This window comes from Chaetodon trifascialis, chromosome 4 (assembly GCF_039877785.1).
Source record: "Chaetodon trifascialis isolate fChaTrf1 chromosome 4, fChaTrf1.hap1, whole genome shotgun sequence".
NCBI classification, from domain to species: domain Eukaryota; kingdom Metazoa; phylum Chordata; class Actinopteri; order Chaetodontiformes; family Chaetodontidae; genus Chaetodon; species Chaetodon trifascialis.
In genome coordinates this window covers 27,666,177-27,738,265 of record NC_092059.1, presented here as the reverse complement: position 1 = coordinate 27,738,265, position 72,089 = coordinate 27,666,177, and the positions used below count along the sequence as shown (strand labels likewise).

General features: G+C 40.6%; 2 protein-coding genes across 10 annotated transcripts in view; both read left to right on the top strand.

Annotated features, from left to right (window-relative positions):
- Positions 1-608, top strand: part of mcf2l2 (MCF.2 cell line derived transforming sequence-like 2) — a 130,805-nt gene extending 130,197 nt beyond the window's left edge. For all 6 annotated transcript variants that reach the window (XM_070960721.1, XM_070960716.1, XM_070960717.1 and 3 more), the window contains one exon: positions 1-608. This exon is cut by the window's left edge and continues 345 nt beyond it. The gene's annotated coding sequence lies outside the window, so the exon portion shown is untranslated.
- A 12,475-nt stretch (positions 609-13,083) lies between these two features.
- On the top strand, positions 13,084-67,025 carry ect2 (epithelial cell transforming 2). Of its 4 annotated transcripts, none has more exons than XM_070960728.1 (25): positions 13,084-13,211; positions 14,152-14,169; positions 15,176-15,255; positions 22,645-22,827; positions 23,718-23,807; positions 24,522-24,629; positions 26,986-27,059; positions 28,403-28,533; positions 29,065-29,180; positions 29,700-29,770; positions 31,815-31,940; positions 32,467-32,484; positions 33,638-33,758; positions 35,666-35,785; positions 35,889-35,957; positions 37,373-37,483; positions 38,195-38,291; positions 38,545-38,626; positions 40,693-40,771; positions 41,455-41,574; positions 48,541-48,679; positions 50,235-50,389; positions 52,119-52,226; positions 56,895-57,029; positions 65,404-67,025. In XM_070960728.1, exons 1-25 carry the CDS (start codon positions 13,094-13,096, stop codon positions 65,491-65,493), a joined length of 2,559 nt encoding a protein of 852 aa, XP_070816829.1. In that variant the 5' UTR covers positions 13,084-13,093; the 3' UTR covers positions 65,494-67,025. The 4 variants fall into 4 exon arrangements, with proteins under 4 accessions (XP_070816829.1, XP_070816826.1, XP_070816828.1 ...); XM_070960725.1 differs by lacking the exon at positions 32,467-32,484 and adding an exon at positions 19,928-20,020 and having other exon boundaries at positions 31,815-32,048; XM_070960727.1 differs by lacking the exons at positions 14,152-14,169; positions 32,467-32,484 and adding an exon at positions 14,919-14,927 and having other exon boundaries at positions 31,815-32,048.
- Positions 67,026-72,089: the final 5,064 nt, after the last annotated feature.

Genomic DNA, 72,089 nt, shown 5'->3' with positions numbered 1-72,089 from the left:
GCCATATAAGACTTTTAATTCAAGGCAGTGCCAGCTGTCGTCTGTGGAACACCGAAGACTGCATGGATGTGCAGACTGAACTTTATATCCAAAGTTGGATGAATTCAAATTACATACTGTATTAAATGCAGTTCCTGAGTGGCTGGGCTGGATACCTGAAAACTCAAATCCCATTTCTAACTTGGATTACCTTAGGGAAGTGATGAATTCCATGTGCTGGTTGTGAACAGGCCTTGGCAAGGTGCCCTGTTTTGCTGCTATGCTGCACTGAAGCAAAACTCTTTCAGACCAGGTTCCACCTCTGCTGACCTGCTTGCCAGGTTCAGAATACACACTTCACAGTAGCTGCAGTCTCCACAAGAACCTAGAAGTCTTCTTGCTTGCCTTTCGTCATCCTGGTGGAACACCCACATAATGTCGTTACATTGCATCAGATATGTTATCTCAACGTGCCCACTCTCACACCTTGTAGACTGGCAAATTAGCTGTATAAATTGCTCTGAGAGATTTCTTCTTTGCATATTTGAAGTAATAGCCAGTCATTCCACTCTTTACACTGAAGGAGAAAAACACTTATTTTACATAATGGCTCACTCCATCTGGCAAAACATTTTAAAACGTTTTGTTTTGGACAGAAACGTCTATATATGTCATTCACAAATGATCTCAATGACGTTTTTCTGGCATAGGTAACACCAGGACATCATGCTTGAGGTTGAACAGAACAGCTTTTTGTGGGGGGGTGTAAAATGTATTTATTGGTGCAGTCTTAAAAAGCTGAGTTTGCTATGTCAGGGGTGCAACAAATAAGAGAATCTAATTCTGAAAGAATTTCCTTTATCAGCCAGCTAAATTACTTCCCAGCAGAAAATGCATGTGAGAAATAAATCAATCATAATGTGTTTTCCAGTGTATTCGTTCTACATGCACAGTGAATAGCAGACAGAAGAAGCCAAATAGCTTTTGATGGAAATTAAGCATTACTGCAGCACATCTCTTCTTTAGATGAATGGGGTGATGGTGTAAAGGAAACAGATTTGTCTCTGTGGCATGTTATGCTACTTGGACTCATCTCTACATAATGGGATTTTCAGTAGCAAGCTTTTTCGGAACATTTCACACTTTTTGCTGAATGCCAGCTGCTATCTATAGAAAGAACGGATTCAAGCATTGTTTTAAAGAATGTGGAGACTTTATAGCATTGTATAAAGAGCACACTCATTTCCAATGGATGATATTCAGAATCTTGTATTAATTCATGCACGCAGATCTCTTCATGTCCTGCTGATTTATCGCCACATCCATATAGTGGCTCATGGCTAGCAGCGTTCAGACACATACTCGATCAGAGACCAGACTGATTGTATTCTAACCTTGAAATTCCTTTAAGGCTCTGAGCGCCAGGTCGTTTTGCAGAATCCAAGCAATAGTTCAGCTTTGCAACAGCGTTATCAGATTCATGAGACTCTTTTGAAGTTCATGTCAAAAGTGCTTACGCAGTGTTTTTCTTACTGAGATATTAACATTTGTTAGCAGTTTGTGAGGGTCACCACTATGAGCCAGGTAGGCTAAAAAAGCATTTCTTTGACAGATCGCACTCATGTCCTTTTTTTTTTTTCTAAAGTAAACTACAGTATGTTGTGGGGAAAGTCAGGGAACTGTTAGGCTATTTGCTGCAAGTTATTTTTCAGGGAAATGCTTCTTTAGCAAGCAGCACCTGGGCTGTTTCATAGCATCAGCTGTAAAAGTTTCACCTCTTCAGAGAGGAAAAGTGTGCACTCATCGTTCATTGATTCATTGAGATGATGGCTCGCTAACTGTAAATAACCATCAGTGTTAGTTTAAAACTGCATATTCTGGGGGGTAAATTTCCATTTTCTGTATGACTGCTGTATCGTTGTACACCATTCTCCCTCAGAGTCTTTGTCAGCATTGCGTTGCATTTCTACTGACAGATTGAATTCTATGAGCTATTCACTGAGAAGTCTGAAACAGGACCACTGTATTTACAAACAGACGATGGATGACAACTCCTTTGATTTACATTTACCTGTAACTTATTGGAAATGTAAAGAAAAAAACAGAAGAATATCAAAAGGCTAAATATTGGCCTGATGACTGAATACATATCAGAATGTAAGAATTAGCTCCTCTGTTAGAAAGCTACAGTAAGTAACTGGGGTCAGTCTTTGAAAACAAGTCAGAGTTTAAGCACCCTGATCTTGAATATCAGTTCAAACGTTGCTAATGGTTGGATGATGCATGTATGGATAGGTAGACGAGTGGATGGATGGATGGATGGATGGATGGATGGATGGATGGATGGATGGATGGATGGATGGATGGATGGATGGATGGATGGATGGATGGATGGACTGACAGATATTTTGACACTGTAAGTGGGTTAAGATCTGTAACAGAATGCCAGACTCTCTTAGAGGTCAGATTCATTCCTAATTAATCTGATTGTAAAGTATATACACTCCTCTTGAACATGCTGTATATTTTGTTTATCCTATGTTCAATGAAAAATATTGTATCTTTGTAAAGGAAATATTTATATTGTACTGCATCCTGCTGCAATTTAATTGCCATTTAACGATATTACAGAATGTATTAAGTCTGTATATTGTACAATCTGTCATTGTAATGTACATATCGGTTCATTGTGATAATATGCATTTACAATATGAATTTTGTCACCTTGTTTTTCTTTGTTTTTGTTTTTTTGTTTTTTTTTTAAATGTAGCTCGTTATCCCAAACATAAAAATGCATGCAAACAGATTTGATACATATAGGTGCTAGATTTCATATTGAGACCACATGTTACTTCCTGGAAATAGGAATGTTCCCACCAGAATAAGAAGACTCCAGCCTTGAATTATTGAGTTATGCACAAATGTATCGCTTATACTCACAAATTCATAAAACAACACAAGAACAAACAAAACATGAACAATCTGTCATCCTATTAAATGTATTTAAGTGACCTTAAACTTGACAAGTTGTGTGTCTCATTCCAAAATCAAAGCAAAACTGTATTATTCAAAAACTTTCACTCTTTATTTTGCACTGCATTAAAGTGGCAGGTGTCCACTGAACTGATAGACGAGTGCTGCAGTAAGGTAGCAACCATATAAAGAATGTAGAGAGGACATTGGCAAACGAAATGAAAGCAAGTGAATAATATCAAAGGAAAACTATCATTTCTGACACATTGGGTTTCATTTCCGTAAGTCTAATGATCATTTCCTTTGGTAATAATGGCACTGCACAGCGGGCACAGTAACATCGCTCCAGTGATGTCCGAGGGGACAAGAAACATACAGTCACATGTTTCCAGGGTAGCCAAACTTCCAGGAAGGAAAACAACATTCAGCAGTAAAATAATTACTCAAACTGTCAGTTGTAAACATGAGAGTACATAACTTCAGGTACTCGGGTGACTTGCAGGAGATGGTGTTTGGTACTCATTCCACACATAGCATGATCTTAATAAATGCCATCTTCCTCAGTGTCTCCCTCACTGTCTTCTGCTTCAGCGTCCTGCATGGTAGATGATGAAGATGCATCTCCCAGTCCCTGGTCGAGCTTCAGATCAGCTGTCTCCACCCACAGGTCAACAGCTGGCTTTGGGTCAAATGTCTCTGTGGTCATCTTTGACAGATGAATGTGCATCAGGGCTGAGAGACGAGTCTGACAAATGAGATCTGTGCTTGGTTTCACTATGTTGAGATGTGAGAATCTCCTCTCACAGACTGCATTGCTCAAAGGCAGCCTAAGAGACAACTGAACCACCTTGTTGATGTTGGAGTCAGGGCCTGGCTTGTTTGTAATAACTATTTGGATCAGTCATACAGTCATACACAGAGGATGCTGCCAAGTGTTTTCCTGCTCGCTTTAAGTGCATCCATTCTGTCACAGTGGATTCCCTGTCAAGTTGCAAAGTGGTTTTTGTGATGTCCTCAAATCCATCAAAGAGCAGCACCCAGAATTCAGCAGACCGCAGCTTTGCTCTCAACTCGCCACTAATGAGTGAATAACACATGTCCGACATTCACTCTGAGCACTTCAGTAAAGTGAAATCCTCAGCATAGGAAGGCATGGGACATGTTTAGCCTTCTGAAATGCTTGGAGAAAAACATTACACACAGCTTGCTGTTGGTCTTCATTCAACTTGTTTCACCATTTACCAAGTGGGAGACTTTTCAGCTTGACTTGTATGTTTGTGCCACATTTTGTGCTCCTTACTCTTTTCGGGTTTATCAAACAATGGATGATCTAACTTCTCTGAGCCTGTTTAAAACAAACCTGGACACATTGCACCACATTTCAGTGCGCTCATCGTTAGCTTCAATCCACAGCACATCCTGGGGCAACTTTTCACTCAAAGTCTTTTCTCCTGCTCGGGTTTTTTTTTGGTGCTTGTGTGTAAGTGGCAGAACAAAGACACTGTTGTTGTTTTCTCACTCGTATATTAATGATCATTGACAGGTGTTGTCTTCTTCTGTTGAGTTTCTGGGTGGTTAGCATCCTTACTGTTGCATTACCGCCATCTGCTGGAACGTAAGAGCTTCACAGTGCAAATTTTTTTCAGTGTCCACCCAAAGTGATCCCATTCATGAGATTTTTCGATTCAACTTTGTAGTCCAGACCCAATTCAGTTGCTCCATGGTGCGCAGAGGTGTGTTTTGAAACAACTGGACATTACACATTTATACGCATGCATCCCACTTATGAGCACCCTGGTTATAATCTTTTGCACTTACGGACTTCCTGCTTTGGCACTGGCACATTGCTGTCAAACTTGGTGTGCGGTTAAGGATTATCGGTAACAGTGGTGTGCTTATTTTTGGATTTAACTAATCTGATGGCTGGTTTTTAACCTGTCTGACTATCTGACTGGTTGTTTTTCTCGCCCTGTTGGACGGGTGCTATTGTCTTGATCCTTGATTTTCACATTTACTTTGATGTGTATAGTGTTATTATAACCGATAGATCCAATGAACTGCAAAATGAAATCCAAGGTGGAATAAAGCTTTGTTTTCCTCTAATACAAGGTCAAGAAGAGTTCAAGACAACAAATTACTGACAGGTTGTGTAAGGCAACACAATTCATTCACCAAGGAAAACTATGTACCATGGATTTTCAAGGTCAAACACACTGTTACCAGGTTTTGCAGTGTTGGTCAGTTCTGCCTGCCTCACATTGTTTGTGAGGAAAATATCATCTCTGCTCTGTCTCAAACACATCCGTTTGCTTGCACATCCATCCAAAACCAAAAAGTTTAGAAAATGCTGCTAAAATGATTGGAATGGCACTGCAAACTCACCCTTCATCTTTCTTTGTGTTTACTGGCATTCAAAGAGAAAGCTTTTCAAGTCATCAAGGATGCAATCATACAACAATTTCTTTACAACTTCCTTCCCTTTTTCTGTGCGACTGCTGTCATGTTGACTCATGAACAAGACGAAACTAGATGTTTCACTTGTGTAATAATAGTGAATTTGGAATACCTGCACGACAGTGAGAAAACATTGTCTCTTTGCTGTCTGCTCAACAGAAGATTGAACCGTACAGACTGCTATACTCAGCAAGCACAAGCCCCGAGACTGAGAGAGAGAAAAAAGCACAGTGAGAATGGAAGAGATGTGATCTTTTTCCAACACCTCACTGTGTTTTCTATCTCCCAAACCAGACTTGTGTCAAGAAAAGATGGGTGTTCAAACGAGATGTTATTAAAGTCTGTGCCAGCAGACGGTGACTTCACTCGCAGTCTGAGAAGAATTCTTTCTGCATGTTGTTGCAGCTTGGTTTATTCTGATTTCAGACTGTATTGATGAATGTTTAATGTATTTATAAAATGGAATTATAGGAAGTTGGTAAGTAAAAGGGAAAGAAGTAAGAGGAGAGGTAAAAAAAAAAAAAAAGCTGATGGTATCTTAATCTGTTTTTGTTGCGGACATGGTTATCAAGGCAATAAGTGCAAATGCCTTTTCTGTACGTTGAAATGTGTGATGAAATACAGGCATCATGAAAATCTCTGGTGTATTTCTGTTCTTTTCTCCGTGATCAATGGCTCCTCAGGTATGTTGGAGTGGTGTCTGCATCATTACCATTCCTGCCAGCCTCTGCTCCCCCATCAAGGGGAAGAGAACAAGCTATTAATGTTAGACTTAAAGCATAATGTATTCTCTCTGTCTGCGACTGGTGCTAACCCTTTTATCTGCTTTCCTCTGCCCCCAGATGAAACCATAATTTAAAGAGAGGAGACAACTTATAAGTCTTAAATGCTCCACATTGTCTGTCTGGCCTCAGACACTGACATGGAGATGAGTTAAGGCTGCCATTTATATCAGCATGTTTACACTTGCTTACTTTTCACACTGTCTCCTAAAAAAGATGTTAATACACAACTACTATACAGCTTACTATATACTTTAATACTTTAATAGTACATTCCATTTTCTAACATATTAAACATACAGAATCTGCAAAGTGCAGAAAGAGAAGAGAAAAGTACTGAACACATCTGCAAAGTACTTATTATCACCATATTTCATTCAGGTTCCCTGCAATAAGAGGTCAACAGTTAGAATCTCCCCAAGGTTATACAACAGTTTTGTTAATGAGATTAAGAGAATCTGTTGAGCAGCTGAAAGGAAATGGAGGAAAACTGGGCTCACAGTTCACTGTAATATATACAAAGCAATATGTCTGGCAAGAAAGGATTACTTTCCAAGATTATTACAGAGAATGCTGGGAACTGTACTCCGGCTTCCTCCCACAGACCAAAAACATGCTCATTAGGTTGATTGGTGACTATAAATTGTCCGTAGGTGTGAGTGTGAGTGTGAATGTTTGTTTGTCTTTGCATGTGGCCCTGCAATCGGCTGGCGACCGGTTCAGGGTGTACCTCGCCTCTCGCCCATTGTAGCTGGGATAGGCCCCAGCCCCCCGCAACCCCGAAAGGGATAGGCGGTATAGATAATGGATGGATGGATAGACACATAGCTAAAGTACGACTATTTTTCAATTAAAAAGTTGCTGAAAAACTGGTTCATGAATGCCTTACTGTAGTTTCCAGCTGACTGAACTACTGGAATGCACTATTCACTGCCCCCCCCCCCCCCCCCCCCCCCCACAAAAAAAAAAAAAACACTGAGAAACTTCAACTTCAGCTCATTGAAAACTCTTCAGGTCAGCTTTTAACCAGAACCAAGAGGACAGAGCACATTAGTTCTGTTTTAGCTGCTCTGCACTGGCTTCCTGTGACCTCATGTACAAAGCCTAGCTACATCGCTAACTCCAGTCAAAAGAAAATTGGGGATGCAGCCTTTGTCCATTACGACCCAAAGCTCTGGAACACTCTACCTACAGATATCAGGGAAGCAGCTCACTGAGTAATTTCAAAAGAAAGCTAAAAACCTATCTCTTCCCTTTAGCCTATAATCAGCTACGACATCTTGATACAGGTCTGAAACTTTCATGCTTTGCATCACACTTACAGGGAAGATTGTTGTTTTTCTATTGTTGAAGTCAATGCCATCACAAGGATGAACAGATGAGACGAGATGAGATGAGGTATGTTCTCCAAGCTCAGGTCATTCCAGCAAGTTGTTACATCATCAAGCAGCTACATTAGGATACACTATGGTTTGGCCTGAGTGTTGAGACTGAATTGGAGTCAAAGTCATGTGGGTCCAGCATTTTGGTGCTGTCTTACATCCTTAATTACACGTTTTTATTGGATCATCTTAAATCAGACTGGTACACAACTATGTTGACCCCCGAAAAGTTAGGTAGCATTGCAGCTGTAAATTGTTACTTTGAAAATAAGACCTCATCACACCAAGAATCAATAAGCATTCTTTTTATCACAGTTTTGCTCAGGTACATCCTGTTAATTAGTAAATTACTTGAGCTTATCTGTACTGTTGTTGTTGTTGTCATTGTTTCTCTGGATTGCCTTATCATGTTTCATTTATGTTTTGTCTCCTTCTTGTTAATCACTTATCTCACACAATTAATAAAGACACACACAAAAAGGACAGATTAACCAGCAATACAAAAAATGGAGCCCAGCTTGCATTAAACTATAGCCTCCTTTCAATGGGACACTGACTCAGGCTTGACCAGTCTTCAGTTTTTTGCCATGAAAGTGACAGCACTAATCTTTACTCTTTGACTGATTATAGATATAACTCTTCTTGCATGTTCTTCCTGTGCATGCATGGGTTCTCTCCGGGTACTCCGGCTTCCTCCCACAGACCAAAAACATGCTCATTAGGTTAATTGGTGACTCCAAAATTGCCCCTAGGTGTGAGTGTGAGTGTGAATGGTTGTCTGTCTTGTGTGTTGCCCTGCGATCGACTGGCGACCGGTCCAGGGTGTACCCCGCCTCTCGCCCGTTGACAGCTGGGATAGGCTTCAGCCCCCCCACAACCCCGAAAGGGATAAGTGGTACAGAAAATGGATGGATGGATAGTTTACACAATAAAGGCATCCTCACAAATTGTATGTAAGTGCTAGAAATGCAGCTGGTCAAAGGTTTTGGATGGTTTTTACCCATATTACTATTTTTATATCTGTATAGGTATTCTCCCTCTACCTTTGTGTGTATTTATATTTGTGTGTTTGGTGACTGAGCGTCAAAGAGCAGCGGACTGAGCTAGAAATATAAAGGTTTGAGGAAGTGCAGAGAGGACAAAGCTGGGTAGAAGGAAGATAAGGTCTTGACAAAGCTTTGTTCCGCACAGTGAACCTCCTGAGGGCTGAATACAGAAAGACAGACAGAGATTGTGTGTGCGTGTGTCAGTAAGATGACTGGAGGAGCGATCCGACAGCCCCAGGAATGCGACAAGCATACTAAGGACTTCACAAAAGTCAAAGTAGAAGAAGAAAAACAAAGGGACTGCTGGAAGTGAATGTCTTCACTGTCCTCCAGACCGCATGCTGCTACCCCAAAGGGCCACTGTGTGTGTGTGTGTGTGTGTGTGTGTGTGTGTGTGTGTGTTTGTCTTTTTAACTTTGTGTCAGTCTGATTGCATCATTGTGCATGTGTGTATGTGCTTTTGTGAGAGTTTGAGTACATAATGGGACAGACTGTTGTATTTCTATTGTTGAAGCCAATGCCATCACAAGGATAAAAAGATGAGGTATGTTCTCCAAGCTCAGGTCATTCCAGCAAGTTGTTGCATCATCAAGCAGATACATTAGGATGACTATGGTTTGGCCTGAGTGTTGAGACTGAATTGGAGTCAAAGTCATGTGGGTCCAGCATTTTGATGCTGTCTTACATCCTTAATTAGACACTTCTATGGTTGGATCATCATAACTCAGACTGGGATACAACCATGATGACCCCCCAAAAGTTGGGTTAGCATTGCACCTGCAAGTTACTGCTTTGAAAGTCAGACCTCATTATACCAGGTATCAATAAGCATTCTTGTTATTGCAATTTTGCCTGCAATGTGATTGGGTCTCAGTAAGCAAATTAGGTATGTGGGGCTGATGAAACTATCTGCAAATACAACACATCTCTGGTCAAAGGAAGACATACATGATGTTCTTGAGGGACTGCACACAAAGGCATCTGGAAGGTGTTTATTAGCAGGAGTGTTAGAGTTTCCTGAAGCAATGATGCCGTATGGGCTTTACTTATTTCCTCTTTGCTGAAGATAGTCTCATGTGTATCTTCTCGATAGCAGGAAGAGGTGAAGATAGATGACCTTTCAGTGTGATGGTTGGATTTTTTTTTTTTACAATATAGTCACACTGTGCAGATTGTATTCATACCTGGCTGAGATGCAGTCACAGCAAGAGCCCAACCATCTTCAGATGTGGTCTGACCGGTCCAGTTACATTCTGATTGCATTGCATCCTGCACTCAGGAATTCAAATCCAGACAGCATGTATAGCAGGCATACATGGGATGTTATGATGGTCAACAAAATGCAATTCAAATTAATTAATTTACATTCTTTTTTAAAATGACATTGTTTAAAAGGAAAGGATTTACCTCCATATGAGAGCAACTCAGTGTACAGCTGGTACAGGAGGGATTGAAAGTGAAAAGGGACCCTATTTTACATCCATAGTCATAAGTGTATGTTTTGTATATCTAGTTGTTGATTTTATCTTTAGCTCTAAAAGAAATGTTACTCTGAGGTTTAAATTTGGTTTGGAGGTTTTGGTGAGGAGAAAGTATATAAATTAAGATTCATCATTAAAGTGTGAGAATTAAGAAGTGAACATGGTAAATGTGCTGACCTTAATAAGCAGATGCATAATTGGCCATAGCATGACAGATCCACATTAATTTCTTTGTCAGTGTCATTATAGAAATTCATTGTTTCCTCTACTGCTTCCATTCATTCAGTGATGTTGGGCTGCTGATTAGCAGGGAAGGTCAGGGATTAGCTCCAGCAAATCATGTTACTCATAACTTCCACGCAGTGAGTATGCAGATTTTAAATTTGGTGAAAAGAGAGCACTCGGATCGGATTGAGAATCGCTATCAATGGATACCCTGACTTGAGGTACGGATGGGTTTCACTTGTGTGTATGTGTGCGTGCCTGACATAAAACTCAGGGGTTGCTGTCTACCTAAGAGGGAATTCATTCTGTGTGCTGTACACATTTTTGTTTCACTATACTGTGGAAGCAAAAGCCAGTTCACAGAACTCTGGGCCTTTTAGAAATCATCATCTTTTTCATGCAAAACCCCTGTGGAAATGCGCTCTTCGCCTCCTCTTTAGGCTGAGAGATGAAACTGAAGCATCTTATATGTGTTTTATTTTTGATAGGATTCGTGTACAGATATACCCGCTTCTGAGAAGTGTTACAGACACCTGCATAAATGTAACAGGACATGTTGTTTCAGGAAAAGTGATTTTTGTAGGTACGAAACAAAGAAGCTTCTGTTTCAATAATCACTGTTAAAATGAATACACATGCGTAGCATCCTGTTATTTTAGGAGTAATATGAGGGGCGAAACATACAGTATCACAAGGCATTATAATACAGTTGAATCACAAGTAGCCAGTTACACCACATGTAAGTATCAAATCAATTCAAAAGCAGCTATTCAGTACAATAGTCTTGGATTACATTATTATCGGAATACTTAACATTATATTATATTATAACATATTATATTGATCTTTCAGGGTCATCAGTATCACATGACTTGATGAATATGAACAAATTCAGAAGGAAATTGGTCTGCAGAGAAAATGTTACAGATTAACTTTTGAAATTTGCCCTTTGCGTAAAAAGAATTACAATAGGGTTTACTTTCTTTTTTGAAGATGTTGAATTTTCTAGGATGTAACACCCGGAATGTAAATCTCCAGCCTGATTTCAGGTTTCCTACATTTTTGTTGCATTAAAGTAACCTCGTAAACTATTATCTGACTTCAGTACGTCTAAACGACACTAAAACCTTTATCCTTTTGTGTATCAAAAAAATCAAATAGCGCAGATCGCAACTTTTTTTTGTTGACATCAACAGTTGAATAAAAAGCATCATCTTGTGAATTCGGTTTTTGTTTACCCTTAAAGTGGGTCTAAAGACCTACATATATACATTTTCAAATAGAATAATACAAACCGTTAAATTACGTTATGTAGGAAGTGATGAAGCTGAAAAAAATACTTATTTATGGATCGTTAGGTTGTGTATTTTCACTGACATGACCATACACTTACATTATACTGCCAGAATTAATTTATGCAAAATAAAGTTGCAACATTTCAATGAGTTGTCCATGTTGCTTTTACGTCCTGGAGAGGAATGACATATTTCCGACAGTATGAATGTTGCACGTCTGCGAAGCAATCGCAGTGCGCATCGTGATTTGAATGAATGGACCAATCAGCATTCTCGCCGGACGGAAGCCCAAGGCTTTCCGTCACTCTTGCCCAATCAGTGCGCGCCCCCGTTGTTTGCCGTGCTTTTTGAATTGAGCTCTAACAGTAGGCTGACAACTTCTCTGAATTACTATGAAGTAGCTAGTTAGCTGTCAACAAACTAAGACAGCCACATTTCGACATTTTGGACTATTTTCACGCTTAAAGGGCAACATGCGTTGATACTCGACTCAGACTTGAGCGATGTTCCATATTTTTTGAAGAGTGCCTTGGAGCGAAGAGGAATTTCCAGTATTGTGTTGTTGACTTACTAGCTCGGTAGCTAGCTAAGTTAGCTAGAAAGAATATAGAATAGAAGTGTTTCAGCAGTCACTTTAGCTCCGCTGGCTCCCCATTCTGTCTTTTTTTTCTATCTAAGGTAGCAGCAACCGAAACGGTCAGTACGTTTGGTTAACTTTGAGTTCATTTTTATTGTGGTTTTGAAAAAGCACGACACTAACGTTAAGCACTTGCTACCTAGCGTGTGACGTTAAGCAAAGGGAATTTGGTGCCGTGGTGAAAGCAGCTAACGTTAACTGTAAACGTTTGGTAGTTCATTCTCCTTTAAGTCTAATGGTTTTAGGCATTTTGCCCTTCATATTATACGATGGAAAAGTAAGGTAAACTATCAATTAGAGTGTTGTTATGTGCGAAACAAAAGTGTTCGTCTATTGCTTGTTTGACGTGTTTACCACAACACTTTTTGACTCTGCTATAGTCATAAACATAAATATTACTGTTTTCAGTGTTTGTTTTTCTGTTTGCAACCACAGAGGTTTACTGTACTTGCACAACTTATCTCCACTGACAAATGCTTTCATGAAGCCTTGTAGAGACTGTTGTATAGAAGCTGTTATGTAAACAACCAAACAAGTATAAGTTTCAGTATAAACTTTTTATCCACTGTGTCTCGTTTTAACAAAGTTATCACACTTCTCAAATATGTTGCCTTCTCTCTTGTTGAATTGTCAGACTTGGCCAGTGTTTGTGTTGGAAGCCATGCCAAGTTGTGTGTGTTGCCTGCAGTTTGACAGTTGTCACCCTGCTCCCTTTCTTCCTTGTTGCTTTGCTTTTCTCTCTCCTCCCTTTTGCTGTGTTCTCCCTCTGTGCCTCTTTCTGTTCATTCCCTGTAACTTTTGATAGTTTGGACAGTTTGGTGCATCCTGAAGTTCTCGCCATGGCTGACAGCAGCATACTGACTTTAGGAACAGCTCGGAGTCTGTTGGTGGATTCTTCGGTCTATGATTCGAGGATCGCCGAAACCACCAAGGACCATGTATTTCTGGGCATGGCATGTGAAGACGGGGAAGGTCAGTCTGCAGGGGTCAACCACCCCCTTTCTTCAAATACGTAAAAACAAACTGCCGCTGGTGTTTGAAAAAGAAAGAAAGAAAGAAAAGAAAAACTGCAGATACACCACATATGACCTTCAATTTCAGTTTTGATAATATCCAATAGTATGTAAGAAAACTGGATTTCCCTGTATGTGTGCACCCTAAAAAAGCCACTACTTTAGCAAAAAGATAAGCCTTTTTCGCACTGGACGAGTATTACCTGGGGACCTCTAGTGATTTGTAACAATAGTGGAGCTCGACTGTGATCTTAATTGTTTGGGAATCTAGAAATATAAAATTCCAACTGAAGTTACCTGCCATATTTCAACGAACACAGAGGCCACGTGATAATATTAGTCCTGTGTGAATAAGCATCTCTGTGATTTTTGTGTTGTATTTTTGTACACTCATTTTCAGACAACTGAGCAAGTATAGAATTTAATCCTGCCTTGTCATATGTTTGACAGCAGTCATCAGCTGTGCTGTGAGATTGGCTATAATGATGTTTAAAATGTGAATGCACCGCTCGAATCACAGACATCAGGGGGAAATTTCTAAATTACATGCGGTGCTCTGGTAAATGAGTCCCATGCCAATAGTGCTAAACATGGCAATGTTACCGATTCCAAAAGGCTGCTGGGACCTACACTCTGTTGCCAATTTAGTCTGACAAAATACTAAAAACACCTCAGTATAACACAGTACAATTAGACACAAAGCAAAGCCTCCAAAATGACCAAGAAATTGAATCATCACCTCTTTAAAACAGTTAAAGCAGAAACTGAACATTATAATCAACATGAAGGTAGATGGGCTCCAGCAGGCTCTGTGTGGATGTGCATGCACAGTTGATGTGTTGTAGTCAGTGCTGTGGAATAATCTACAGCAAGTCACAGGAAAGCCACTGTAGAAGAAGAAAGTGGGATGAGCTGAACAGGTACTTAATGCTTTTACTTTAGCTCTATAACACTCTTTTCAAATGGCAAAGACACTTTTACATCATACTTTTTCACTTTATTACTTTACTTTTTACTTGCTATTTTTATAAATATCAAAATAATGGTCATTTTGCCTGTTACAATCCCTCCATGTTTTGTCAAAGTTCAGCATTGTTATCACAGGTTTTTGTTGGAGAATGGCCCACATTTGCAGGTCATAGCTCATCAAATGGAACTCGATGCCCAAAATTGATGTAGATTACTCCACCCCTAGTGTGAATCAACTAATCGCTGTGCTTCCATCGCAGTGAAAAGATTTTGCTGTGAAATTCTGGAATTTTAAATGCTGTGGTGACCAGTCCAACATCATTTAAGTACACCTCTAAAGATGAAAGCCGGCAAACATAATTGATTCTCTACTTGAAGGGAGAGAAGTGTGCTGGGAGCTCTGGGGCTCTGGATCAAACCCTGCTAATAAATGGTCAACTGTTAATTTTAGGGCTGTTTTATTGCTCTGCTTTTTTCTCATAATGCTAATTATTTTGAGTTTAAAATGGTTTGCTGTCTCTGTTGTCAGTATGAAATAATGAGACTGCTTTTGTGAAGCTTAAAGGTGTTCTAATTGGCTGTTAGCAGTAGTCAACATGCTGTTTCCAAATACAGTGATGACCCACGTATCATCCTTTTTATGTTGTAATTAAAATGAGCTTATATGTTCCACTGAAGGGAGCATATGTTGGCTTCATACATACCTTGTTTATTGATCCTCCTCTACCTGTCGTGAATCTTGTCAGTGATGTAGATGTAGTCTGGCTGTAACCCTCAGCTGTCAGTCAAAATGAGGAAAAACTTACATCACCTCCTGGAGACGACCTACTCCTTGATCTCGTGCCTTCTGTGCACGCATGTGTGTGTGTGTGTGTGTGTGTGTGTCATTCTCCTTTTCCCCTTGTTCACTCTGTATCTCTGATGCTCTTCATCTCTCAGATATGCTGCCAAAAGTGGAGACACGAGTTGTTCTGGTGGGAGATGCGGGCAGAAATGGAGCGCTGGTGAAAGCACTGCAGGTACATCATTCCTCTATTAAATCCTGAAGGTCCACAGTTAGTTGACTGGCTTCTAAGTAGATTGCAGACCTCCTCGATCTGAGCTGGTCAACATCACTGCTGTTCTCAATTTGATAAGCGGGGCACAGAAACTGGGATGATACAGATGCATCTGGGTCAAATCTGTCAATAGATGAGAACTTTTTTGCCATTGTTCACTGTTTAATTTACCACCAGAATTTCCCCAGAATTTGTGCATTCAGTGTTTCCCCCAGATGTTGTCTCATGTAGGAAATGGATCTGAAACAGCACAAACTGAGCCGTAAAAATGCATCATGGATGTCGATGAGGAGTCAAGTAATTATGACAACAAGATGCATGATGTTGAATTACTGTAGATTTATTTCATGCAATCATGCAGACTTCACTGAACATGACAAATATGGCTGCCACAGACTGGTCGATTTTCACCTGTGTTGAATGGTGTCCCCATCCCATATAGACATTTAAGATATTTCTTTCATAGGTCATAGATTTGAAAAGAATCATTATTCCAACTTGCTGTTTCATCCACAGAAAACAATTTTCTCCTTCACACTGCACTCTTAACTGAGGGGGAACAGACTCTCAGGCAGCTTTAATGTTGAAATGAGGTGGATGATTCTATACATTTTTGAGCAGTTTCAGCAGGATTATTTTGGATCTGTCATTTCCAGAATATAATGTGATTGTAATGGTTAGATTACAGTTGTAATTACCCTTTAAAAAAATCCTTTTTCTCACATTTTTGGATTAACCCATTGATCAGGAAACTATTTTGCAGATGAATTGATAATGAAAATAATCTGCTGCAGCCGTACTTTAACTTACAGACCCATAAATCATTGGTGTTAAAGATGTACCTAGTGACTAGTTGGATAAGTACTTTATTAATCCCCCTTGAGAAAGTTTAGGGATTTCCATTTCCAATTTATTAGAATTCCACACGGACATCGTATCTGCTCTTTAAGTTGTTAAAAGTAATTCCTTGCTGCCATGAGTTCACTGACAAGAGACCCAAAGCAGTCTATATACATAGGAACACTTACTGATAGCATATAAATGTTTTTAGAAAGGCAGGATTTTTCCTCAAATAATGGATATGGGAACAACATCTTCAGCTGTTGTGATGCTCTGTTTTGTTTTGTTTGTCTGTAAAGCTGCTGCATGCAGAGAGGCATCCCTTTATGAGTGGCTCTGTTAATAGCCACTGGACTTGGAGACTTATTTATTTATACACTTGTTTATTACTTAATTTCACCACCATGTCAAAATGTGTGTTAGAGTGAGTTTATTTAAGGGACGAGTGCACACCTCTCTCACTCACACCTGCCTGTCTGTGGAGATAAGGCATGCTAATACAGGGCTCTCACTGTAATATTTGGCAGCCTGCAGAGCCTTCACAACCTACAGTATTAACGTGTGCTTCAGCATAAAAATGAGTGACTTGTGATTTTTGTGAACAGCTGCTGGCTGTGGCTGATGTGTCTACATCCCAGCCATACTCCTCTGACTACCATATCAGCCCAACAGAGATTATCAGCTCTCTACACAACTCCATTAAGCTTAGAGGGCTTTTCATGAAGTGTTTGTGTGTGCCTAACAAGTGAGAGGAAGAAGAAAATGATCTTATTCCCCTTTCTTCTAATCTTTGACAAGGAGGGAATCAGATGAATGAGGAGATTAATTGATCTAATTATGGGCAGGATACAAACACATACTATGAAAATGGAAATCTGGTCTTGGTTGGCATCTATTATCTGGTCATGGGAGGGATTTAATTTCAATTCTATACTCAAAAAGAAACATAATCTGGCATTTAATACAACAATCTCGACCCACTAGAAGCTGTTCTGGAGCGTTCAATTGAATCAGCATCAGCAGTTGAAGTTGCGCAGTTGTCATGAAATTATAAATGTTAAATTTCCATTTTTCTTAGCACCTCAAGGACTTCTTACCCATAATTTCTCAATTATTATTTTTATTTTGAAGATCTACTTATTAGACTTCTCAAAGTCCAGACTTTGGTCTGGTTGCAGACCAGAAAGCCAATCTGTACCCAGCCCATATCATCAAGTGTTGGCCCGCAAGTCACAGCCAGCCTACCACATTCCCATCTGGCCCACAGAATATTAATGACTTCAGAAAATGCTTGCAACTTATGTTACTCACCAGTGGAAAAGGTTCGTTCCATCCTGAGAGTGATAGTCGATCGGCTTGCCAACCCACTGGCTCCAAAGATAGTCACAGTGAATCGCAAAGCTTGTCTGTTAGATGCAAGAGGCATCACTTGGGTTTATTTTCGCGGCTGTCGTGTTGAGTCTCAAACTATTTTTGTTTGCTTCATGGCGTCCTGAAGTTGACTTTTTGTGTTGAGATCAGGACTCATTCATTGGTAGTTGAAGTGTGGGTTTTGTATTGAGCATTGACTGCCTCCTTGGTGGAGATCTGAGAGCATTTTCTAGTTCACTATGCTGTGATGTTTTCTATTTTAAAATACATTGTCTATTGATCAATAATTTGTTACTGATGTTGAATTTCACAAGAGATGTGGCATTAACTAATAGATTAAATATTATTTTATTCTGAGAAATTGTTGCAGTCCTCTGACCTTCAATAAAAATCAGGTGTAGAGGTGATCATGATAAACACATGATTTCTTTCATGCTGGCCATTGCTGCAGTACCTCTATTCCCTGTTTGTCTGAAACAGTCTGTTTTTGGTCCTGTTTAAGAAAATTAAAAAAAAATAAAAAAAATAAAGCTCACTCTGCTGTGATTGGTCTGCTAGCACAGGCCTGAACAGGTCCGTCATGGATGTGACAGCTGCATACAGCGCCACTGCTCAGACTTGTCCAAAATGCCCCAAAATCAGTTTCCAACTGCCATTCGAAAAAAGATGCACATAAAAGTGTTGACAGGACACCTTGAATCAAAGTCAGTGGGTTTCGCTTCACATTATGGACTTCAAATACATGGAGGTTTTATATTTGTACAATTTCCCCAGTGTCTAGAAAAACTATTTTATTTGCATGATGCCAGTGTGAAGTAATGCAGGTTCATTCTGCATCTGCCCCAAAACTGGCCTTCATGTTGAAGCAGTTGCTGTCCTGAGATTGGCCAAGTGAGACCATTGCAGCTGCATTTTTGTTTTCTTCTTCAAACTGTAGTATCTCCTTTTAGAGGGGATCATAGCAGTGGTCATACTGAAGGACTGTCAGAACTTTGACACCTGCTGTCTTCAGTCTCCAAAGCTCTAATCTGGCTGTGGTGGACCACACACAGATTCAGAAACTCTGTCTTTTCATTGACTAAACTCCACCATGATTCTTTTTTTGTTGTCAATTCAGGACTGAGGCATAGACTGTATAAAAAAGGATGCAGGGTCTGAGATCAGCCATAGACTCCACCACCAGAGATGGAGCATTGGTGGAGCTGAGGTGGGCTGAATGAAGCCTGGTTGCTGAAATGTTATGGCTAGTTGTCACTCAAAGCAGCAATAAATGCAATTACGCATAACTTTATGCCTTAATATAATTTAAATGAGTGAGTTATAGAAAAATTCTCCCCTGTACATTTGTCATGAACAGAGAAATTAATTATGGACACCAAAACCATTTTTATATCAGACTATAAACATGTTTATATTTGCTGTAAAGTTAGGCATTATGATATGGGGGTCAGTGGGGACTGGCTTACTTTTGGAGCCAGCCTCATGTGGCCGTTTGAGGATCTGCAGTTTTTGGCGCCTCTTCTTTTTTAGTCCTGGAGGTTTCTGTCTGGACTGAGGACTGGAGCTCACTACAGAACCAAGAGAACCTTTGCTTTGTGTATTCCCTTCTAACAAAACAAAAATTTGACTAATCAGGTAGTTGAAACATACAGCATAACTTCCAAAATGTCAAAATGTGTACACTTTTTCATGGGGATATTTCTGTCTGCCAGTGCGTGTTTGTGTCCACTCCAGTAAGCAGCACAGTTTTGTGTCTTTGAGTAGCACCATCTGAAGGTGATTTGGAGGCGTGGCGGCAGACTAAGTGCTGCTAGAATGACTTCCTTCCCAGGTCTCCTGAGCCCTGTCACTTCTGAAGGCTTCCTGCTTAAATCATCTATTTCTCCCTGCCAATCTGCAGTGCAGCCACAACCAAAGACATCTGCCGACAGCTCCATCAGAACGCTCCCGATTGCCTGCCTGACCGCCCGCCGCCACTGCTCATGCAACCCACAGAAAAAGAGCCCCCCCCACCATTTCTTCCTGTCCTCTTCCCTTTCTGTCCTCTTTTTTCCTCCTCTCCTACCTCCCGAGGGCTTTGAACTTTCATATTAATTTTTAGCAGAAATTTCTTCTCCTCCCCAGACAACCCCCTCTGAAGCTTGATATTTGTTTGAAGTCACTGTCTTTAGATTTTGCAAGGACGTGGACCCCGCCCCCATCTCTTCCTTGCCTCCACCTTCCAGCATCCCTAAACCCAGCCATTCTCTCTTTTGTCGTCACGCGGGGTTAATTTGTATGAATTTGTCTCCAGCTTTCTCCTTTTTACTTTTTCTTTGTTTCTCATTCTCCTCTCACCTTCTGTCCTCTCTATACTTTTTATTTTGCTCTCCTCTCAAATGCCAGTGTTTGACATCCACTTCCTGCTGCTTGGTTTTTACAGGGCATCAGAGTAATGGAGGTACCAGTGGTAAAGATAAGAGAAGGCGAGGCGGGTGCCGAGGAGAAAATGATGATAAAATCTATAGTCAATATGGTACAGTACAGTGTCTGCCTCTCTGTATGACTGTGTGACACTTTGATGGGCACTTGGGGATGTGCTGCATGAGTTAACTCACACTGAGAACTCAGTCATTGTGCATGGCTAAGTCACTGTTGGTGAATTGATTTGTGGATGAATTTAAATAATGATGTGATGCTTGATATCTGTATTGCTCTCTTGCAGAGATTCGCACTCAAATGTCAATGCAAGCTTCTCGGCTAGGGAGTAATATTAAAGTAATTCAAAGGTCTTTCCATTTAGCTTCATGGCATTTGAATATGGCAAATTTCCAGCTGTTAATATAGAGGTCAAAGTTGCAAGCAGTACCATGAACACCTGTTTGCACGTCAAAGATCTCATTAGACAGGTTGAGTGTGATCACTAACAATGCACTTAAGAAGCTTTGATCTTTGAGTGTCATCTCCTGTTAGAGAAATGGTTCCATATTTTGAGAAATATATGAATTTGCTTTCTCTGAGAGTGAGATTAGAAGCTCAATAACAATCTCGGTCTCATCTTCCCAGAGCTCGTCACAATGGGCTGAGCTTAATTTAGCAACACCAAAAGCAAGGGGAAAGGGCTAGCTTAGCTTTTTCCAAAGTTCAAAAATACACTGCAGTACCAGCACCTCTAAAGCTCACTAATTTACACGTATCTTGCTTGTTTATTTTCTTTCTGATGATGTGTAGTTTTAGCAGAAGTTGGGTGTTCCAGTTGTGTGAACCATCTCTTGACAAGCAACAATTCAGACCAAGACTTTTATGCAGCATCTCCATCTAAAGTATGGCTTGCCAGATACAATTGGTGAGGTTTTGGTTTCTGTATGAGCATGATAACACCAAATCTGGCAACTGACACGATGAAGACTGTACACATTCTTGTATAACAAAATAAACTGTAACACCAAAAAATACCATAATATCGTTTTCAGCCATGCTAGGCTCTTTTGATGCTAATGTTAGTTGGTCTGCCAGTACACCACGTCCTATACTTATACAGCAATAATCAGATTTAATTACATTTTCCAATACTTTGGTTAATGACAAAATAACTGCAAAACTAATGACAGCTGACGCTGTACTTTGTTTTTAGTGGTAATGTTAGCATGCTAAACTAAGACCTAATACCTGCTTAACATCAGCATGTTAGCATTGGCGTTGTGAGCATGTTAGCATGCTGATGTTAGCATTTGATCAAATCACTGATGTGCCTAAGCAAACCCTTACAGATATGCCAGTGTGGCTGTAGAGTGTCAACTCAAGTGTTGTTGTGTCCTTTTGCGTACAGATTAAACAAATACAACAAAATGAGTTCACTAGTGAGCTGAATCTTGGTCAGAGCCAGGCTAGCAGTTTCACGTCCTTGCAGTAAGGTACGATATACTATTTGTATTGATTTGCTCATCTCACCTTTGGAAAGAAAGCAAATAATTGTATTTCCCAAATCCTGTACCACTCAGGTGTCTAACGCGTTGTGGATCCTAACAGTGTAATAACAAAATGAAATTCTAACTCTGTGTCACTCTGCTGATACCTCTCCACTTCTGCATTTGTCCTGTGTCACCTACTGTAACAAATTTCTCTGGGGTAAATAATTTTATTGCTGGGTTTGCAGGTAGCACAGGTAAGTAAGCCATAAGCAGCTTGACAGTCACTTTGTGATTACATTTTTGCTCTCTGTTATTAAAGCAGTTGATTCGAGCATCTCTAATTCAGAGTAATGCATTCTCTCATCCGAGAGGGGAGAACTGATTGTTCTCATGCAGCACTGAGCAGTTTTTTTGCACAGTGCAGGCACAGAGAGAATATGATTAGGTCTACGATACAGTATATATGAGTGAATGATTGTACTGCAGTCTTCTCCACACCTTTTTTTTTCTTTTTTGATGAATTGAAGATGTCTGCGGTTGTATTAAGACCTTTCCCAACCTTGGTGCATAGAAAAAAATATTTCATGAAATGAGAATGAAAATCTTTGTTGAATTCATTTAAAAACAGCGTACAAGCACCAAATGTTCTCCTTTGAATTTTGTAAAGTAAATTATTTGATTACTGCTACTGATGCGATGTGTGTGCTGGCTTCCATTTCAATGAAGGATGAAATAAAATACTGCAGCACTTGGTGGAGGCCAAAACAGAGCAACAAGGAGAATTAATGTTTGACTTACTTTTGCCAGAAAAGCAACTTCAGAAGGCCATCATGTATCAAACTGATGTGATGTTTAGGTTGTTGTGGAGTTCTGCCTCCAAATGGCTGCCTAATTCAGCTTTAAAAATGAAGCAACATATTTGTGGGTTAGGCTTAGGGTGAAGCTATGGAGGGAGCTTGGACAGTATTGAGAAACTCTTTTATGGCGATTTGTAAAATAAGTCCAGTATTATCCTTTAAATATATATATTTTTTTCTAGTTGTTGATCATTACATAGTACATCTGCTTATAATGAAATTAACTAATAGATACACCATCCAAAAGCCTCACTAACAAGGCTAACAAACCTATCATTGACACTCACTCTGGTGATTTGCTGATTAATTATGTGCTTCTGAATGTTACGTCTGCTTTGCCAGTCTGTCTTGCGCTGCTCCATTACTCTGTATTGTGATTTTTTTCTATTCAGGACATCAACACCCCATGCATAATTACAGACAACGTCCAGGAGTTTGGAGATGGAGAGAATACTGATTTTGAGACAGTGTTCGTCCTCACAGACTTTGATTCTCCTGACTACAGCTACCTCTACAAACGTGACAACCGCATCATTGGGCCTCCTGTTGTGCTGCACTGTGCTGCGAAGGAGGAAGTAAGTCATTGATTCACAACATATTTGTTTTGAGGTGCGTCACAAACTAGAGTCAATGACATAATGTTGAAATCAAGAAGTGATCAAATTTATTAGAATATGTCAAATACATTTCCCCACTTTGGTCTAAAACATGGCTTCTTCAACCTTTTCAACCTGGAATTATGATGAAAAATTTACAGCTTCACTCTAAAATTCTAGCCCAGGGAAATATACTGTCTTTTTGTCATGTAAGGAAGACCCACTGGAGACAGGCCTGAGATGAACCTTGATTTCAGAAAGCACTATGCAAAAAAAAAAAAAAAAACAACTTCATGGCTCTGAACAGGATGAACAGGAGCCGGCTCTGCCTGCTGTGAGCTGTCTGTCTGACAGAGGCTTCACATAGGATTCAAATGCCTGACATGAACAACATGCCCTGACTGTGGCTGCTATCAACAAGACAGAGTGCTCCACACAATTATCAGCTGAGAAGGGATGCCTGATGAGGTGTCCACCATCAGGAATTATAGATACCACTCACTGTTGTAATTAGATTTTAACTTGTTCACGTGTTGTGAATGGAGGCTTTAACTGTGTCCCTGTTGCTATGGTTACTCATTTTAGTTACCCGCTAATATTATATAGCCAGTGCATTAATTTATGATGATAAACTATTATGAGGAATTAATGGATATCAGGCTGTCCTCATTGTTGGACGATGATGTAATTCTAACAATATGATGAAATAATAATTTGCTTTGGAAGTTAATTAATGCATTTCAGTTATGATGCCGTGGTATTTCCAGTGGTCTTCCAGTGAATTAAAAATCATATTGTTAAGACAAAATGTTGTATTTAATTCAACATTTATATTGCATATTGAGTTTTGCTTTTTTGCTCCTCCACAGCCTCTGCAGTTTTCCTGTCGTCCTCTCTACTGCACAGCGATGCTTAACCTGTCGCTGTGTTTCACCGGCTTCAGGAACAAAGAGGAAATGGTGAGTTTATAAACTTAACATTATGTAACATCAACTTTTTTATGGGAGAATGATTACTTCATTTGTTCTTAATTCTTTATCACTGAAAGATATGTGTTAATCAAACTTGAGCTTTTCTAAACAAACAGACTCTTTAGTATGCATTGTGCAGTCCATATACCTGTATACTACCATAGCCATGTTCAAATAGTATTTCTCCATGGCGGGTTGGAAGTCGCAAAATTATAGGCTGGCGTTAGGTTATTGCAGATATTTGTTTCACTGTTTAAGAGAGATGATGTACACATATTTATGTGTATACATATGCATGAATCATATGAACTCTGGCCAATGTCCACAGAATCAGGTCCAAACATTGTCCAGAGTGGCCCTTTCACACTAGAAAATAGTATGAAGCATCTACACTCGGTGCAACGTAGCAGCATGCCCATTCATTCTCTATGTAGCAGGGTGGCAGTGCAAACACTGTGACTGACGGTGTGTAAATATGGCTTAAGGGATAGCTCCTCTGGCAGAAATGATTTGCTCTCCTGATCTCCTATGTACATTCAATACCCCCCTGTTTTCAGGTATACAGTGGCTAATTAACTCTTTGGAAAAAACAATTAATAGTACCAGAAAAAAGCCACTGTCTGGCTTATGCCCTCTTGATGCAGCATTTATTCTCCCTCTTTGTGCTAAGCTTGGCCTTGCTATTTTCTTATTTCCATGTAGAAGAACTTGGTGAATCTGGTTCACCACATGGGTGGGACCATCCGGAAAGACTTCAGCACCAAGGTTACTCATCTCATTGCCTACTCCACTCATGGAGAGAAGTACAGGGTTTGTACATGCTTACATTTTTCTTTACTCTGATTTTGCAGTTTATTTGCTCTATGTATATCTGACAGTAACGCCACTGTTCAGGAGGGCTGGGCAACCTTGCAAAAAAAAAAAAAAAAGATCTTTATATATTTATATTGTAATCTTATCAGTATACAATGTATATCCCATTTTTTTTAAGAAATACTATTAGATATATATTTTTAAATTAAAAAATGATTAAATAAATAAATACATTAAAAAAATACCTAAAATACTCATATCATTAGATATTGAAATAGGTATGTCCTGATACTTGTATCAGGTAGCAGCACCAAACAGCAACAACCAACTTTGCAGCAAATGCTGGAGGAGAGAGAAAATGTCCAGAGACGACCCAGCAGGACAGTAAAAATAAGAGAAGCTTTTCCCCAGTCCATTGTTCCTGATGACCAGCTGCTGTCGGCTGCAGATTATATTGCATTTATGCCTCTTCTCAGTTTACTGGAGGTGATCACAGAAACCGTTTTTACCAAACAGTGTCTCATCAAGCAGAAGCGTGAGGGATTTTTGGGTCCAAATATGAGCTCTCCAACAAGCTCTGTGCTCACAGTGGTCACCTCTGGAAAAGCCTCGATCTCTTCTGGCTCTGTTTGAGGAGTTAACCTGAAAAGTGAGCTCCTCTGATGTTTGGCATCAGATATGACTCCTGCTGTGACCGTCCTTCAGAGACTTTGACCAAAGAAACAGACAAGGCCGTGAAGATACGCTTCACTGACCCGGGAAAAAAAAATCACTCTACTGCATTGCAACTGTACTAGATCTGAGGCAAAGTGTGTGTCTGTGTGTATGTCCGTCTGTGTGTATGTGCTGAGCATGTTGGAACTGTAATGGTATCATGAAGTAGTCCTATTGGTTCTCGGTATCGACAAGTTGTAAGAAAAACAATGGTATTGATGCATCCCGATATTAGGATTACTACAATAATAATAATTTTCTCTGCTTTTGTATGGCAGACAGCACTTAAAGAAAAATCATTAATATTTAATATTAATCCTAATGTGCAAAACTACAATTTTCTCTGAAATTAGTCTTATAGGCCCTTTCTCTTTTGTCAATACGTGTGTGTGTGTGTGTGTGTGTGTGTGTGTGTGTGTGTGTGTGTGTGTGTGTGTGTGTGTGTGTGTGTGTGTGTGTGTGTGTGTGTGTGTGTGTGTGTGTGTGTGTGTGCGTGCGTGCGTGCGTGCGTGCGTGCGTGCGTGCGTGCGTGCGTGCGTGCGTGTGCGCGCGCACCTATGTATTACTGACATGTGGGGACACACAGTCACATGTGGGGGAAAATATCCCCTTAATGTAAATCATTAAATTTTAGGGTGCAGACTGAGGATAGGGTTACATGTTAGGTAAGGTGAGGTTAGGTTCAGGGTTAGGAATAGGCAGATAGTGGTTATGGTTAGGGTAAGGCTCCAGGAAATGAATGTAAGTCTATGTAATGTCCCCACAAGTGATGAAAACCCCCAGTGATTGATTGATTGTGCAGCACTTCCCTCCTTCTCTCACTGATTAAACAGAATGAGCTGGAAATTATGTGAAGGTCGTCACAGCCCAACTTTAACCCCAGTGTCTGTGTCTGTTGTGAGAAAGTTGTAATTTAATGCCCAGTGGGATCCACTTTAAACTGAGTTGAGTACATGGCCTCTCCTCCATAGTGATACATAGAGCTAGATGGATGAGTGGATGAATAGACTGACACGTCATTTTCTTGGCTTCTCAATGGATGAATCAACGGATGCTTGTTGCGTTACTTCTTTCAATCATCTCTGGCAATGATTTTCTATTTACATTTTTTTCTTTCTTTCTCCCTCTGTCCTCAGTTATTGCTTTCACTTTTTCCAGCTCACCGCCTCCCCTTTTCCTCCTCAAAGTCGTGTGAAGGCTGCATTTTGTTCAACAAGATAAAATAATAAGAACTCGTTGGCTTTGTGACAGGCAGCCTATGCTGCTTTCCATTTTAAAATGGGATGCTAACTAACAAAGCAGGAGGGTGTTTCAAACACTGAGCCTCTCGTACTTGTTTTTGTATTACGCCTGAAGTGGAAACTGTTTGTACCTGTCATATTCATATGGAGAATGTGAGTGACAGGGCCATCAGGAGTAATGAAAACAGACTGGAGAGACTGTTGTACTGTGAGCAGTGACAGTGGAACAACTATTTGAATGTCTTATAGTATTAAAATTGTGCAGAGATAAATCTTATGCTTTCCTTTCTGTTATTCGGTTTCCCTCTCTCTCCTTCATCTCTTGGTTGCACATTGACTCAGTTGTGTTCTGTCTTCCTCCTCTCTTTCCTGTGTCTTATTATGCCTTCATCTCTCAGCTGGCGGTGTGCATGGGGACGCCCATCCTCACTCCATCATGGATTCATAAGGCCTGGGAACGTCGAGATGACGTGTGAGTTGAAAATCCTTGACAGAAGCCTATGCACCATTGTCCCGTTGAAGCTTGTGTTGCATCATTTTTATCCCATTTTAATTCATTTTTATTAAAAAGGTTACAGATAGAATTCAGTACATATACATATTCCAATAGGTTTTTCAGTAATAGCTCTTTACCACTGCAGAAACTTAACGATTTCTCAAATTAAAATGACAGATAGCAGCAGGTTAAATCAGGTGTGACACCACTATGCAAACGTGTAACAACTCCAGAATCTCCTGACTCAACTTTCATTCATATCATATCAATCATTTAGGATGTTAAATTTAACAGTTTGAAAGTTTTGAAAAATAAGCCGTGCCAAATTTGGTAGGTTTCACCTGCTGTTTCAATGTGCCAGATACGTATTTAGTCAACATTGCGCACATTCTGCTGCTATGTAAATATACGTAAGTGTCAGTTCACACACTGTTTCAGCAGATGCCCAGTGTTAAAAAGCTTGAGCTCAGGGCCAAATAAACCTGACTGGGACATCCTTAAATGTATCGTCTAACCATTTGTCACAGGTTTTGCTTTTGTTTTCTCTGTTCTCTGGATATTCCAGGAACAGGTCAAGTCCTGACACCAATTTTCAGCAGTGCTCAAGAGATGATATTAAATGTTTCAGGTTCTTTCAAGGTTAGCGGCAGTGCGTTTTACAATTACTTTTGTCTGACAATGACAACCAATACAAAGAAAGAAGGACAATGGGGAACACTCATTGGACAAATGAAGTGTCAAGGTATCATTGGTGTGGAGAGAGAGCCATTCAGAGGGAGCTGGAGTCAGCAGTTTGACACAAAACTGAGAAACCGAGAGGGAGTTGGACATGCTGGACACGATTTTAGACCACCAGTTGGCCTGTGACAGCTCCAACAGTGCTCTGGATTCTCTATTGTTGTTCAACTGTGTGTAAGAAAACACAAAACAAAGTCAGAAACAAAATCTGCATCACTTATAATTGTTTTTTGTCCCACAACTGCCTACCTCACTTGCCAAGCAAACATCCGTAAAAAGTCAGTCAGTTCAGCGTTTGCCTTTTCAATGGCTTAAGAAGAGCCGAGTACCTAAGCCTCAAGATTGTGTGAAAAGATCAAAATTACTCTAATGTGACGAACAGTTTCTTATAATAATAATGATAATAATAATAATAATAATAATAATAATAATAATAATAATAATTGTTTGATCTTGGCACAGATCCTAATAAAACATAATACAATGTATGTAATATACCTTCAGGAAACTACTTACTACTACTACTAGAAACGATGACATGGTTTGATAGTAACTTTGCTTCTCACACCTTGTGTGTCAAGGTCCTTTCATGCAGGAGAAGAGGAGTTTCGATCTGAGTTCAAAGTGCCTCCGTTCCAGGACTGCGTCCTCAGTTTTGTGGGTTTCTCAGATGAAGAGAAGGCCAACATGGAGGAGAGGACTCTCAAACACGGTCAGTGCTGCAGCACTCAGGCATCTGTCACTGTATGTATCTCTGGAGCAGTTGTGTGTGTCTGTTTTGTTTTTTGTTTTTTTTCTCCATCAGAAGTGTCTAATGTCAGATGGTAGCGATGATGATGCTACTTGCAGCTGGTTTTCCAGGTTGTGTCACTGAGTCTCGAGCTGAACTGAGAGTCAGTTTTGAAAAGAACTAATATGTTGTTACAAATGGTCTTGCAGGTTGCATACAGCCTGAAGGCCACAGCTTCCCTTCCCCTGGCTTACACTCTTGTATTTGTAGTTTTGGAAAGGTGGTAAAAAATGACACTACCTTCCAAACTTTTTCATTATGTTGGGGAAATCCAAAGCTTGATAGATCTGCTGTGACTCGTTACAATTGCTAAGCTAAGACTGGACGCTTGCTTTTTGGAGAAGGGGTTAAGCTAATAGTCAACTCTGAGCCGTGATACTTAATACCTACATTAAAATGAGTAAAGCTGAGTCATTTAAAAAAAATGTGCACCCCTGTTTTTCTTTGTCCAAGGTGGCACTTATCTCGAGGTTGGAGATGAGAGATGTACACACTTGGTGGTGGAGGAAAACTCAGTGAAGGAGCTGCCATTTTCTCCCACCAAGAAACTCTTTGCGGTCAAACAGGAGGTAAGCCTTTAGTTTTCAGAGTTCATTTTACTGCTGCCTCTACAGACAAACAAGTTTGACACCTCCGTGATACTGGTCAAGTCCTATCTTGACATAGCAAAATAATGGGTGTACTCTGAGGTTTTGCTATAGGAGGATCCAGACACAAGGGAGACAGGAGAAAAAAAACGAATCCTGTCAGTTTGTTCCTCCGAAACAGAATGCCAGATGATCATCTGATCAGGATTCCTTTTAGGTTAAACCTTAGTCGATGCTGTCTCTGCTCTCCCTCTCTCTGGCTGTCCTGTCAGAGAGACGGATCAATAATAGATTTCCCCTTCCTGCGGATGAATAATTTGGACCAAGATAGAGTGGTGGTTTAGCTGTAGTTATAACCCAGCAGTCAATGCAGCTTTTTCGTTCCTGTGCTAGGTTTGTTGTTTTTTAAAGGAAATTGTATGTCTATGCAATATCATACCTTTTTTGTCTGTCTCACTCTGTCCTAATCGGGGTCAGTAAACACAGTTTTCTCTGTTGTAGTGGTTCTGGGGGAGCATTCAGATGGATGCTCGGGCTGGAGAGTCTATGTACCTCTATGAGAAGGTGAGTGTGTGGTGGCTGATGTTAATGTATGTGTATTAAGGATGCTGTAGATGCAAACACCACAAAGAGGTTATTTTTTTCCCTTCTGTATTTGGTTATGAATTATATGCAAACAGTGTAAAGGCACTGGATTAACTGTGTCCTTAAGTTCTCTGTGTCACATTAATCTTTTTTAGTACCAAGCGCTTACATTTATGTTGCTCCCATTCCTGTTTCAGTACTTTCCATTTCTGTTACCTTAGAAATAATTAACTTGAAACTAAACCAAGGACCTCTATTCATGCTCATCCAGTATCCTCAGGAGGGTGATTTCATTGTTTCTTTGTGCCATTTTTTAAGTTTGGAAGTTAAAATGGTGGGTTTTAAGAGTTTAGTTGACCTTTTCACCAACCATAAAACTGGATCATATGAAAAATGTTGTAACCCTATGAAACAACCAGCTATGATCAAGATTTTGGGAGAAGACCATTTTGACAAGATTGATGTATCACATTATAGCATGGTCAAAAACACTGATTCCACCTAATTCGTGTTTTGATTTATGATGAGTCAGCCTGAACTCTTGCGTACCTGCTTGATACTGGGACTAACTGCTGTTCAGTAACTGATGGTGGCATACCTGATTACCCTGGCCAGGGTCATGAACTAATGCGTACACAGTGTCGATCAATTGTGTCTTCAGTCAGTGATTTTAGCTCTTCCATGTAGCCACACTCAAGTGACCAGCTTTTAATTGAAAGCAGTAATGTTTCACCTGCCTTCTGTCTCACCTCCTCACGCCTGGCCAGTCGCTGTGTGAAGTGGGCATCTTTGTTGAATTCCAGCGTTTAAAGCTGAGGGGGTTTATAACGCTCTTGGACAATCTGACAAACACTTCATTTGAAGCATGCTGATGCCTTAACCTGTGACCGCCTCCTCCCTCAACGGGAACTGTGTCTCTTTTGCTAAATTGAATGATTGAACACACCTACCTGAGACGAGAGAGAAAGCAGTGTTTCTGGATGTTACGATGTGCGCCTCTCAGTGCTTCTGTAGCTTGTAACTACAACCATATTGGAACTGTGTTCAGTGACAGCTACTTCAACCAAACATTTCCCGCTGCTGTTGCTTCACATTAAACTTTACACAGGTGAAGGAAATGCAGTGCACTTGTCACAGACATTATAACCCTGATTCCAGAAAAACTGGGACGCTGCATAAAATGTGAATAAAGCATAATGCAGTCATTGCGAATGAACTGTGTTGCTCGACTGCAGGTTTACGAAGTGTGTGCCACTGTAGTCGTGCCCTTTATACAATCCTGTGTTCACAGAGTGGTGAACCTTGCTCCATCCTTGCTTGTGAGTGGATTAGCCTTTTGAGGATTCCCCTTTCATGATACCTGTTACCAATGAAGCTGCTACCTGTTACCCCAAACAGGTGTTTTTAAGCATTCTACAACTTTCCCAGTCTTTAGTTGCTCCTGTCACAATTTCTTTGAAACTTGTTGCTGCATCAAAGTCAGAATTATATTTACAAAAATCAAGGAATAAAACTAGAAATATTTAAAGTAGTAAATTGTTCCATTCTCATTTATTAATATTTCAAATAGCATCCCTTTTACATAGCAAGCTTTTTTGGGATTCTGTGTAATCTGGGAATATTCAGAGTTGTAAGTCAGTGGATAAGTTTTAAGTATTTCAAGGGATTATTGGTACAACAAGACACAGTGAGCAATGACCGCGAGCTGTTGAAGAAGATGAAGATGAAGAACTGCAGGCGACTGGCTCTCATTGCAGTTTGTGCAAACCAGCTTAGCAAACAATTTAGCCAGAACGACAGCATTATGCAACCAGGGAGCACACACAAAGGAAAAGATGTGCCTACCTTTTTCTCTACGTGTTCACTCCGTAAGTGTGCTATTAGAAAAGGTTTTTACTTCAAAGTGTTATCATTGTTCCCCCTCACATTTTCCCATGTTGTAATTTGCAAGGCATACAGCTTGCCTTCATATTACTTGCCCTTTTTTGTTCTCATCTTGTTTTCATCTCGTCTTGTGCTTCAGAACGACAGCCCAGCCATGAAGAAGGCAGTGTCCCTCCTGTCCCTCACCACTCCCAACAGTAACCGGAAGCGTCGGCGTCTGAGGGACACACTGGCTCAGCTCACCAAGGAGACAGAGATCTCCCCCTTCCCTCCGCCACGCAAACGGCCGTCAGCAGAGCACACCCTCTCCATCGGTTCGCTGCTGGACATCTCCAACACCCCTGAGACATGCAAGGCCTTAGCAGGTAAGAGGGAAATGATGTGGGACTGGAAAGTCACTGCATGGTCCAACCCTTGAATCTTTTATTCTCTGGTTGACAGTTGACAGACGCCATAATTCTGGTATATATTGATGGAAAAATGAAATGCTTTAGAGGTTATTCTGTTATGGTTAACTCACACTTATATAAGAACAGTAACAAGATGAACCCCTCTTCATTCCAGAAGATAGAGTAGGGGAAAGATCAGAGAGCAACAGAGAGGATACTGTGGCCCAGAATAGGATAAGGAGGAGGAAAACCAGGGAAAGGAGGACTAGGACATACATGGAAGAGAGAAGGAGAAGGTCCTACCTGAGTACAAATACCCTCCAACAAGCAGAGGAGATGCAGCAGCAGCCAGGAACATCTGCAGGTCAGGTTTTGCTTCAAGAGTCAGACTGTGCTGGTGTTGTTAGCAGACATCAGGCAAAGTCTAGGCTAATATAAAGTAGCTGTTGAAAGACTGAAAAGAACTCTATGGTAACAATAAATAAGTCATGCGTCAGTTTTACCCATGGCACTGAACAAACGTTCTCAGTGAAGCACTGGGTTATCTCCAGGCCAGCCAGTGTAGTGGAGTACAAATGAAAAGGACTTCAGAGTATTACCTGGCCTGACAGCTAAAGTGTTGTATTTAAAGAGTGCTGAAAGTAAAGTTCCTTTGGAGGAGCTGTCAGACTTTCGCCCTCATCCAGCAGGTGGCAAATCACCTTTACAAAATTTTCCTTGCCTTACGTTAGACCATTCAAGGCCATTCACATGTGATCTGTCCACACTGACGGATTCATTGTATTAAGTTTGTTTTTCAACCTGACAATGTGATAACCCTAACACATCAAAATTAAGATTGATGCATTTTGCGCATAAATAAGCAAGAAATACACTGCTAAACATTACATGTTTTCAGCCAGTAAATAAGAGGCTTTGTGGGAAGTTTGGAGTTCTGATAACTGGTTCCACTTTTGCCCAGATACTAAAATATCTCTATCTCTATCCCTCTTCTTTCTCAGCACAGTAATGTAATGTAGCAAACGCTTTTGGAGCACATTTGTTGTTTTAGCCTGTACAGCCATTGCTTCGGCTGGTTGAAATGAAATCTCTGTCAGATTTTAACAGATGCAGCTAAATTTGTTGTTGTTTGGTTAAAGTGCTCTCTGCAGATCAGTGTCTGCACGTGCTGATCATGTCACGTCTAATGAAAAAGTTTAGTAGATATATATTCATATTATATTAATATTTGAAGTTAAGCAACTATAATTGCATTTAACTGTAATAACTGACAAATGATCAAAGCTGAGTGTCATTAGATTCCATAAGGGATTCAATGGAATTTGAATTTGATAAGTGAATGAGAAACTGGTGATACCAAGTCGTCTGAGATCTTTAATTTGTCCAATTCCACGTTGTGTACCAGTAGTCTGTACTGTAGGTTTTACTTGGACATTTAAAAAATTCTTTACAATTTGATGCTGCAGTTCAGCTCCAATTTCATTATGACTGCTAAAAAAACCACCTGGCAGTGTCTGACTATGCTTCAGTGCAGTGTTAACAGCTTGGCTTCTTCCCTGCCTGTCTTGTTCCTCCAGAGAGTTCGAAGCCATCCAAGAGCTCGACTCCCGTTCTCTCCAAGCAGTCAGCCAGGTGGCAGGTCTCCAAGGAACTCTACCAAACCGAGAGCAACTATGTAGACATTTTAAGCACCATCCTACAGGTAGCAGTGTGTGCCTGTGTGTGTGTGTGTGTGTGTGTGTGTGTGTGTGTGTGTGTGTGTGTGTGTGTGTGTGTGTGTGTGTGTGTGTGTGTGTGTGTGTGTGTGTGTGTGTGTGTGTGTGTGTGTGTGTGTGTGTGTGTGTGTGTGTGTGTGTGTGTGTGTGTTCGCACAATGTGGACAATTCTAACACTCCTTCACAGGTTGGCCAGTCAGTTGCCCTTGACAACAGTTTGAGGCTAAGCTACAATCATTAAGTGTGTGTGCGCGCACACGTGTGTGTGTTGTGTGTGTGTGCATGCGTGCGTGTGTTTGCATGCTCTCACTTGGCCTTTCTTATCAGTTGGTCCCAGCAGAGTCAGACAGCTGACCAGTGAGGGAGAAAATGCCTGAATTTTTCTCTTTCTGTCTCCCATCTCTTTTACTGTTTTAACTGTTTTTCTTAACTATTTTTCTTCCTCCATTTTAATGTTTTCTTTTTCATTCAGTGCCCCCCCCCCCTTGTTTCTGTCTCAACAGCTTCCCTCAAATGTTGTCACCTTCCTCTCCCGTGTCTTCCATCTGTCTTCTGTTGTATTCTTCTGGGTTTCGCTGCTCCTTTTCCTCACAAAAATCTGCTTTGTCTTAACAAAATCTAGGAATACAAGGTTTGTCCTGTGGTGTTTTGGAAAGCCTTTACACTAAAAACTAACTCATCACATGCTGCTTAAATCACCTTAAAAATGCTTCTGTTGCTCCACTCCTGTGCCATTTATCACAGGAAAACACAGTTGAGGCTGACTCCATAATCCAGGCATTTAGTAATCACTGCATGCTCGGCACGAGTTGTAGTGCTGTTGATTACTGCCTATTTCATAGTCAATCCATGCTCTTTTTTCACTTTTTCATTTCACTGCTAGCAGAAGAGAAAATATACTTGATCTATATGTGTGAGCGCAGCAGTTCCCTTTTTCAACTTACTGCCATTTACGGAGGCAGCAGATATTTTAAACCTATGTTCACATCGACAGCGGACAGTAGGCTTCAAGTTAGATGTCATTTTTCAGCATGACACAACATTAACACAGATTGGTTGCTTATGTGTGTATGACACTAACATGGTACGCCATCAGTGGAGAGCCAAATCATGTTATTCACTATTTTTGATTTACATCTGTAAGCACGGATGATCCAACATTTTTGGAATGCTCTTTTGTTTATGACTGCAAGGTGCATGGCTTTTAGCTAGTTAGCTCACTCGTTTTAGTCTGAAGTTCTGAAGGCTGCTTTAAATAAGCTTTCCATCTGTAACATCAGTGTTTCTCAAACAGTTCAAACTCACTGCCGTTTCACGTCAGCATCCTCCCTGCATATAGAGGGCAGCGGCAGCCCACACACACACTTGCTCCAGTGTATAATCAACTCTTTCATTTATCGACGGTCACAGCTCTCTCTCTCTCTCACTCTCACTCACCGTCTCCTGATTGCGTTCATTGTGTGCTGCCGTGTTGTCCTGATATAAGGCACACAGTACAGGAAACTGAACTGCTGCATTGAAAAAGACAGTCTGTAGTGCTTCATCTCTTCTTTCTGTCTGAAATTAAAGACAGATTTTGGTGAAATAATTTTTTTTTCTATGTCTCGTCTTTTTTATCAACAGCATTGGATGTTATTATAATCACAGTTAGTGTTCAATGACATTCACGCCATCCTATCATCTTGTCTTTGTCATGGAAAAAACAGTCAGTGACACATATTTTGTCTTGACACGCAGTGTGTAGACATATTAGATGTATATTTTTATTGTCCGAAAATAACGCGTTGTATTACTGATGCCTTTGAAAGCCTCTTTGAGTATTGCTCATTGATGTTTTGAAATGGGTTGTGAGCCAGTGTTTGTGTGCCTCTCTCATATCTGTTCTTATTTGAAGCTTTTCAAGCTTCCATTGGAAAAAGAGGGGCAGGTGGGCGGACCCATCCTGGCCCAAGAAGAAGTGAAGACCATATTTGGCAGCATACCAGACATCTACGAGGTTCATACCAGAATAAAGGTGGTGTCCTCAACTGTTTCTATGACAACCCAAGTTAGACCACATTTTTGTGATTGAGAGTTTGTTGACTTGTTATTTGTGTGTGTGATGGTTTGTTCATTAGAGCGACCTTGAGGAGCTCCTGTCAGACTGGTCAGAGGACAGGAGTGTAGGAGACATCATTCTCAAATATGTGAGTACAAACAGATTCGACCCTGCCTATTTGCCTGTTTGTACAAGAAAGTACAAACATATTATGGATGTCACGATTGTGACATCCAGCAAAGCAGTCCTGGTGTATATGTGTGCGTCCCACTGTCTCAGAGTTCAGTCCACAGAATAGTCTGCTTTCTTATCCCCACGACCACAGAACAGTTCAATTTAATCCAGGTCACAGCAGCACAAAGCCAAATCAAATCAGGGATTAAAGATTGAGATTGCAGCATCTACTGTATATTTGGATTTCAGTTACAGTGAGTATTTCCAGTATGTACCCCAGTTACTCACAGTACCGTTGATCAGTCAGTCAGGTTTGCAGCGTTCGCCTTAGTTTGCAATGACTGGCAACTCCTGGAGAAACTCCGACTGTGAAATTCACAAATCCACTGGATTATTCCTCCTCCTGACGCAGGATCCAGAGACATGGCTTATGTTTTACAACTAGTTGCCAGCTGGTAAGCTACACTGTGTCATCTGTGAAGTGTTTTATTCTTCCCCCCGTTGGCCACACCCTGGACACAGGTTGGCAGGTGTGGAGAGTAAAAGAAAATGCTGGGGTAATTGCCTGGCCTGCTTTTGATATTGATGATCAAAATGCAAAATTTGGGTAGATTTTAGACGGAAATCTGGCCACTTCTACATCATATGGTTCCATATGCTGTTGCTGATATACACTCATCTGTTGGAGACTCTAAAATCACAGTTCCACCAAACACTTTCAGTGTAGTTCTCTTGAAACTCCTAAACTATCCCCACATGTACTGAAACCCTGGATCTGTTTTGCGTTTCCACTACAGACAGACTCTTGAAACCCCCTTCGTTGACTTTTCTTGGTCTTGAGAAGCTGCAGCATTTATTCACTGACACACTGACAAGACGATGGACAACTTCCCGCTAACCTTTTCCTCTGCTGCACTTGCAGTCACTGACACTTTCCTACCACTCGCTCTCTGTCACTCACTCAGCCACACACTCTACGCACACACATTAACCAATGAACTGTTACACTAATAATAAGAACATGATGGAGGACACTGAAGGTTTCATGTGGTTGTGAAATGTGCTGTGGGTTGAGTTATTTTTTGATTATAACATTGTTTTTATTATTTATTCATTATTTGTACAAGGTTGATTTGCTGATCTGAAATGCTTATTACAGTAAAAGCACTAGTTACTCAGAAAAAGAATCAGGTATGGGGTCAGGTATGGGGTCAGTATTGAGAATTTCCACCCAGTTACAGAGAGTGCCAGTATGGTGGCACTGCAGATTATTCTTAGAGAGGAGTTTGAAAGCAACTTTAAACAGTCCTCTATTTGGAACCTCATTCTCGAATCTATGTGGCTCTTCCTCTCAATTCTTCTGACTTGTCCTCATCTTTCTCTGTCCAGTCTAGAGAGTTGGTGAAGGCCTACCCACCCTTTGTCAACTTTTTTGAAATGAGCAAGGAGACTATTGTTCGGTGTGAGAAACAAAAGCCACGCTTCCACGCCTTTCTCAAGGTAAGACCTTTGCGTATGTTTTGTACGTGTTTGCCTAATAAAGCTAATGCACCCGTTTGTTCTCATCTGAGATGCTGGTGCCTCAGTGCATCATCTAGTGGCAGTGAATGTTTTTTAAAGGACCTTACAGTCGGTAAATGAGAAGCCTGGTCTCCATAATCTGGATACTCTGATTTCCCAGCTCGATTTCTTCTGGAGAAGGCTGATGTCTGGATCTGGATTTGAAACTGGCTTTTTACCATAAACTCTCATACATCATTGTTTTCAAAGTAATTCCATCCAAAGTAACTGAAACTTATACTAAATAGGTTTCAGAAATTTAAGTTTGTTGCCACTATTCCAGCGATTTTTATAATCGATTTTAATTGATTAGTTGTTTCAGCGTTAGAATTCTAATAAACTTGATGAAGGTAGTACAGTGTATTTTGCAGGACTGATATAGCAATATGTATTACATTGTATTGTGTTCATCATATGTAGCCTGTTCACTCAGTTGGCCATTAAAAAGGGCACAAAGTAGTGACACACTGCACATTTCTGGCAAAGCACTTATGAAGAGAATGCTGGAGCTGTGAACATATAGACATGAGCCGATTGACCTTCACTTTGCAGGGGTCTGGCTTACAGTGCAAACCTTTGTTTCAATGTGTCGTTTAAGTTTACGCATACACAAATGCTGTCAGAACCACATCTTCATTCCACATCTTCCAGATCAACCAGGCCAAGCCAGAGTGCGGCAGGCAGACACTGGTGGAGCTGCTCATTCGACCTGTACAGAGATTGCCTAGCGTGGCCCTTCTTCTTAACGGTAACACACATACATACCCCTTTAAAAACAGTGAAGAAAAAAAAATCATTTCTTGAGCTAATTACATCCCACCTTGTCTTTTCCCTCTTATCTTTCTCCTTCCACACCTGCCTGCTTCCTCCATTATCTCCCATTGATACCGTCTGTAATTTCTTTTCCTCTGTTCTTTTCTTCTCACCTTTCTCTCCATGTTTTTCATCTCTTCCTGCCTTTCTGCTTCTTAATAAACTTTACCTTTCTTCCACCATTTCAGACATAAAGAAGCATACGTCAGATGACAACCCAGACAAGATAACACTGGAAAAAGCAATTGAGTCTCTGAAAGAAGTCATGACGTGAGTTGGCATGACTTGTAATAATTGACCATTTTTGATTTTTATTCCAAGTTTTTTCAAAGATTTTCTTTAAAGCTTTGACATAGCTGATGCCAGACTTTAACTTTAAATCAGTACTTGATGTTTCAGTCCTTTTTCAGATCACTGTGAGGTTGTATTCAGTGCTGTGTCACATTATGCTCAAATCCTTTGAGCTGTAGTCAAAACTACTGCGTGGCTTTTACAATAGCCGTGCGGTTTTAAAGCAATGCGCGGCATGAAACTGAAAATGACATTTTATTATTCCTTCTAAGAGAAAAAAAAGTTTCAAACCATTCAAATATTTATTTTTGCCCATTATGTCCATAAGAGGGCAAACTAATACAAAGAGAGACATGCTACTTGTACATTAGTTCAACATAAACATACCTATACACTAGAGGTAAGATCGGCCCTAAAAAATCCAGCCCGACCCGACCCAGGCCCGCGGGTATTAAAGCCCGACCCGACCCGAGCCTGATCAATTAACTTGATTTGCAGGCCCGAGCCCGAAACAAACCCGAAATTTTATATCGCAAGTTTTCTTAATGTTAAAATAATCTACATATTTTTATGATCATTATAAATGCATTTACACAATGAAATAACGCTGGAAAAGTTTGTTAAAGTTATTTCTGTGTGTGATATTGTGCTCACATGGACGCGCCTCTCTGACAAGGAGAGGAACAGCAGCAGGAGCAGGTCTCTGGGCTTCATTGTAGATCACAAGGAAGGGCATCTGAGATACACGGGGTAAAGCCTCCAGAGCGCAGCAGGTTCACTATAGTCTTCGTTACCAAAGGCGGAAACAAACAGACTTTAAAAATCCTCCGCTGGAGACTGCGCGCATGGATGAATCCATTCATACATGTTTCTGGACCAGCTGCTGTTTGCAGAAGTCAGACCTGCTGAGGTAGGTGGTCCAGGGCGGTCATCTCGGTGTAAAGTGCGTATTGTGCAGGAGTTCAGTCTCGGGTCTCGTCCTCTTGAACATCTGGCATTGAGCGCTGCGTAAAGCGCGCGCGTGTCCCGAGCCGTATATTTGGTTATTACAGACTTCAAATAAATATATATTTATTAAAAAAAATTAGCGAGAGAGAAGCCCGGCCCGACCCGACCCAAAGTTAATAATTGACATTTTGGGCCCGACCCGGCCCGAATTTCGGGCCGGCTCGGGCTCGGGCTTAAGATCTTACCTCTACTATACACATGTATAGATGGTGGGGAATTATTTACTTATATCATTGTGTCCTAAATTTAATTTTCAATCAATGAAAGTGACATTGTGTGTAGTTTCCAGTTGGTGCTGGTCCACATATTGTGGTAGATTGCAATGTCCTAGACAAATTCCGACCACATATTATCTGATTATGGACCCTGTTTTTCCATGTTCTTGTGTCCAAGTGAATAATGGAGACAACAATTTTTGAAGTTTTTCCAGTATTTCCATCCACAAAATGGTCACTGTGCACCATCAATGTGTGTCCACTAAAAGTGTTCAGGGCTCAGATTGTTATTCTGAGTAAGATCCCTACAGAGTTGGACCTTTTTTGCTAAAGACTAAAATCCTTTTTGTTTAACCAGTAACAGCTGCTCTTCTGCACTCACCAAAGCCACCAGACTGCATTTAATTCATAAAACACACTTCGTTCACATGTGACAGAAAAAAAATCAAACTCATTCAAGCCTTATTGGTTCATCTTTCTAATGTTCCATCAATCAGCCCCAACTCTGGTTTGGTTGAAATGAACCCTTAATTCACTGAACTGGGAGAGAAGCATGGGAGAGGGCAGAGGTCAGAGACGCAGCATGGACAGCCTCATCTTGCTCTGGAATTATTTTAACCTGACTTTATGACAGCAGAGATCACAGAGTCCAACAAGATGTCTTTCAATTGCTTCTTTTGTCCGACAAACAGTCCAAAACTCAAAAACGTTCACATCTTCACATATGAGAACAAACAAATGTTACATGTTTGCAGTTTTTTCTTGATGAACAACTTAAACAAGTGATGGATTATTAAAATTGTTCCTCTCCCTCCTCACCAGTCACATCAACGAGGACAAGAGGAAGACGGAAGGCCAGAAGCAGATCTTTGACGTTGTTTATGAAGTCGATGGCTGTCCTGTAAGTTTTAGGATTGCTGTTGTTTCATGTCTGTGGCTCTGTTACAGCAATAATTTATTTTTCATATTATCCCACGTGACAAACTGAACTAGACCTATTGTAGACTGCGTACAGGTCAGTCAAGCCATAGTTACATATTCAAGTGTATTTATTAGCTCACAGTGACACCATGATGTTTGATCTTCACTAGATGTCAACAAGTCATCAATAAACTGTTCCAACAAGCAGTTTTATTGACCTGTGAGACATTAAATAAGTCATTACTTATTTGTCATTTATGAATATCTGTGTGAATGCCCTTAAAACTTAGGATATTTTGATTTCAAAATACAGGTAGTAGACATGAAATGTATATGATCTGTAAGCCAGTACAAAGTCTTTCCACTACACACACTCGTGTTTTCCTTTTGATGGGGCTGTAAGCAAAATTTAACACTTAATCATGATAAGAATATCAAATGATATCAAGAAATCATTTGGAATTTTGAAAAAAGGTGCCACATTGTGTTGGGTGTGTTCTGCCTTTTACCCATCATCCCATTTCCTTCACCTTCTATGCCTCGTTTTCTCTCTCTCTCTCTCTCTCTCTCTCTCTCTCTCTCTCTCTCTCTCTCTCTCTCTCTCTCTCTCTCTCCAACACATATCTTTTTTTTCTTACCTTCTACACTTTGTCTTTCCTGCAGGCCAACTTGCTCTCCTCTCATCGCAGTCTGGTCTACAGAGTAGAAACAATCGCCCTTGGAGATCAGCCATGTGACCGTGGAGAACATGTCACGCTGTTCCTCTTCAATGACTGCCTTGAGGTGAGATTACACACAAACACCAATAAACGTGACACAGAACATATTCACACCTAATTACCTGTGTTATCATACTCTATTTGGAAGGTTTACCAATAGCCCTGATCTTTAACTCTTCTTGTACTTGAATCTTCACCTAGCTTTAACCTTACCTGAAACATCTGAATATATATATATGTGTGTGTGTGTGTGTGTGTGTGTGTGTGTGTGTTTGTATATATATGTTTATGTATGTATGTATTCTTTTTTCTAAAGGCTTGGTCACACCAACGTTTAAAACAGTGAAATTTTGTAGCGAAGTCCACTACTTCGAATTGCTATTTCCATGAGATAATACATTAATAAAAGTAGTCACTTTATGATACTATTAATCCTGGTCCCATTTTATGGTGTTCGTTGCACATAAGTTATTATCATTTTGAGAAAATTAAATAACTCTGTCCTCTAGACACCCCCGAGGTTCAGTAAAAAAAATCTCCCAAACTACAAGGCAACATCATATTCACACCCCCCCCCCGTAAAAATGGTAGTTACCAGATAACAGAAACCTTGCTCCCAGTCAGCATTGATGAACTGACATATAGTTTTGATGTAATTTGCATTTGTGAGAGCATTCCAGCAGTCAGTGGTCAGAGCTAGCCTGTGTGCCCTGATTTTTAGCTCATCCCTCTCCTCCCCAGTGCACTTCAATTTCAAGTAGCTCTTGATGGCTTTACGTACTTCATCTCGAGGTACCAAACTTGCTTTTCCCTCACTGGCTATCACACTGATTGCAACGTATAGGTCTCAGTCATATGGCAGAGCAACTGGGTTTTGCTTTGGACCGGCATGCATCACTCTGTGTGTGCGTGTATTCAAATTAACCTATACACCGATAGGCCTAACCAATCAAAAAAAAATTTGTGGTTAATGGTTATTGGAAACACTGTCCTGGCCATCAGTGAAGGTGGAGACCGGCAGTTAGCACCTCAGAGAGCGTTTTTCCTCCTTCAATTAAAGACTGACATGATAGAGAAATGTTTGAACAAGCTCATCTGAAAATGCAGTCAGCAGTTACATCATGGTGTGTAGATATTAGCTTAATGCTATCAATTAGTTTACTCATGTTAGCAACACTGAGTTAGCACCGGGCCCAATTAACTTAAGCTACCAACATATTGAGTAACGTTAGCTGGCCATCAATATTTTGCAAATGTCTATTTAACTTGTAAAATCTATTATGAGTTATCTTAAGCTAATAAGTCTACCTTTTCACCGGAAAGTCACTGCCCTATTTTCTAAGACAACACTCCTCTGACTCCCTGACCTGGTGCCTGGGTGCTTGACGTCACTTTCAAGGCTGTGCTCTCGGAAGTGATTAACGTCGGACTCTGCTGTGAAGGTGGAGACATGCGGCGGTAGTGTATTTGCAACAATTCAATAAAGAAAAAAAAGAAATTTGAAGGAGCGGCGGCTAGGATTTAGGAATGGCAGCCTGCCACTCCTAAATGAATGTAGAGGAAAACACTGAATTTGTGAGACATATCGGCCATGAAGTCTTCTGTAATTTTGAATGTTTTATTTCATTCATTCAACACATTTATTTATTTATTCATACAATTTGAAGTTACAGCGAGAGCCCATATTAAGAGACAGTGCTGTAAATGAGCCAGTTTAGCCATCCTGTCAGCTGTCAGCTACTCTAACCTGTCAGCTTTTAACTCCTGCAACATAAAAATGATGTATGAGATTATCTGTGGACGTCTTGGTGAAGAACAACTGTTCTCTTTATGTTTAAATGAAGACAGGGGTTATTAAGCCAATGTGCGACATAAGCCATCACATGCAGCTTGCTGTTGGATCATTCCTTGTATATAAATGACAGTGTCATCTCCAAATATTTGATCTTAGACTCATTGCACTCAGCGGGGATGTCTTTCATACTGAAGCTGAACAGCCAGCAACCCAGAATTGAGCCCTGAGGTACACTGATGTTTCATCTAAGGGTTGATGACAGCTCACTATTTATTGTGACCATCTGTGCTCTGCCTTCCAGATAGGATTGCATCCATTTAATAGCATTAGGGGAGAAGCTGAACATTAAAAGCTTGACAAGTAGACCACCATGATCCACAATGTCAAAAGCTGTCTTTAGACATAAACTCTTAATTCCACTGGACACGGCTGCGATGTGGCCAACGAAGCTGATCATGGCCATTCTAGACAATGCTTGTCATTCTGCCAGAAGCAACGCAGTGTGTTTTAGAAGCATTCCAGAAGCTGATCTCCACAGAGTATATGTGACTTGTCAAACTGTGCAGAGCAGATCGAGCCGGGCTGGAAGTTAGACACAGGAATGACACAGAGAACCCAGTTAATTCTTTAAATAAAACACAGTTAAAACAAACAAGAAAGAAACCAGTTATTGACATAGCCTACTTACCTATGGAAAAAGCATAAATATCAAGGGAAAATGACCAGATCAAACAAATCTGAAGCCAACAAAATCTGGAAGGCAAAACGCTCTGCCACTGAAATTCTTCTGAATGGAGTTTGAGGCTGTGCAGAAGATGGAACGAAACGGCTTTGCAGTCAGAACATGGCCCAGCCGTGCCCAGTGGAATGTCACACTAAGAATATTGCCCCAACACTCAGATTTCATATTCACATGGAGAAAGCAATTAGTAGTTTTCATTGAATGGTTAGATCTAAAACTAGAGATCGACCGATATGGATTTTTCAGGGCCGATACCGATTATTAATAATCAAGTGAAACCAATAGCCGATATTTAGAACAGATATTCATTTGCAGCAAAAATTAAAATTTTGGTGTCGAAATTTAGAGTAACACACCTAAATTTAGAATGAATACAGTATACTGTTTGTTTGTTTTGTGTACACTGAAAAAAAGACCTTACTTTTTGTAAAATAACACAAACACAAAATCTTAATTGAAATGCCTTTAAGTTTAATTATTTTTAAAACAAAACGTGCAGGGGCCTGCACAGCAGCATTTCTTAAAACTCACTCACTCAAATGAATAAATAACTAAATAAATAAATAAAATAGCTCCCTGAATTTTTGAAACATCAACAAAATAAACTGAACTGAACTGTTCTGAAATTTGGGTCTGAGTTAGTACTCCCAATTCAGTAGCAGGAGACATGCCAGCACCACAGTTTTCACATCTTCAAGGTTGGAAAAGCGTTTCATTACACTTGTGAGTTGTAGACACAACGGTAAATTTATTGATTGAAAATAAAACACACTGAGAATAATCTCCTCGACATATGCTCTCTGCCTGACTCATATCCCTGGACTTCACGAGTGACAGGCAAAAAGACGATCATTTAACACCAGTAGTTAAGTTGCTGCATCATAGTGTAGTGAGAGCGCGAGCGCTGAGGGAGAGGCGACTGTAAACAAAGACACGTTAGGGTGCAGTACTGTTAAACTTATAGGCTATAATCACCTCCAGTGTTGTTTATTGATAAACCAGAAGCTGCCCCACGGGCTGAGACACGTTAGGAGATTTATTATTCCCACAAAGTAATGGTAACTGAAAGGGCCTTATTATTCATCATGAAATACACCTTGTTGAAGTAGTGAACAGTTTCATCTCCAGAGCCAAACAGCGGAATTCAGCAGGTTTTCCTCCCTTATACTTGCTATAGTCTTCTTCTTCTTTCTTTTTTTTGTTTTGGCAACTAGGTCGGTGAAATGTCAAGTCTGGGCTTGCATGTTATCACTGAAATTGATCAGTGCCAATCAGTGAGGGCTGTGGGTGGGACATTGTTACACAGCCAAGAGTGGTGACTTCAGGCGGAGAGACAGCTGCATCAGAGCCAAAGAAGCGCGTTTTAAAATACATTAATTAATTTTATTGGTTATCGGTGGAAAAAAAGGCCAATGCCAGTTATCAAAAAAATGCAGAATATCGGCCGATATTTTCGGCCAAGCCGATAATTGGTCGATCCCTATCTAAAACCAAACTGCATGGGATGAATGAATTGATAAAAAAAGGAGGTGATGTGAATTGAAAAATGGAGGAGTAAAAATGGAATTTATTTCCGGCCAAAATGTCAAAGCTATGTCAATCAAAAACCATGGCCACTGACTGGCCACTTTTCCCAGCAACACTGTGAATGTTTATGTGCCCTCCAAGAAATCCCCTGGGTTTGCTCACAGATCCCACAGCCTTTGTGCCTGATTGACAGTTTGGAAGAATTTCCACCTCTTGCATTTAATAACTGCAGAGTTGAAGAGTTTATGCTTCCTTCTGATCAGCTGTTGTGTTGTTGCATTATTTTGAATGAGTGCTGGTCGCAGTTGCCTCATAATGGTATTTAGAGTCCTGTTAGATATCAGAAGACAATGAACTCAATGTGGACACTTTTCTATGGCTCATGTCAATTCCTGGACAAGGAGTGGGAGAGGGAGATGCATTGAACTCTGAGCATTGTAACAAGGTTTCTCATTGCCGGCATTGTGGCATCCCAACATGGTCACACTGACATGACGGTTAATAGTGGTATATAGATGGTTTTCTTTGTGACATGACAGAGATAAAATGCAGAATTGCACATCCACTCATTGCGAGATTGTCTCTGCTGAGGTCACTGTGATTGTAAAATGTCATTAGACTTTTGAGGAGCAACACCTGCCCCGCTGCCCCCTCCTTACTCAGCTATTTTGCAGTTACCATTTGCCATTGTTTGCTCTCCATTATTCAATTTAGTATTCTCACTAAAGAATTTTTTTTGAAAGCATCCACATTTGCACATAAGTTCAAACGCAGTGTGTTTACAGTCTGAGTTTATGCCAGGCAACAAGGTTATTACAGCATGTCTCAACTGACCCCAGTATTATTTTAATCTTTTCATCCAGTTTGCACCCCTGTGTAAAAATCTGATTTTTCAAGATACTGTTCTCTCCTCAAGTTTTCAAGTCTTACACGTTGTCGCTTTTCTTTAAGGGAGTAGAATGTTGTTATTCCTTCTATGATCCAGGATTTTAATCTGTGATCCATTTTATTGGGCTTGATCCTCAGATCATATGAAGCGTGCCATTGAATTACTTGTAATTTGTGGTCTAGTTTATATTCTGCTCTTGTCATATTCCAGATTTTTAATTGAACTTTGATCCATTGATTTTGTACATAATCTATAAATCTTGCCACTTTTTTGTGGGCCAGTGCTGCATGAATTGGGGCATGGAGAGTTCAATGTCTTTCAACCTGGCGTGTAATGTCTTGATGCACATGTTAATTAACAGTCTAATCCGGGCTGCGTGAAATAATCCTTAAAATAGGTTAGTACCATTCCTCCTTCCTCCATTTTTTGGAAGCTATAGTGTTTTGAGTTTAACCACTGCCAAATAAATCTGGAAATCATTTTATTCAGATCAGTTCTATTTTCAAATTTCTACAGTAGGTGCTTGAAATAGGAAGAGATATAGTTAAAGAATTTTTTATTTTCAGTCTTATCACTAAAACCAAGGAAAGCAATGAGGAAAGAATTCTGAGCTTCCTGTCACGGTGGAGGTCTAGCATTCTTTTCAACAAGTTATCCAGAAAACCAACCATGTTGGTGCCCATTTTATGACAGGTATTCTTTAAATCCTTAAATGATTTGTCCACATTCCACACTCCTGGTTTCTCAGCCTGGCTTGCAGATTAGCTTTGCACTGCGTTAGGTGCTTGAATAGTATTGATGTTGGTTGAAGAAGGTCTCTGTCTCTGTTTCATCAGTTCTCCCTTCTGCTTCATCCAGTCTGTAGTTTGCCCTCCTCAGTTCTTATTTGATGTCAGAGAGCTGTTCCCTGTTGTCTCTTCTGAGCTTCTGAAGTTCGTTGACAATACTTCACAGGCTAGCTTCAGGACCAACCTGGCAATGTGTAAACAGGCCTGAAGAGCTGCTGCAGCAACGTCATTTTCCAATATTAAACAAAATGTGCACTGGGACTGATAAAACCAAAGGTTTTTGGGGTTATTTCACAAAAATGTTAGGGAGCTAGAAAATTAAGCAGCCATCCTTTCAGTGGCAGACTCAACTTTTAAGTGTAACCACACCCAATATTGTATGTATAGAAGTATAACAAGTTGCTGTGTCACCTGAAGCCGATTCATCAATTTAAACTGTGATATTATTCAGCCAGTGATGTTATACCTGCATCTCCTTTGTTTTTCTTCCTCTGGAGCTTGTTTGTTGAGGGAGACTCAGCATGGATCTCAGTTGGTTCTTAAACACATGCTGAGATCCATGTACACATTTAGTGGTGAGGAGGAAAGGGGCGTTTTGCAGAGCAGCAAGATTGAAAAGGTTATCGATGCATGTGTGTGCAGTCTGTCATTGCTGACACAGTCAGTGTGTGTCTTAATTAGGGGTGACATAGAACCAGAGCAGGGCAGGCAAACATGGAAGAGATGAGGTGGGTGGCTGCACTGGGTGTCAGCAACTCCTCCCACTGAGTGTGAGTGTGTGCATGTGGTACAGCCACACACGTGGATTTCTGACAGTTTTTCTTCTATGTATATTGAGTGAATGTTGTGTTGGAGTGAGTGGCCAAACCACTCGCCTCCACCATCACTAATCATTGACTAACGCTTGCATTCATGTAACCGCTTTCTCTGACGCTCTTCTCTCACCATGCCAAAATAACACTGACCTATGATGTAGTGACCTATTTCATCCTCTCCTCCAGCTCTCTCTTCTTCCCTTTCTCCTTCTGTATTTTGTCTTTCTCAGCATCTAATTAATGTGGCATTAATGAGTTGCACCATTTACCTCTATGAAGGCCTCATTGATTTATTGCCAAGTACCAATAGCAGCTCCGAGAACACAATGCAAAGTGCACCCACACTCATTTCGAAATCGCACACACTCTCAAATCACACATGGGGTTGTTATATGGAAGTTACCTTTCTTCACAAAAACCTCCAAAGTTGCTGTCTGACTTTGAGTTTGGGTGTGTGTGTGTGCATCTGTGCAGATTGCAAGGAAGCGACACAAGGTGATCAATACATTCAAGAGTCCGCTGGGACAGACGAGACCACCGCCGCCACTCAAACACATTGCACTGATGCCACTGTCCCAGATTCGAAGAGTTCTGGACCTGCAGGACACAGAGGGTAACACAGTGACACCATACTGCTCATTACTTCACCTCCATGTCATTTGAAGGTGTTCTTTGTTCTCAATTTTTACCCTATTTGAATATCCAAAAAGTGTCTCTATAATATAGCACTGACAATAACAAACCAACTCCAAGATGTCTGCTCCATTTATCTGAAGACTGGTTTTAGGTGTATAATATAAATTATAATGTCACTTTAGTAATTTCTTAAATTAAGAATGTTGATTAGGAGCTGAATCAAGTAGGTTTTATTTGAGTCACCAACAAGAGGACATTTTAAAAAATAAAAAACTTCCACACTTAAGTTCACCGTTGCTGCCCATAAACGCTGAAACAGGGTTTGCTCGCTGTAATCCTTCCTCCTGTTCATACTGACCATTAAAACATCCCTTACTAATGTGCTTTAATACGTTGAAAGCACAGTGATGCAGGCCAAAATCCACAGCCCTCCTTTCATGTACAAATGAGTTTATCCTCAGCTTCTATGATTTTTAAGATAGTTATATCATAATAAAAGTGCATTAGGATATTACAACACTCAATGCTTGCATAGTGAGTAATAAAGAGCTTGCACCTTTTTTCATTTGTTTAATATGACATGTGAGTGCAAAGTGTATGTGCCATGGACACTTCTCTTGTCTATTTAAAGCATTTAAAGCATAAATTTCACACAGACTTTAGACCCTCAAACTGGTAATTATTCCTGTTCAGTGATTTGTGATTAAACCACTAACGGTGACACTCTACACCTACGGGGCTTGACAGTAATCTGCTTTCCTATTGCTGCTGTCACAACACAAATGTTTAATAGGTAAAAATGGGAAATGAAAACAGAATTTAGATAACATATCAGCATCCTGGAATTAAGCAACAAGAGAACTACCGATGCTGACGAAGCCGTTCTCATTAAATCATGGGAGGAGAAGTGGGGCAGCAAAAAGGCACAGGACGGCAAACAGATGACACCGTAAACATTACCACACATCTTTCTATGAGCTTCCTCAGCAGCAGGGTTAAGTATCATTAAAGTGGATATCTCCCTCCTTTAATCAAAGTGCTGGAGTTTTTCCTGCTTAAGGACAGCTTCAAGATCCTACTTTCAGGATACAGTGTGACACACTGACAGGAACAAATGAAGGATGTTCAAAAGCAAGTGTTTCTTACAATATGGTGTTTCCTTTATTCTGTCTGTTCCTGTAGTTTCATGTGAGAACACATTGTTTCGAGACAGATGCTGGTTTCATACAGGGACCAGTTATGATTGATGTTTATGGAGTTTGGATGAAGCGCTGAAGTTGATTTGTCTTGCGTATTTTTTTTCTTCCACTGCTTCTGTCTGCTCTTGTCTTCCCATCTGTTTCTCTTCCCTTTCTCCCTGTCCAACACCCTTCCTCAATCATCCATATCCTTTTCTATCTCATTATCTTCATCTCAATTTCTCTTCACTGGCTGATTTCCCTCCTCCCTTCTTTCTGTCACTGTTCATTATTTCCTTTCTCTCACTTCATCACGGTCCATCTATCTCTTGCTCTTTTGCTTCCTTCCTTCAGAATGTGTGAATGCATTTGCCCTGGTGGTTCGCCCTCCAACTGAACAGGAGAACTTGTTGTTCAGCTTCCAACTGGCCGGAGAGGAAACAGTTAAAAGTGCCTGGCTGCGAACTCTTTGCCGCCACGTCGCCAACACCATCTGCAGGGCTGATGCGGTGAGTCAACACACACTCACGTACACACACTACAAAGAAAGTAGATAGTTTGACTGATCGGCAGGTAGGAAGCTGTGGTAGCTCTGTCACCATCCTCAAGCCACAGGAAAAAGCACTGTACTGCTGGCACAATTGCATTGTGGCAAAATTTGGAAGAGAAAAAGTCTTCACAGGTGGACCCGGGACCCATATGGGTTCAGATCCATGTTTTATGTGGTCAGTCAGGTCCCGTTATTACTGCAGGTCTTGAATCTGTTTGATATTATGTGTAAAACCTGAGTGGATCCGTGTGTGTGTTGTAACTTATGTGTGTTTTAGCCCATTGACTACAGTCCTGCCACCAGTCCTCCCCTTGTGAGGGTTCTAATGTGTTAGAGGTGTTGACTGAATTGCACTGGTTTAGAGCAGGTCTTGTTTACACTGCTAGCTTCGCTGGGCTTCAGCACTGGAGAATGACAGAATATGGGCTGTGAATGAATGGACATACATTTGCCTGAAACATGGTAACAGTGATCAACACTGTAAACTGCTGTGATCACATGCTCTCACTCTTTTTTACTATAACAAAACTACGAATACGTACTCTGTGTTAGGAGGTGGGCCATGTATGTTTGAGATGAGACCTGGTGCCAAGATCAGTTATTCTAAAGCAACTCCACATATTATTTGCCAACTCCAAAAAGTGGATTTCGATTTTTAAAAGGCCCAGTCATCTTCTGTAGTCTTTAGCAAACGTTACTCAAACAGGAGGGAATAGTGGATTTGTTGGGGACTATTTTCAGCTCTGGATTAATCCACATTTGTTGCTCTAGTGAGAATTTCCAGCAGCAGGAAGGATTTGTACAAATACATAGTAGCTTACTGTGTGTGTCTGTGTCTGTGGTAATAAATGACCATGTCACCCATTGCACTCATTGATGTATTTTTAATGGTTTTTGGGCAACAACAGTGCTCTATGGCACACAGGAATACAGGCTACACGGACAATGCTTGTTTGATATATATATATATGTATATATATGTATATATATATATATATATATATATATATATATATATATATATATATATATATATATATATATATATATATATATATATATATATATATATATATATATATATACACACACACACATATATATATATATATATATATATATATATATATATATATATATATATATATATATATACACACATATATATATATATATATATATATATATATATATATATATATATATATATATATATATATATATATATATATATATATATATATATATATATATATAAAGAATATCATCTACCTTATCTTATAATGGTTTGGGGAAACTATGGAAAGTTGACTTGTTATGACCTGATTAAGCTTTATGATTATTGAGCCTACTGGAAGATTTGGAGGTCAGGCTGTCTGCTGTGTTTAGTAGAGCAAGCAGCAGGGGGCGATGTTGGCCTCTGTCTGCCTGTCGTCTCACAGCTGCATTCCTAATGCTGTTTTCACTGGGTCAGCGCTGCAATGTGAATACCAATGAGATAGAGCCTCGCTTGTTAACAGGCCCTCTGCAGGGTAAGGGGGGAGAGAGAACTACAGACTGTCTGTGTATGTGTGTGTGCAGCAACACGTAATGTATCTATTGGTATTGATTACATGAATTGCGCACTTCAGGTCATGATTTATTATATTGAGTTTGAGGCTGAATTGTTTTTTTTGTCTTGTAACCAGGGGGATCTGATTCAATGTACAGACCCAGACTCACTACAGGTCAGCACCAAAGATATGGACAGTACCCTAAGCAAAGCCTCCAGGGCCATCAAGAAGACCTCTAAAAAGGTAAAGGCAGAAGATTTGCTTTCTCACAATAAACCTTTCCAACTGCACCTTTTACAGGCTTCCTTTTACTGCATAAGGCTGTTTACTTTCACAGACTGAGTCACTTTTCAAAGCTATCCGTCTACACAACAAAGTGTGGCTGAAATAGAGGGGTGATTGAAACAGAGGGCAGCACCACGGCTCGACTCATTTCTGTTGACTGCGCTGACGCTCTCAAGCCCGGTGCTGAATGCAGTGAAGTCAGCTAAACTAGTTTTGAACCAGACGCTGGTACAACCTCCTGCACTGCTGTCCAGTGTGATTGACTCTGCAGCTGACAGAGCTGTCAGCAGCCACGCAGGAGAGAGATATCTACCTGAAGTGCCGATTCTGAGTTGACCTGAATGTCCTCATTTGGGTAAAGCCCTAGTTGAGACTGACAGGACTTTATAAATGGAAGTCCAGATCATGAGGTAAATGTTCAAATTATTTCATGCTGAATTACACGGGAGCATGAATGAAATTACACACAAGACGTCTAGCATAGACCTTTCCCTTTGATGTAATTGTGCAGTCATAAAACAATGGGCTGGGACTGCAGTCTGCCTCAGAGTTTTTTTTTAGTTCCTCTTTCCAGCTTATCCAGAGTGGGCAGCTAAAGGATTTGAATATTTAACAGAACAGAACCATGATACCGCCTGAAAGAATCTTTGGAACAAGCAGATAAAGATATGTGACATTGTCAAACAATGTGTGAAAAATGGTTCATCTGATTTTAAAACTGCTTAAAGAAATATTGGAGGGAACAACTGAGAGCAGTGAAGGTATCAAGGTCAAAGATAGGTTTTGGTGCAGACTGTCTCTGCGTTAAGAAGTTAACTGCTTTTCCTCATGCTGTGACCTAAAAAACATCCACATATGCAGAGGTCACCAGCTGTTATCTCTTCAAGAAATAGGTTTGCATGTCTTCATTGCATATGTGAGTACGACTTAAATAATAATCACATATAATGCACAACTACTGGCTATATTTGGCCTCTTATAAAAAGCATGACTTGTCAGATGCTGATCCTTCTCAGTAGCTGACAAAAGGCTAATAACGTTGTGGAAGCTGAGAAAGCCAGAACACTCATAGCCTAACAACTGCAGTTTTACAGTAGCACAGAAGAATTCCCTCTTCTCCACTCAACATCGGCACTGCAAATGTTTGGTCAAAATTTCTGTTAGTGTCAAGAGCTAAGGGACTAAAAGATAACCCAATTTCCAAGTGTCATCAAGTTTTAAAAAGAACCATGCAGCAGAACCAGTGAGTCTGTGGTTGACTACAATGCTTCAAATATGGATGCTGCTGCAAAGATGCTGCAAGTTCTAAAACATGGATGTTCACACATCTTCAACCTGACAGCACAAAAGATCTTTACAATCAGCACAGTTTGAAGGTGGACACCAAAGAATAGTGACACCAATTCAGTAACTGACCAAATGTGAAATATGGTCACAATCTCTCCTTCTGTTCTAAGTTGTGGTGTTGAATAATAGCCAGAGAAGTGTGTTTGCACTGACCTTTGACCTTTTGGAAATAGAAATACTCTGACTCCTCAAACCTTTTCCAGCCTCTGAAAAATTAAAGTCATTGATATCTACAAAGTAGGAGAAGATAGCATTCAAAGATAGCTGTCAAGTTTCTGTTTTCTCAGTTCATAGCATTCTTAAGAAATTGCAGTGAATGTGAATGGCGGACAGTGACTGCAAATGACTTTCAGGAAGATTCAGCAGAAGTTAAAACAGAAAAGAGTGCAGAATTTCATGAAAAGAAAATGCCTGGAAGTGTCAAGGGTGATGTTGGATCGATCATGCTTTGGGCTTGTGTTGCTGCCAGTGGCACAGAGAGCATTTTGCTGGTAAAGAAAATGGATTCAATTGGATTCAATTAAATACCAGGAATTAGGATTGGGCGGTAATCCGGTAATATCTAAAAATAGCGACGGTATCAGTTTCATTACCGTCATTAAAAAAATGCTGGTCTATAGGCCTATAGGGGACTAAAGGGGTCTAACTTGTAGCATCGTCATAACAAAAATGAAGTCCACTCCGTTCAATGTATCTGGTTGAATTTTCACTCGAGAAAAAGGTGATTGTGCAAAATTACATGCTAAAAACCTGAGCAGTTTTACAGGTGTTTTAACACAGGTATGTCCAGGCACTCATATGGGCGCGTCTGAGCAGAGTACCGTTATCTCGTCCAAGCATACGGAGAAACTCCTCTTGCTTTTTCAGCCTTTTTTCTGCTCGCTATTGTTCTTAGCTCTCATAAAAGGACGAAATGCAAATAAAACTGTAAAATAACACTTCGGGCTGCTCAGCAGAGTCCTCTGTGAGCGCTCTGCTCTTTCATGAGATGGAGCGGTGAAACTAACAGCGTGGTTACGCCGGTCAGTAGCTCGGCGACCCGCCCACATTCACCATAGTAACACCAATGACGATCCAGAAGGAAGTAACCCCAGAGATAGGTTATTGCATGAAGAGCGCTCCCCCCACTCTAGAAACCCCCTCCTCTTTATGTAAACAAGCAGGACCTTCGTGATTGATCTCAAACTAACGCAGAGTCATAGGAGGAGACATTAGCAGCGTTTTTGGGGGCTGGAATATAACTTTTGACCACAAAACAGCAAAGGTAAAACATACTTTATGATTTAGCGAAGTTTTTTTTTTTTGTTTTTTGGGGGGGGTACTCTTTGCCTGCCAGCTCGTCAAGTTTTCGTCGCACAGTGTAGAGGCAGACATCTTCGTGATCATCAGACTGTCTGCTTTCGTATGATACCGGGCTTTGGTGGTTTGCGTGAAGTGGTGAAATCAGCAGATGCAGTGCCATTGACGTGCGCTGTTTTCATGTTTGTTGTTAAATGCGCATGTAATTTCGTGTGGTATGAATAATGTTTCGTTTGGGTGGCAATGCTTGTTGGAGGCTTTTAACTGAGTTTCTCCCCGTCATTCTGGTGTGCTACAAGTTAGGACTGGTGCTTCTTCGCGTGAGCATTGACCATCTGAACTGCGCGCATGTCACGCTGCCCTGCAAAGTGATTTTTAATTAGTCATGGTAATACCGTATACCCCGGGAAAATGTGGGGAAATTTGACGGTATCAAAATTTGGATACCGCCCAACTCTACCAGGAATCTCTGCAATCAAGCATCACACCGTCTGGGGAAAAAAAGATGAGAGAGGGTGGCTTCAACAAGAGGTCAATGATCCAAAACACACCTGTGATGCACGCTGAAGGTTTTGCCATGGCCCTCACAGTCCCCTGAACTAACCATCTTTGAAAATATGTGGATTGACCTCAAAAAGCAGTGCAGGCAAGATAGCCCAAAAATCTCATAGAATGAGAAGCCCTTTGCAAGACTGAATGGGTGAAGGCCTCCCAAACAATAACTGAAAGACTGAAAAAAACCTATGATATAAAAAAGCTGTGATACTTGACAAAGGAGGTGTTACTGTACTGACCATCTAGAGTGGCCAAACATTGTGCCTGGGCCTTTTATGTTTTGAAACTGTAAAAGATATCAGTAAAAAAGTCACCTTGCTTAAAATACTTAAAGGAAGCATCATCTTTACTTAACTATTCACACTAACAGACAATTTGATCAAGTCTTTGCATGCCACTGTATGCGGTCCGTACAGTGTCAGGGCTTGGTGTGATTGTAATTTCACTCCTGACTATTAGAATACTAATGTGAGGCAACAAAACTTTTCTGTTTTCATCACTCAGATTACTGAAGTAATGATAATCTAATCATTTTCAGATTTTGAACTGAGTAATCAATCTGAAACCATTTAAGTGGTTACCTGATAAAGTGCCTGGAAAAAATTGTCAACTTAATTCCATCAACAAATTATCTTTCATTGTTAATAGAGCCTGACGGAGCAATCAGCTGGGTTGATATATTGCTAGATAATAGTTTATTGTGGATATTATGCTGTCAGCATGTATTTTTGTAAGTAAGTAGCAGGAAACATCAGTAGAGACATGCAGAAAACCTGTCTAAGGTCATGTAAATAGTGACAGTTTGTTCAACAGAGAGCAGGCTCAAGTTTATTGTGTACTGTCAAGTGTCCCATTCACTACACAAAATAAACACTTGTTGATCTTGAGTTTTTTTAAACTCTAACATGTATATCTTCTTAAGCCTCTGTTAATACAAAATGCGGAGAAAATGAGTAATCAAGTTTAAGACATTGTGTAAATCTGCTCATCATATGATCACTAAACCATACAGAAAGAAGGCCTGTGACATGAGTTTGGTTGGATGTTTGCATTCTAATTAAGGTTAAATTGGCCATATTACCCTTTTTATAATGAACAAACAGTTTGTTTAAACAAACTTTGTTAATGAAAGCTTTTACAATTGTTGCTCTGACCATGTAATGCCTGCTACAGGCAGTTCTGACAAAAAGTCCTGTAAGTGATGTGTTCTCATATGTTTGGAAGAAGTAAAGATCAATCGGTCAGCGGCGATGGGTACTACGTACATGCAAACAGACAAAAATCAATGCTGTCTACAGATGCTGAAAATGAAGTGGCTGAGAATCCAATAGGTTCACTGCAAAAATACTATGACGAAGAACTATGTACAAAACATGAATTCAAACATTTGTGTTTTGTAATTCTGTGTGTGTGTATGTGTGCTAGGTGACGAGGGCTTTTTCTTTCACCAAGACTCCGAAGCGTGTGATCCAGAGGGCGTTCATGGCCAATGGTACTCCAGATGAGAAAAGCCAGAGGCTAAGTTGTGAAAACCGCGTCTGCAGCAGCTCCACGCTGGCTGTAAGTTTAAACTTCCTGTTTTCCTCTTTGAAGAGTTCATCAGTTCGTAACATGAGCTGTTCTGATGTTACAGCCACACTAACTTAAAGTGTGTCTTCTTTCTTTTATCTATCTGTTAACCTTGGTCAGGACTAACTAATACACAAATGTAGGCATTTTCCAATAGCATGTAACATTACATCATTCAATCACACTTTGGAGAAAACGGGAAGAAAAGGAGACAGTCTTTTCTCATATTCAAGTTCCGCTTGAAAGACCAATATCTCCATATATACTACCTTCAATAATCAAGATATGTTTCCTGAATTTCCAAAAGTGTTTCCAAAATGTGTCTATGTCTCACATCACAATTAATACTGGGTGGCGGTTGGCTGTCTCTCTGTCAATCTATCTGTCCATCTGTTCCTCATTTCCTTTCTATTCTCTCCATCTCTTTCTCCTTTTGTTGAGAACCAGGCAATTGATCTCTCCATCAAACCATGATGGAGCAGCTTTCAGTCTGAGTCAGTCCTTTTGATCGAACTTGACAAAAGAGCAGTAAAAGGACTTCTCCTCTTAAATGTGCTGTTTTTTTTTATTTGATTTATTATTTTTATTTATTTATTGCTCCTTTGTAGTGCTGTTATTTTCTTTCACTTTAAGGCCAGTGTTTAAATGGTTGATTTCATAATGCTGTATTTTCTTTAAACAAGGTGTGAATTTGAAGAAGTCGACGTTTTCGACTTCACACCCACTCGAAGAAAATTCCCTTATTATTCAAATTTACACTCTCTCCAGTGATGCAGGGATGTAAATGCAGTGTTTTGGCAGCTGTATTGCAAAGTAATCGAAGGACAAATATCAAAAACACATTTTCTAAATTTTTTTTGCCCATATTAGTTAAGATTAGGGAGGGACTGGGCCTCCAGTGGTCTCGTGGTTAAGATGCATTCCATATAGCCACAATAACCCCAGTTTGATTCTGGCCACAAAGACAGAAATGTGCATATTATATTCAGAACACCTTACACACGGCCTACACGTGCTTCTGTTTCATAAATCTCAATCATTTTGAAAGAGGGCACAATGCATAAAACATATTTCCACTCCCACAGGTGGCCATATGTCTCTGAATGTTGTCCTGCAGTTAAGTGTCATTTATCCTCTGCGTCCACATGACAGACTGTATGTAGACCAACACCGGTGTCAACATATCAATGTGCACCCAGTAAACTATGGTGTAATATGTAACGCACTGTCATCACATGCATATAGATCATTCTGCCTGCTTCGCCAGTCCAGTGCAGTTTCACAGGTTATCTTGCGACAGAGAGGTTCTCCTGCAGCAACAGAGCAGCCATCTTTAAGCACAACCTTTATGTATGACTGTGACTGTCATTAATTTATCAATCTACCAATTTGACTGTAAACCAAAATCAGCTGTGATTTGGTGTCATTATCATCAGCTATCATAGATCAATCAGGGATTTAGTTTACATGTTTACATCTAAACAAAAAACACAAAAAAGTAATTGACTAAATACAGTTTAGAAATTTAGATTTGATTAGCATAGCACAGACTGCTGTAGAATGCAGAAATCGTACACAAATAGTGAAAAAAGAAAAAGGAATTGATTGCATTTCTCATTTGCATTTCACTCCATTCTAACACATTCAGCCTGCTTTTGCAAAACATGTTTAAACTTTTTTTATGAATACTAAATTTTAGTCTGAATGGCATATGGCCCTTTGTCTGTGGAGGCTGAGACAAGAATGACATGCAGTAATGTCCCTGGTCAATTTGAGCTCAACAAGTGATCCTTCAGTGTGTATGTTAACGGATTGAGGTAGCTCCAACTCATCAGTGGAAGCACAGTGTGTTTTCTTCTTTAAATTGCCTGTGGCACTTCCTTTAATACAAATACAGCAGGTGAGTCACAGCAACAGATAATGCATCTGAAGAAGAGGAATGTAAGTGGAGCAACTGATCTAAACCTGCTTACTGAGGACCAGGCTATGAAATGCTGTTTTGTTGCCTCTTTTTCATTTCTAACCGTTTTTCAGAATCAGAATCTGCTTCATTGGCCAAGTATGTGCACACATACACTGAATTTGACTCAGTTTTAAGCACAGTACTCAATGTACTGGCATAGGAAAAAAGACACAGCTCAATGAGGACAACAAGCAATGGGTGCTTTGATTTCAGACAGAGGTAGACATGAGCAGGCTTCTCATTTCAAGTTGGACACTGTGGCTTTTCCCAGCTGAAATGACACCTGTCCGAAGCAGGTTTTGTCATTTGTAGCTAGCAAGCTAATTATGGTAATTCTAGCTTCATGAATTGGATGAAAGTGCTGTTTGCAGCAGAGTCACCTTAAAACAAAAACTAACAGGGTCTCAAAGAGGCTTTTGATGGTTACAGACATGTTATCATGTCTGTGGCAAAGTTAGCATCCTAATCAGTGGATGATCCATTTAGAGGATAGCATGTGACCTGCCAAGGGACTGCAGATGTAAATTAGCTCTGAGCTAACTCTGGTACAATGCATCAAATGGGAACATTTATGTCTTTTATTGTACATGGTCCCTTTACAAATAAATTTACTAATAATAACAATGTTTGGCTTGGGTTGCAACAGTAGAAACTCACACAAAATCCAATACAGAGCTGCTAGCATCCAGGACCAGCTTTCACATAGTGGCGAAATACACTACCTTCTTCTTTTTGCTGTAACCCCACAAAGTAATGTGCTGGTAGTACGTGACGCCCGTGGCCGTGATTGGACAGTAGCTGTTTGGGGGATTAGCTCAGTGAACAGTCACTGACACTTGAGAGAAAAGCGCAGTGTTGGTCTGTCCAGGTATGTGATTTTAAATGTCCTCCTGCATATGTCTTCCCTGTTCTGCCTAAAAACGTACTGCCTGCCTGTGCTTGTGTAATATTTATTCTCTCCCTCCGTTCTCTTTTATCCTCTTTCAGATGAAGACGTGATGTGTTTCTGTCTTTTGTTGTACCTTCTGAGGATTTCCTCTCTTGTTTTCATTTCGTTTTGCTTCAGCATGTCTGTTCTCTCTGTCTTGTGTTTCTTCATGATATGTAAATCGCTGCTCCATATGTGTCCCCTCCAGATGTCTCGCTCTGCCTCCACGTTCAGTTTGAGTGATTCTGCCAAGAGCAGTGCTGTGGTGCAGCGCTCTAACTCTTTGGACCATCCTCCTGTCAGAGCCAGGGTCCCTGTCTGTATGCGTACCCCCTGCAGCCCAGCCCAAAACCCCGCCAACAGCCCCGGCCCCAACACTGCCACTGAATTCGGCCATAGCCTCTGTCCCAACTATAACACTCGAGAACGCAAGTCCATTCTTCATGCTCCATTGTCGACCCAACCAGCGCAACCTCGTTCAAGCCCCTACACTGCACAGCAGGCTACCTCTTCAATCCATCCCACTTCCATTCCAGCTGTCGTAAACTCCAAAAACTCCCAGCCAAAATCTAGCCAGCATGTGTCCAGACAACTGCCCTCTGTAGGCTTCCAGTCAAGGTCCCTGGCTCCACAGCCAGTTAATATCAAAGGCAGGCCCTTTTCTGAGTCATGCAGGGATCCTGAAGTCCCCTTGGACCCACGCAAGGCTGTCCTGGCCAGTCCTCGCAGGGAGACTCTGCTCTAAACCATCGCTAAGTTCAGTCCTGGAGTCTGACGTGAGCAAACATTATTGTGTTCTAGTTTCAACCACGGTTGCACCTATACCATCTTTAATTTCAATTGAATCCTTCCTACCTGCTATGTTGGCCTTTTAACATCCAAATACCACTGGTGCAGTTCTGGTCCCAAATCAACTCCTTAGAAGCTGAGATGCTATGACAAAGATAGATCAGATTAATAAGGGTGTGCTCTAGAACTGAACTCTGAACTCCAATGATTAGATGGGGAGGGTTATAGATACACTCTATAAGTAGTGTGGGGGTAATGCTTCTCGCCACTTGAGATTGGCACAAGTGTAAAGGGCAGAGATTTTAAGGGTTGATTTGGAATAACTGTTCCTTTGAATCACCCGGGTTACTAACTGGTGGTGGTGGTGGCTGGGACTATTCACTAGGTGGCTGCTATTAATAGTGAGCTGTATACAGTGGAGCTAGGATGGTATAGAGCTGGGACATAAAAGCATGGTGTCCCAGTGGAGGCCTGCTGTACCTCAGCAGAAAAATAATTTGGTTTCCTGTCAGCATTTAAGTTAGCTTTGAGAGATCTCTGTTTCAGTCTGAACAGTTCCTTTAGAAAATCCTTGAAGAATTAATGTGAGTGCCAGCTTAAGAAATATCAGGGGTGAAAATCCAAATGTCAAGGCACACCTTTAATTTGGGGTGCTTTGTGTGTTTTGGCTGGTTTACACACAAACAGCTCACTAAATCAAAATGTCAATGTATTCATGGGAGCCAGGCTGACTTGTGAGGTTGAATGTGTGGTGGCAGGTCACCTGGTAACTGTCCTCCATTTTAACCACTTGTGACAGCTGCGTCACTGAGCACATAATTCCCACAGGCACCTCATCTAACAGCGCAGGAAGTGCCCATTTTATTCCCATCTTGTATCAGTTTGATTTTAAGCAATTCAATTGTGTAGACAAATGTGCTACTCCATCATTGTGTCTCATTAAATGAGATGAAACAGAAACTCACAGCACGAATGTGTCTACATTTTAGAAACAGTCACATTTTCAGCCATGGAAACGGATTCAGACTTCAACAGGCTGTTATGTATTCGTTTCACATTTAGTCAGACTTTGGATGGAAATACCCAGTTTTGCTGCACTGCTCTGTGTAATAATCTCTCTTTTCATCCAGCCTCTTTTTAGTCTGTGTACAAGCTGATTAGAAAGACGGTTGCACATATACATGGCTGAGAAATCGGCAACCAGGTTTGTCTAATCTCCAACCTACTGGTTATGGTTTCATGTTAACATGATAGTTCTGAAATTAGCTTACTGGAGAAAGCAGACGAACACGGTTACTAGAACATTTAATACAAGAACATTTAAAAGTTCTGCACACTTAATTGACAATGTTGTGCATTTGCTTTCTGATAGTTAATCAGGACATGTTTGGGTGGCATTTAAGTAAGTTGAAAAAAGCAGAGGCCAGTACCCCAGTCATTGTACGATCGAATGAAGATGAAGACGACACACATCGCATCAATTTAATTATTCAGCCTGAATTATGTGATTGTGGTGGGGAGGGGGGCTGAATACTATGGTTCATCTTCTCATTTTCTTTTAAGTTTTTCTAATTTTAATATTTATAATATACAAGAAAGGTGAAGGCAAGCAATGGTCATTTTGAATGTAGAACTGTTTGAGTGGTTGTTATAGTCACAAAATGACTGAAATAGATTTTAACTTGGGTTCTCCTTGATGTGCACAAGAGACAAAGGGAGTTCTGAGTAGCATATCCTTTGCCAGTAGGCAGTGTGTAAAATATCCTGAGACAGTCAGGGGTCCTGTCCCGTGTGTGGCCCTTCCAAAACAAAAAAAGTCTTCCAAGCAGCTATATAACAGCCAATTATCCATCCCATATGCCACGAACAAATAAAACACGTGTGAAAACTTCAAAAATGAAAACCAATTTGAATATATGTTATTGAATTTTTCGGCCTGTCCTGCACCAGCAGTGTTTTTAAACCTGTACACACACCTACCAGAACTGACCCATCACCCAAAATCAGCTCTAAATCAAATCAGGACCCGACCTGAGCCGTAAACAAAGGCTCAGAGCTGCTGCTGCTGCTGCTGCTGCTGCTGCTGCTGCTGCTGCTGCTGCTGCTGCTGCTGCTGCTGCTGCTGCTGCTGCTGCTAGACAATATCGGCAAAAGTTTGGAGCCACAGAAGCACAATGGACAAGAGGACATAAATAGATAAACCACATGGATTAATGAAACACAATGATGCAGACTACAAAAGCAGTGTGGCCCTCTGTGTTTCCATTGGATAATATTCACTTACATTTCCATCAGCTCAGACCAACGTGTTGGCGCACACTTGCACCTCACCAAAACAGTGCATGCTACGACTTCATATACACGATATTTGTCAGCAGTTGCGGCACCAGTGGCCTCTATGTCAGCTGTGATCAGCAATAAAGATTTTATTGTTAACACAGAAGAACCATTTTGCAACATTTAAATAAAAAACGTATATTGTGTGATTGGCTGTGTCACCTTCACAAAGTATGTTAAGGAAGCAAGGATGGTGTCTTCTGGCACAATGAGCAGCAACGTGATAAACGCGTAACATCAAGCACTTTCACCCTCCTACTGCATGTTACAGTCGACCGTAGGCTGTCGACCACGACCATAGTGCAGGAGCATTTTTAACAGCCTCCACCTCACTCACAGATGCCGCCTGGTGGTTGTTGGTGCACGCAACAACTTCTTGCTGTTAGACTTAAATGCAAATGAATTTAGGTGCCTGGTAGTCCTGTAATAATGATGGTGCACAGTGCTGATTGTGATTCAGAGTGACTGAATAAACTGAGAGACGACTTTTCTCGCATGCCATTTTTTGCGCTGCTTTCCTCCTGCAGTCTGTCACAGACTGTCCAACCCGGTGCCGCTCCCTCAGGTTTGCTATGCAGCCTGTCGATCTGGTAAAAGGCTGCCGTGACCGTGTTGTCATCAGTCCCTCTTAATAAAAACTGCATCTGGGTAAACTGTTGAGAGTAAGAATAACTTCGCACGGCCCTGGCAATATATCAGTGGAAGCAGACACAGTCTGTCGATGTGTGTGTTTGAAGGCGTGTACTCACTGAATCTCAAATGGAGACATGTTCATGCACACTTGCACAAAGCAGCGGTTCATTAACATACAAGCGTAGTTATGGTTTGTAATGAGCATTTTGACCAAAGCTGTTCATGACCTGGTCTTCTTCTCCAGAGAGCGCAGCCTGTTAATTTACTCATTCATTCAGGCCCTATCATCGTCTGTGTTTCTGAAGCCTGTAGCACCGCTTACTAACATATAATCAAGGCCACTATTCACTTATTACCGTTCATCAGCTGACACAAACAAGGCAGGAGAAAGACTGTGTCTGCCGAAATGCTCGTAGAGAGCACTCTGTGTGTGTGTGCGCGTGTGTGTGAGTAAAAGCCAGGTGGAAAGCTACTGAAGTGTGATTGTGTTGGCAAAGGTTGCCTGTCTCAATTAGTTCAGTGCCAAGGTTTGGCTTTGGAGGCAGAGAGGCGCTAGTAACAGCGTTTGTCTTTGTGCACTCTAATTAAAATGAGGCTGGAGCACATAAACCGAGCTTGTCCTTCATACACACACATTCTCTCACTCCTGATGCAAGCTAGATGGCTCACATGACAATCTTGTCTTGTTGCACAGACTTTTGAAAGTGCACGTTGAAAGGCAGTTGGGTTGCGAGTGTCAGACTGAGCTGAATGGCTGAATGAACATACTTCACACTTGGCACTCATGGTTCCTTTTTCCAAACAGTAACACCCTGTCCTTTTACTAACTACTTGGTTGTCGTTCAAGGTTGTTTAAAGACTATTTATTCCAGCTTCTTATTTTTTTTAAGATTTATTATTATCATTTATTAGAACATTGTACTCACCAAAGAAATTGCTGAGATCTGGAAAGGCAACAAAGTCTGATGAGGCAACAGAAACAAGCAGTGAGACAATCAGACGTAAGCACACCCAAAAGACGAGCACAGACTTTGGGGATACACAATACTGCCTTCAGTGTAAACTACCATTCATATGTGGTAAAAATTAAATATGTGATAATTAATGTTAATTCACAGTTGACATTGTATGTGCTCTGTGGCGGGTGTGTGAGTCAGGTTGTCAAGAGGACCTTAGAGACCAATGAGCACATGACCATTGGCGTTCAAGGTTGCCATTTTATTTCACTTAAAACTACATGAACAAATCCGGGTTGTTTGTGATGGTTAAAGGGTGTGGAACTGGGCTAACCTGTTAGCTCGTCAGTCAGGTGAGGCAGTGGGAGCACAATGAATTAACTGATATTGTCAGTGCTAAAATGTAGTTCATGCTGGGTGAATTGCATACATATGAATAATCATTTTACAGTTCACCTAACTTTCTCCTTTGAATAATCATCTGACTGCTCGTGTGTCTTGCCACATTGGACTTTACATCATCTCCAATGATGTCATAGCCCTCCTGGATCTCAGCAATTAACTTGGAGAGACCAGCGTTGTTATTATTAACGGTATGGAGAATTGCCAGCAACATATGAATAGAGCCAAGTTTTAATAACCAGAGTGATTCTTTACAACATATTTGAGTATTAACATTTTCTCTCAGGTTCTTTTTTTCACCTGCCCTTCATGCACATTTTTCATCGTCTTAGTTGTTCCTCTCTTTTCTCTTTTCAGGCACATCATTCCCCCTCCATGGTCAATCTGCCTTCCATGTTTGAGAGGAAGTACCACACATTCAGTCGTTCGACCACCCACCTCTTCTGAGACGCTGCAGCTTGAGCCCCATGTTTTCTCCTGCTCTGCTTGACTGCCACTAACCAGACCAGGTGTATGTATATAAGGTTGAAGCTACCTGTAAAGTATGGCAAACAAGTAATTGTGCATACTGAAGCTTTGCACAGATTTTCCAAATCCAGAAGAGATGGCATTCAGCTGCATCTTGAAAATGCACTGAAGTTGAGGGCAGACTTCAGTCTGATACGTGGCAGTATCAGAATTGTCCGCCGGCTGTTAGAGCGCTTCCAAGCTGAAACTTGGGTCGAGTCGGGTTCAGACAATAAATCAATTGTTCTTTGACCTGATGCCTATCATGACGTGTTCAGCTGATGTCTGTGTTGCTCAGAACTCACAAGAAACCTATACCTTTCTTGATCTGTCAAGGCAGTTTGGTGTGTTCTTCCAAACGTGTACAAAGCTTGAATTCAGACTGCATCACGGTACTGCACCATGCACGGGGCTGTGGGTGTGTGATTAGCACTGGTCCTGGTAAGGTTAGCCTTACCTTTTAAAAAATGAAGGATGCTCTGCTTTTAGTCTGCAGCTGTTGATGGATTATCTTGACATGATTGATTTTTTTGTTAATGTGCGTAGACACGTTACATTTTGTGTTTCTACATTTCCTCTTCCTTCCTGGTTATTTACCATTGTTGGCATTGTTCAGTGAAGTGTTAACACTAACTATAGACCAAGTAAATCTTTCCTCTGGTTTGAATGGGTCATCATGTCGTCCCCAAATGTCCCTGGATGATAGTTTTATGTCACAGTGCTTGGGGAAAGTCAAATAACATTTAATTTTCCACGTTGAGGTATTTCTGTTTAACAAATGCAGGTAGTTAAGCTCTCTGTGTGTTTTATGTACTAGTTAAAGTGAGGAGGTTCATTCTCATGCCCTTTACCTTGTTGTGGCTCTTTTTTTAATTAACTTACTCGATGAAAGACTCTTAGATTAATTGACATTTATTGTTGTTTTATTGTAGTGAAGTAGACTTAATTTTATCTGATATAATAACATTGTAATTAACCCACCTTCAAAATGTAAACTTATGGTAGCTCCAGCTTTTATAAAGCTTCTAGTTTAACATTTAAGAGATTTGGCTGAGAGGAATAAACGCACGTATGCTCTTCTTTCCTGTACGCCCGTCCACTTTTTAAAAGATCTTTTTATGTCTGTCTCCGTGTCTGTTTAAGAAAGGATGCTGCATCAGTGTACATATTTATTCTTAATGAATACATTTCATATCTCTTTTCTTTTTTCTCTTGCTATTTATGTTTTTTCCACTCTTCTGTGTGACAGTTGTCTAATGCTGTTTTCACTGGGCTTCAGTCGTCTCCTGTCGTTTCATCTCTATTAAATGCACTTAACATGTACCTTCAGATTGAAACTTTTTTTTTATTCCTTTGTATGTGTCTTTTATCACCACAACTTTATAAACATATTCATCCCATTCATTGGCATGGGGTGCTGACGAAATATGCAAAGTCATTGGTGTGAAAATAAATTCTTTTATTTCCTCTTTATGACCTGGAGTAAGGTTTTCTACTGTGTGTGTGTGTGTGTGTGTGTGTGTGTGTGTGTGTGTGTGTGTGTGTGTGTGTGTGTGTGTGTGTGTGTGTGTGTGTGTGTGTGTGTGTGTGTGTGTGTGTGTGTGTGTGTGTGTGTGTGTATTAACCTAGATGTTAATTCTGATCCTGTAAAATGTCATCCTAATTCTGCCTCATGGCCCTTATTTGCAATCTTACATACAGTATAATTGATAATTAATCAATTAATCTGCTTCAGTGCAGCTTGAAATGTTGGATTCACCAAATATTCTTGCAGCCTCCACTTGAGTTTGGGATCTTTGAAGGCCTGTTTGGGATTTGCATACTACTTTGAAGCAAGCTCATGATTTCTCCTCAGTACTCGTCTGTACTTCTTGCTCATTTGATGTCGGACTTGGTTTAGAAGCTTCTGGATCCCCTAGACAAAAAGTGCACTCTCCCAGTTTCCCATCTCTTCATAAATCAGAGCTGCTGTTTTAAATTCACTTTTGAACCAACAGAGCCAGTTCAGCCTTTGAAGAAAGTAAACCCAATCCAGAAATACTGACAAATGGGCAAAACTGGGTAACCAGCAGGTATTATTTTAAGCTTCGCTTTTGACTGTGATAAGATGGAGAAGTTATCAAGAGCCTGGAGAATCTAACAATAAGACCAGGGAGCTGCACAAAGGTACCATGGTGATTCTCTTTAATGCTGTGTTCCCTTGTTGATCACTGCAGAACAAAACCTTTGGCTTGCTTTCAAGGAGGTTGGAATAATTTCCAGACCATGCAGCCTGACCTGCCCTTCACCAAAGGTGATTGGACCAAATTCTCAAAAGCTAAATATGGTAAAATACACCACCCTTAATGTATCTTGTCAAGAGGGATATTAAGTATGTTAAATGGCTCCTGTCTGTTGCACTTCTGACCTGATTGAATTTGAGTCCAGAATTCCCCCTCCTGGTTCAGTATACAGAGGGTTTAATGTGAAAACAGCTGCCTGTTGCAGCTGGAAAAGAGGCTGATATGAGACCAAAACTAAAACAAGAAAAACAACAAGCTGAAAGATGTTAAAATGTAGAGCAGAGCTGAGGTTGTTCTTCTCTGAAGAGTTCTCATTAATATCTACAATCCAAATCTGCAATTGACTAGTATTTATAGCTGTCAAATGAAAGCAGTGGAGTGAAATAGCAGAAAATTGAAATACTTAAGTACTGTATAAGTGCCTCAAAATTATACTTAATTACAGAAGCAGAGTTAATGTACTTAATTGAGGACCACAAAGTGTCTAATGAGATATGTTAAAAGGAGACTGCAGGATGAGTGCTGCTGATTGTTATGAAGTAATATTTAAAGAATGAAGAGGTAACCTTCTGAACTTTGATCCAACTAAAAGGAGTCAAAAGAAGTCCAGCTGTAATTAAAAAGATGCTGCACTCTGTACAGTGAGTTCATGCACCTCCTGCACAGTCAAACATGTGCTGTGTGTCCTCTTGCCCTTTGCTTAACAATAATCACATTAACTACCCCAGAGTCGGCTGACTTCCTCACATTGAGTCAAGGTGTGTTTTCAATGGGGAGCCTTTAAATTTAGCCACATTAGTATTTATGTCACAGCAGCGGGGTGGGAAGAGAGGTGCTCCTGTTTTGTCCTCTTCACATGCAACCTCTTCAAAGCATTAGAAGATAATCTGTGTCTCCTGGATAAAGCGCGGGACGTGACAGGCTGCCAGCCAGCGACTGGAGGTAGAGTGCCATGCAGGCCTGAGGCAAGGCGAGACTGGGGAATAGCCACAATAAAAGGCACCTCTTCACGGAGGACACTCACTCTTTTCATATTTGCCTTTGCCTTCACTTCAAAGTGCCTCTGACTGACTGTTTAGGGGTGAAACGAAAAGGGAGACTGGCTAAAAGGAAGAGGTGGGGGGGCCGGAGTGGCAGGGGTCTGCTGACTCCAAGGTACCATCATGAAGAAGGACACAGGTGAAAAACATGCAGTCCAGGTAAAGACAACATTAAATACACAGCACAATTTCTCTAAATACTGTAATTGAGAAAGATGTCTTCATGCAAATCGTCTGCTTGGTGCTTGAATATGAAAGAAAGACATTTCCCCTCTCCAAATGGATTAGACAGAGGAGGCACCACTAGAAAGAGAGAGCAGTTTGACATTGAAATCCCTCAGTGGAAAGTGAAGGTGTGGAGATTGGACCTATATCATGTAAAGGAGTTCTGCACTGTGAGAGAAGTTTTCATTTTCACTGAAAGTTTCTCTTATTTAACCGTGACCCAGAACTTAGCCTAACTTCAAGCAAATCTGATGCATTCCAGACCGGAGGATTAAGAGTTTTTGGAGGATGACGCACTGCCTGTAAACTTTTTCTCCCAGAAGCCCTTTCTGTATTGTTCAAACCAGTGCTATCATTTGAAAGTCATTTTATGTATATTGTTATGTGATTAAACCATGTTCTAAGTTTTTGTTTTTCAGAAAAAGTTATGCATTTTTTCTGGGATTTTCACCTCCATTAGATTGGGCAGTACAGATGTCGACAGGAAACAAGGAAGGAGAGGAGGGTACAAGTCCTCAGCTGGAACTGGACCATGGATGTCATGTCCTATGCAGCTGAAGCCTTAAGATGCTGGGGCCTCATATTAGCTTCGATTGGATTTAGGATGTATTTTATTAGAGAAAGCATGACACACACCACAAAGCAAATGCTTCACAGCGAATGTGGGGAGCGGGAGTGTTTGCAGCCCCCAGTAACTCAGTGCACTCACGTGACGCCTGGTGGACTATGGCTGACCTTCAGCACATCAATAGGCTTTATGGAGAACAGAGCTCAGCTGGATATTGACCAGCACTGATCTCCCTTCCATCCGTTTTTCTCTGTTCTCCCCTTTCACAACCAATTACTTCTTTAATTGGTTCAATGAGCCCCTGCCTCAACTACACACAGTCATCATTGCTCATTTACAACAGCTGGAGGCTAGATGCGCTCCCCACCACCAGGATATGTTGACTTCAGAGCTGCTGAATATCATGCTTTCAAGTTTCCTCCGTCCTGAAACATTCAAAGCACGCATGTGACTCACCCTCAACTGACCATTTATTTGGGGATAGACAGAGGACTTTTGATGGGGTTAACCCCTGCTGCTTCTCATGGTGCATGTTTTTTTTTCAACCCATCAACAGACATTTACTAACCCTTGATAATGTAATAATGTTGAAAATGTTAATGCTTTCCAATTTGTTCTCTGATGGTGCCACTGGGTTACCATCCAGGCAAAGCGGGCAGCCCCAGACCCCGGAGGCTCAAATTCCCAGGTTCACTGTTTGTATGGGTTTTGTTAATTTGACCTTCATATGAACGCTGAGCTACTGGCTGAGAGACTTCTGTGCAAAAATATGTTCTTAAATTAAGATGAAGCTAATATGAGGTCTCATCCATCCACGTTAGCCAAATCATGTATGTATCTATCAAAGTTACTGTCTTTCAGTGCATTTTACTGTAACAGGCAATTACCAAACCCTTGTTCACTTCTCCTCAGAGCAAATTCTAACTACTTGTTATACTGTTTTGTATTTTAATACAGGAATACATTGTCTTTCACATATGTAAAATCTTAAAGCTCCCACACACACACACACACACACACACACACACACACACACACACACACACACACACACACACACACACACAAACAGTCACTCACCACGGTATTTTCCCTTGTGTTGTCTGGTAAGACCTCTTCTCAGGACAGTGTGGGCATGTGCACACTGTTTGACCGACGTCTCCGTGACCTTTTGCTTGGTTTTGTTTGTTCCTGTTAGGTCGGTACAATTTCCCCCATTCTCATTAGTTCATATAGAAATGATGCCTCACCAAAGAAAGGCCAATTTAAACCGAGATGCAACAGCAGTTTGGGGGTTGTGAAGATGTTTCTTTTTTATTTTCCTGCACTTCATAGTAGCTTCCATCTATTCTTAAATACATATTTAATATGTCTGATTCTCAGCTGTCCGTATCATCATCTTCTTTATCTTCTCTCAGCCTAAGATTACTGTAGAAAGGGTGATTTTTGTTTTGCTCTGAACCCTCAGATGCTTCAAAAGTAAATGATAAAGCCAAATATACTGAATCCTAGTAAACTGTAATAAATGTGTTAAGTTCAGCATGTATTGCTAAAGTCAGAGAGTTCAGCTGCAGTTTTGCTACAGGCAGTGTGTGCTAACTGCTCAAAACCTTTGCATCTAGCCAAGATATTTTTTTTTCCACTATTGTCTGATGAAAAGAGCAAATAAACCATACTGTGGCTGAAAATATCCCTGCCTGCATGTGTGCCTCCTCCACTACTCAGCCAGTCCTGACAGCTCCCCTCTGACCACACCTCACATGCATTAACTGGCCACTCCTGTGATGTATGGTGCCACAATATCATGTGGTGAAATGAGGGGAAGAAGGGCATGGGGAAGAATTATTAAATCCACTGGTTTTATCACAGACTTACATTACAAATTCAAGGATCAATTGCTACACAAATTAGCAGTTTAAATGCTGGTGTATCAGGCCTTAAGTCAGTTTAATTAGCTTACTTAAATGTGACACGAGGCAAACACTGAATGGACAGAAAGATGGTGGTGGCACCAGGTTTTTCTAGTTCTGCTGCTTTTCTAAAAAGCTGGTCATTGTGTGCCTGACAATGTAATAAGAGTGCAATGCTAAATCAGTGGAATTCTCTTTTAAGATCACAAATGGGGTTTTCAGGGGCTTTAAATGAGTATTAACTGCTACACAGGACTAAGATTCAAGGTAAAGATATGTTGCTTAGGAGCAGACCTGTTAACCCTCCAGGTCTTACCAGGATTCTCCCATATTTCATCCTTCTCTCCCACTGTCCTCCTGTTAAAATATTTTCCAGTGAATCTCACATATTTTTAACTTTTTAAAGAAACAAAAAAAGAGAGAGAAATGAATAAACACACAAAAAACCCGTCGGCTGTAATGTTGATAGGAGCTTGAACACGTCACCAATTTGATGTGCTTGTGACATTCC

Bases quoted from the DNA above. Each gene is read 5' to 3' on its own strand.
- ect2 (XM_070960725.1), top strand. From the start codon at position 13,094: ATGGCTGACAGCAGCATACTGACTTTAGGAACAGCTCGGAGTCTGTTG. The intron at 22,828-23,717 runs GTAAGTCATTGA...GCTCCTCCACAG, and splicing joins ACTGTGCTGCGAAGGAGGAA to CCTCTGCAGTTTTCCTGTCG. The intron at 37,484-38,194 runs GTAAGACCTTTG...CACATCTTCCAG, and splicing joins GCTTCCACGCCTTTCTCAAG to ATCAACCAGGCCAAGCCAGA.